General features: G+C 39.4%; 5 protein-coding genes and 3 non-coding genes across 16 annotated transcripts in view; 1 reads left to right on the forward strand and 7 right to left on the reverse strand.

The window, feature by feature from the left end:
* caly (calcyon neuron-specific vesicular protein) overlaps nt 1-2,638 on the reverse strand; it is a 10,450-nt gene extending 7,812 nt beyond the window's left edge. Inside the window, exon 1 of one of the 3 annotated variants that reach the window (XM_046408281.1) lies at nt 2,302-2,638. The gene's annotated coding sequence lies outside the window, so the exon portion shown is untranslated. The remainder of the gene's footprint in view (nt 1-2,301) is intronic. The other 2 variants (XM_046408270.1, XM_046408260.1) reach the window with 2 other exon arrangements.
* Nucleotides 2,639-12,386: 9,748 nt separating this feature from the next.
* Nucleotides 12,387-13,627, forward strand: LOC124053639 (trace amine-associated receptor 13c-like). The gene has a single exon (XM_046378999.1). It carries the CDS (start codon nt 12,523-12,525, stop codon nt 13,513-13,515), a length of 993 nt encoding a protein of 330 aa, XP_046234955.1. The 5' UTR covers nt 12,387-12,522; the 3' UTR covers nt 13,516-13,627.
* A 1,217-nt stretch (nt 13,628-14,844) lies between these two features.
* Nucleotides 14,845-19,028, reverse strand: nsmce1 (NSE1 homolog, SMC5-SMC6 complex component). The gene is made up of 8 exons (XM_046408314.1): nt 18,684-19,028; nt 18,088-18,215; nt 17,517-17,638; nt 17,025-17,102; nt 16,710-16,856; nt 15,946-16,062; nt 15,324-15,450; nt 14,845-14,998 (listed from the first exon to the last, which is right to left on the reverse strand). The coding sequence occupies exons 2-8, from the start codon at nt 18,203-18,205 to the stop codon at nt 14,964-14,966; spliced, it is 744 nt and encodes a 247-aa protein (XP_046264270.1). The 5' UTR covers nt 18,206-18,215; nt 18,684-19,028; the 3' UTR covers nt 14,845-14,963.
* A 625-nt stretch (nt 19,029-19,653) lies between these two features.
* On the reverse strand, nt 19,654-29,415 carry vps37a (VPS37A subunit of ESCRT-I). Of its 2 annotated transcripts, none has more exons than XM_046408302.1 (12): nt 27,414-29,415; nt 26,128-26,202; nt 25,302-25,419; nt 24,333-24,436; nt 23,761-23,983; nt 23,304-23,374; nt 23,022-23,149; nt 22,850-22,908; nt 22,657-22,725; nt 21,921-22,064; nt 21,693-21,781; nt 19,654-21,419 (listed from the first exon to the last, which is right to left on the reverse strand). In XM_046408302.1, exons 1-11 carry the CDS (start codon nt 27,521-27,523, stop codon nt 21,701-21,703), a joined length of 1,182 nt encoding a protein of 393 aa, XP_046264258.1. In that variant the 5' UTR covers nt 27,524-29,415; the 3' UTR covers nt 19,654-21,419; nt 21,693-21,700. The 2 variants fall into 2 exon arrangements, with proteins under 2 accessions (XP_046264258.1, XP_046264249.1); XM_046408293.1 differs by having other exon boundaries at nt 23,761-23,986; nt 27,414-29,384.
* LOC124053891 lies at nt 29,252-29,445 on the reverse strand. The gene has a single exon (XR_006842257.1). It is a non-coding gene; the product is annotated as a small nucleolar RNA U3 (small nucleolar RNA).
* Nucleotides 29,446-30,135: 690 nt separating this feature from the next.
* LOC124053880 lies at nt 30,136-30,351 on the reverse strand. Its single transcript, XR_006842252.1, has one exon. It is a non-coding gene; the product is annotated as a small nucleolar RNA U3 (small nucleolar RNA).
* Nucleotides 30,352-31,340: 989 nt separating this feature from the next.
* LOC124053885 lies at nt 31,341-31,556 on the reverse strand. The gene has a single exon (XR_006842253.1). It is a non-coding gene; the product is annotated as a small nucleolar RNA U3 (small nucleolar RNA).
* On the reverse strand, nt 31,341-60,669 carry micu3a (mitochondrial calcium uptake family, member 3a). Of its 6 annotated transcripts, XM_046408336.1 has the most exons (15): nt 60,307-60,669; nt 55,761-55,908; nt 54,492-54,523; nt 53,501-53,579; nt 50,423-50,470; nt 49,395-49,477; nt 48,385-48,456; nt 46,671-46,712; nt 44,268-44,363; nt 38,192-38,286; nt 37,898-38,069; nt 36,473-36,581; nt 36,203-36,360; nt 35,687-35,751; nt 31,341-34,592 (listed from the first exon to the last, which is right to left on the reverse strand). In XM_046408336.1, the coding sequence occupies exons 1-15, from the start codon at nt 60,652-60,654 to the stop codon at nt 34,586-34,588; spliced, it is 1,554 nt and encodes a 517-aa protein (XP_046264292.1). In that variant the 5' UTR covers nt 60,655-60,669; the 3' UTR covers nt 31,341-34,585. The 6 variants fall into 6 exon arrangements, with proteins under 6 accessions (XP_046264292.1, XP_046264286.1, XP_046264311.1 ...); XM_046408330.1 differs by lacking the exon at nt 35,687-35,751 and having other exon boundaries at nt 31,341-34,589; XM_046408346.1 differs by lacking the exon at nt 31,341-34,592 and having other exon boundaries at nt 35,683-35,751.
* Nucleotides 60,670-60,948: the final 279 nt, after the last annotated feature.

Genomic DNA, 60,948 nt, shown 5'->3' on the forward strand with positions numbered 1-60,948 from the left:
ATGTCACCATGAGGTTGACATATGTCTTAACAAAAGTTCGCTGGCTTGCCCAGACTTCTGTAACCTCATGAATTGTAATATCTTTGCTGATCATCATCATTACAAATTCCTGTGTAAAACTAATGACTTTCCCATCAGCTACACTTGTATGTTATGTTTAGTTCTAATTAACAAATGTTAGCATGCTAACACATTAAACTAAAATGTTGAACAGAGTAAGCATTCTAATTGCTAAACACCAGCATGTCAGCATTGTCACTATAGGCATCATGTTAGTATTTAGCTCAGAACACTGCTGTGCCTAAGTAAAGCCTAACAGAGCTGCTAGCTTGGCTGTAGACTTTTATTCTTATTTGCCTGATAAATCAGATTATAAATACGATCTATAAAAATCTTATAAAAAAGTGTAAAAATGAAGATTTGCTCTTTCACGTTATGTGTCGGATTATTACTTGGCTGGGTGCAGTCTTCAGTCTTCTGTAACTGCAAATATCTTCATAGGGAAGCCTGCTCTCCTCCTGTTTGTCCAACTCGACAGTCTAGAGTAAACATGCTTCATAACTACTGTGTATAATTAATCTTGTATATCTCAGCCCCATTACTTCCTCTAAATTCTGGTCTTTAATGTTTGTCATCAAGTGTAACTCTTCACCAACACAACGCTGCACACCTCTTTGTTCTGATAATGATTTTTTTTTTTTTTTATCAAATGATCATCTAAATGTGGAAGAAAGAGGTGAGGATCCACTTATCTCATTCACGCAGTGCAACACAACACCTTCCCTCAGCCAAGGAACCCATGGGCCCCACTGACGCCATTGACTCACAATGATTCTCGCCTACACAGTGCAGGAGACGAAAAGCTACAGTATTTATGCACAGGAAGCACAGGAAATGTGCTCCTGATAAAGGAAATACAGAATTATGAAATTTAAATTATTTATTAATTATTAAATTATTAAAATTTAAGGCTCATCCACATCCACTGTGAAAACATGATCTACTAAAAAAAAGCAAATACATACTGTGAGAACATTATGTGATAATGTTGATTAATTTTAGGTTTTGATTTTCTTTTCTGTTGCTTAAGAAACACACCACAGCATGCTCCCACTGAACGTTCACAAATCTTAAAAACTAAAGTGAAATCTGGACATTTGACAGCACATACAACCTATGACCAAGTCAATTAAATACTAGTGCAAAAATAATCACCTTTAAATTGTGTGGAAGAAGCTGTATCTTGCACGACAGCAGAACTATCATGTAGGATACATAGTGCTCATATTTTAAACAGTTAAAGTACAGCTTTTCTCGAGTGTATTACTCAAGACCACATTCGCATTGTCGTTGGTGTCCTCGTTGAGTGAGTGGGTGGCTAAGTGGTCATCTGTGCTGACCACCATTTTTTTTTCCCTGGGAAGTGAAGTGTGGGTACGATGAATCATCCTGAATCTGTGATTAACAAATGAGCCGGGTGTTGCTGTCAAAACACTCAGTGTTCCCACACTCTGACAGAATCTCATCCAGCAGCTGCATGACGGCTGTGAAGGACATCTTTTAAATGCACATTTTAACTTTTTATATCAGCCAAGTGCCATGTTTCTACTGTTTCATTTATCATCTTCATAATTTGACATAGGCCTATGTTTATGAACTGTTAGGACAGGGAAGAGGCAGCTTTGGTATGGGTATTTGAATAGGTGAGAGTGGGCTGTTTGTGCCTGTGCCTCTCAAGTTCTTCAGGGCTCACTGGTCATGCATATCCCAACTTGCTGCATTGAAGACAGCTGCGACAAGGCACACAGGCTGAGTAACCGTGCAGGAGTCTGAGAGCAGAGAGCCTCCAACAGCCACACATAAGTCACATCTAATCACGGATCTGAATCGAGTAATATTCCAGCCCGTGATGACCGTTTTTGCATTTGATGATCTGATTATCTTAAATCTCACACGGTACATTTTCTACTTGTTGTTGACAAGTATAGCCTAAAGCCGTGAGGACAATCGGCTTATCTAACTGTAGCCTTATATAATGTGGAGGTAGCGCAAATTACACCATCATTCAGCAGGTCACAGAAACATGGCTAACACACAGCTAGAGATGAGATGCTCGTCCATTCATTCCTTAAAGCTCCTTAATGAATAGGCTAGCCAGCACCAATTCACTTCACCATGTGAAGACATAACGCTCCCGTACAGACAGAAGGAGATATCCCGCAGCGGGACGGGCTCTCGTTAGCCGCAAACACATCAGTCTAAAATACAAACTGTCTTATGGAAAAGACTATATAAACTTACCGTGGCTTTCCGTGCTCTCCTGTCGCCCGTGGATGGGAACGGACCTCACTGATGCTGACGGGGACTCGCTGTGAACGCCGGTTGCCGTGGTGATGTGTGATTCACGGCAGGACTGCGCATGTAATTGAGCCTGGAGCGGCTCCGTCCTCCTCCGGAGGAAACTGGCAGCTCAGCGTGAATGCGCATTTTAACGCGGCTCACAGGGATCGTGGCTGATCAGGAAATCGCGTCTCGTCTCTCGTCTGCGAAAAATAATCATATCTTGGTTTATCCGTGTGTTTGTCATCAGTGCGGTGAGACTCAAGAGCCTCGAGGTCTGGTTTTGTCTTGTGAGTGGAAACAAACCAGGCTGAGTTATAAACCACTGCAAAGAAGCGAAGCGAGCTCTGCATTTGAAACGTGGAAACACAGGACTGATATGGGAACAATGAAATAGAAGCCAATCACTCGGTTATAACGAGCAAAACAGCATAAACAGCATAGCGGCAGGCCATATCTTATTATGCAAATTGATCATTATGGCCAACCCAAACTAAAAATAACCCCGGCCTGCACGGCACAGTAACTACTTCTTCTGTATTTAGAATTATTTGAGGATTATTTGGTTGCTTTTTTCCTAATGATGATGTTACCTTCGGTGAATTTCGAACCGTATTAACTCCATGAAGCTTCCAGGTTTGTCAGTATTTTCCTCAAATTTGCTGTTGATTGTGTTTCTGAAACATTTTTCCACACAACAGAGCAGCATGTGCTTGTGTGTCTGCCGACTCCAGTGGTTGGAAGAAACTTGTGTAATTTACTTCAGCGGAGTTTTGAGGTAGGCCTTCTTCTACCCGACTGGATTATTTTCACCAAGTTTGCACTTTTTTTTACTACTCTGCATTTATTTGACAGCTAGGCCTAGTTGCTGGCTACGGTAGCACTCCTCCCATTCTAGAATATCTAACATAAATATTCAGCCCTGATAAATGGGTTATAACACATTAAAATGATACAAAGATACAGGCTATATTAATAAAAAAAACTTCAATCTTCCAACATACAAGATGTCGTGTGCAATAAACTATTTGTTGCATGTTCACATACTGCTTAATGCTGCACTAAAAGCATAGGACTCACCTATAAAATGACTACTTAACAACAGGTCATATAAAGTAGGTACAACGAACAAGTTCAAGTTCTGCTCATACATCATTTTTCAGTAATCATGTAAGGGGCCAAGCGGCATTAAGAATTGACTACTTTCACTTGTTTCCTCTGAGGTACTATTTAATTGAAAGACCTCATAGGTCTTCCACCACTGGCTGAAGAGACACTCCAAGTGAGTTAATTTTTTTTTAAAACCCAAGCTGCTGTGAGTTTTCATTGGTGATAACTCTAGATGAAATATAAATATTCTTGATATCTTACTGTTTTATACACACTTACCTGTAACTTAGCCTTGCAATAATTAGCATTTTTGTAATGGCTGAGAGCTTCCCTCCAACGTCAGATAAAGTTCTCTGGCTGAATAACCTAAGTTTGTAATGATGGACAGAAGGTCAAAGGGCAGCAGACATGCTGTAGCTCAGTTACCTTTAACCTCCTAACAGAAATCCCGTGACCTGGATGACCCGAGGAGTCTTCAAAGACATATTTAAGCATTTGTGTAATTCTGGGTTATTTACTCCTGAATCAAAGGCGTCTTGCTGTGAGGAAGAGTTCGGTGAAGCAGCTTATTGAGGAGTTTTCATCCATGGTGATGTGATTCAGTGAAGGTGAGGAGGAGATGATATGCAAAGACAGAGATACTTTTGAGTATTTATTCATGTGTGTGTGTGTGTGTGTGTGAGAGAGAGAGAGAGAGAGAGAGAGAGAGCAGAGAATGATGTGTTGGAGAATGAGTGGGAAGAAGGAGCCAGACTTGTCTGCAGATTTAGATCAACCTTTTCATGCAATGAGGACCCATGCTGTTTTCCTCTTTGGCTCTGAATGACTGTATGAATTCATTAAGCCTTTAGTGGAGCACTCTTCCAAAAATCAGCACCGAAACAGCCCACGCCCCCCTGCCAAACCATCAATTGGGCCTACATTTATTATTTTGACCTTTCCTTTGCGGGAGAGTGACATCAAAGTGGATTCTCCACTCATTCCTCTGTAAGGAGACAGAGGTGTCGTCCTCTCAGTGTGAGAGGCAGACTGTTGTCACTGAAGAAGAGATACGGAGTCTGGGTCAACCTAATTAAAATGAGAATCAATTAGGCTGCGATGTATGGAAGAAAAACTGGGTGAAACCAGGCATGTTGATGTGTGGCTATGTTCAAATCTGTGTGACATTCTAATAGTTTGATGAATTCGCATGTTCAAATTGGTCATAAAAATAATAATAATGCTAACGATAATAAATCCACTGAACACCATTTGTCATATGTTCCATACAAAGCATATTTTATCTTTTTTTAAACAGTTTACTATATAAGATAATGTAGTTAACGGTTATTTATGCTCCCTTCAATCCATTCAGTTTTCCAGGGATGCACTATAAGAAGAAAATATTCTACAGTTACTCAAGCAACACCAAACCTTTGCTGTAATTAGTTTTGTTTTACAGTGTGAGTTTTGAAATTTGAAGGAGAAACCAAAATATCAAATGACAAGTTCAGCTACATCTTCAAAATTATAGCTAAAAATGCATGAATTTTTGGTATCTGGTAAAATTATTTTAACGTTTAAGAAGAGAAGAAGCTGGTGAATTTTTAGCTCTCCTGTCACATATATAAATGTGGCGACTCCACAAGCTCCTACTGCAATTCCCTCTCACTCAGAAACACTCCGACTGTGCATTTGTGGTCAAAGGAAAAAGATCAGACATTGGTGTTCGCACTAAACAGAAGCACAGTGCTTCCCTGAGCCTCTGATGGCTTTCTTTACACCGCCATTAACTTTCACTACTAATCTGTATTTTTTAATTTTATGTTCTGTTTCATGTTATTGGAATAAGTTATTTTTTGAGTCATTACTTTATTTAAATAGGTCTCATGCTGCTCCTCATCACGTTAAACCCTTCTTTACACAGTAGCTCCTGTACTGGCTGCTCCGCTGTTCGTATTTCAGTTACCTCCTCTCTGGGTTCAACAGAGCCTTGACTGTCTGTGTCTTCCCTCCTCGGCAGAAAAGTCACCTTCGAAACAACATCACCCTTTTCCTGCTTAAGAGTGTAACCTCGGCACGCCGGCATCTGTCCCTCTCAGTTTAATCCCGCTGCCTGCGCGGCAGTCGCTCCTCATCCTGAGGCACATTTTAAAGGCCGTGGTGGCTGATTCTTCTCTTGCTTTTGAAATAAGACGACTCAGGCTAATTTACTTGCACTTAAAATTCTAAATACAAGTAACGCCATCATATTTAAAATGTGTGGTGTGTGACAACAAAAAGAGTACAAGACATTATATGGAAATGTAAAGTGTGATGTAATGTGGACTATATTGTCATTTTACCACAGTGTTTCTAAACCCTCATTGCATTATTATTTATAATTGTCTTTTATTTTCTTAACAAATAGTAATTATGCTTGACCAGAGAACTCTAATTTGTTTGCATTCATTTGATGTTTTTCTTGTATGAAATTGAAATTTTCATATCTTTTATTTCCACTCAAAAACTAATAGTTTTGATTGATTTGCTGTCTATATTATGACTGCTGCACATTTTTCGATTCACCTCATAATGTGAGGACCAGTTAGGGATTTTCTTCTTTTAACTGTGACCACTCACTACAATATAAACTGCTGTTAATTGTTGTTTATGTTCTGTCAAAACTGGAACTTGAGTGGGGAGTTTAAAACCAGAAATTTGACAAAACAAAACAAAACAAAAAAGTTAAAGAGTTTCCAAACTTAAAACAGATATTCATATAGCAGTAACGTCTTTCCATGACATGTTCATAAACTTGGTCTCTTTTGAATCAAATTTGAAGAGGCCAGAAGCAGCAAGTTGACAAAGCTACTGAAGAGCCGACAGCTTTACCAACAGAGCCATCTAGTGTCCATTTAAACACATAACCACTCCGGCAGAGCCTGAGCCCAACAACAGAGGCCGAGCTTCTGCCGCTGCAGCTTTGGTTTAATGTTTCAGGTTCAACCAATGAACACATTCACTGTGTTTTCTGCCTTAACAGGACATTCTGCCATGAGCAAATCACAGTCTGTTGATGATATCTGAACGTTACGACAAAAACTGAAAAACTCTGTGAGACACAATTGATTTTTAAAGTTAACAAACAAAATAAAAGAATAGAATAGAAGGCTGTGGTTTTAATGTTGTGTTCTGTGTTATGTGTCTTATTGTTTTCATTTTTTTTTTTTTTGCTGTCTTTTAATCCCTTTTAACCTGATGATTTTATGACTTATGACCTTTTATTTTATTGCCACTTTGACACACACTGTAAGCTAGATTCTGAAAAGTGCTATAAAAATTACTACTACTAATAATAACTATTATTATTATTATTATTATTGTTATTATCATTATTATTATTATTATGTTTTGTTGGTGGTCATATCAGGTATTAATGATGAAAATAGTATTTAACATACACACAGTATACAACATACATAATACAAAAGTATTGGGATATTGGGATGGGTCTGATTTTCAGGTCAGGTGTCCCAGTACTTTGGTGTATATAGTGTAATAAATGAATTTCATAAATTATATCTTAGCACAGGCTAAGGTTTGAATCCCGGTCTGGGCCCTTCTATGTGGAGTTTGCATGTTCTCCTTGTGCCTGCGTGGGTTTTCTCCGGGTATTCCGGCTTCCTCCCACAATACCAAAAACATGCACATTAGGTTAATTGGCTACTCTAAATTGCCCCTAGGTGTGAGTGTGAGAGTGTGTGGTTGTCTGTCTTTGTGTGTTGGCCCTGCGATTGACTGGCGACCAGTCCAGGGTGTACCCCGCCTCTCGCCCGTAGTCAGCTGGGATAGGCTCCAGCTCCCCCACGACCCTGACGGATAAGCGTTATAGAAAATGGATGGATGGATATCTTAGCACAACATCTCTTCATCTGGAAGAGATAACGGGTAAGATATGAATAATGACAGGCTAACAATTAGATATAAATTCATAGCCTACATAAAGGCTAGAACTGACACAAACAAAGTACTAAACAGCCAAATGAATTTGTACTAAGGACTTACAAACACTGTTAAATATTAAATGTTACCAAATAAATAATGATGCTGTGCAAATAATCACACGGACAGATTTATTGAAAAGTCAGTTCAGTAACTGGTTATTGAGTTGTCCTGCAGATGCCAGGACCCTTAAAGGGGAATTCAACACTGATAAACAAGAGAGCATTATTAAAGTCTAAGCTCACTAATTTTCAACACAGATACCATTAAAAAGTTTTACAGACTTGAGTACAGCACAATCTTACAGTAGCTTTAGTGGGGATCCTTCTGATTCAACCACTCTCTAAGTTTCCAGTGTGAATGCAGTCAAAGTTCAGTGTGTCAACTATGGTACAAAATTTGTATTGGAGTATTTTCAGCTTTGGGGCAGTTACACTTACTTAGCTCTGGATATTTTGAAGAATTTTCCCTCCGAGATAAATAAAGGAATTCTGAATCTGATTATTTGAAAAGAATTACTTACTCAAGCTGAGTACAAAGACACCACATTGTGCACAGGAAAACCTAAATTAACTGTGATTAGACAGTCTGAAGGACACTCACAGTTCAGAGTGTTAAGTTAACCACCATGATTCACATTTGGATAGTTATCATATAATAAGACAGAGATTCATTTTGATGCAAAATGTACAGAACAAAGTGCAGACAGAAAATACAAACTGCCCTCTGATTTATGGCCTAAAAGTAGTCATACAATCTCACATTTTGTAGCTTCTCGCTAATGTAACAACAGAAATAGTCATAGAAGATCAGAAGATTAAAAAGCTCATATGCTGCGGTCCACCATCTGCATCTGTGGCCATAAACCCAGTGAGAGATTGCTGAAAAAATTTCTATATAATAATTATTATTTTATGATTTATTCATTTTATAATAATTACATCATTTGATCAAAACTAATTAGTTAAAATAAAACATTATTAGATATGATTTTGGACCGACGCACACAAAGTCATCAAACTCATTAGTCCCTCAGAGGATACATTAGTCTGAACATAAACAAACAAACATGATGGTATTGTGTACCACAGGGACATGTTAACCCACAACTGAATTTCAGTCAAAGGTGTTAATAAGCACATCTTCACATCAACACATGATGCAACCATTTCCCCTTTACACGTGTTATCCATGACAGGAGCAGGAACTAAAAACATTAATGTACTTGTCTGTGAAAAACAAATAGTTACAGAAGAACAAAGATGCACCAGAAACAGTAGAAAGGACAACCCTCTGCTGCCCAACAACCTGTAAACTGCAAGGCTGTGGGACATCAGCTAGTCAAACAACCTGGAAGACTTGCAATTTCCTACTTCTAAATTCACACAAAACTGAAGTTATTGTTCTGGGCCCTGAACACCTTAGAAACAAATTATCCAGTGATATAGCAATGCTAGATGGCTTAGCCGTGGCCTCAAGCTCCACTGTAAGGAATTTAGTTAGAATTTAGTTTAGAGTTATCTTTGACCAGGACATGTCCTTTAACCCTCACATATCAAATATTTCAAAGACTGCATTCTTTCACCTCTGCAATATTGCAAAAATTAGGCACATTCTGAGTCAGAAAGATGCAGAAAAATTAGTCCATGCATTCATTACCTCCAGACTGGATTACTGTAACTCCCTTCTATCAGACTGCACCAATAAATCTATAAAGACTCTCCAGCTAATCCAGAATGCTGCAGCAAGATTACTCACAAGAACCAGCATGAGAACACATTGTAAGCTATTTTTCCTGTACTGGCTTCTCTACATTGGCTACCTGTAAAATTCAGGATAGATTTTAAAGTTCTTCTCTTCATATATAAAGCCCTGAACGGTCAGACACCATCCTATCTTAAAGAGTTGATAGTTCCCAATTATCCCACCAGAGCTTTACGTTCCCAAAATGCAGGGCTACTTGTGGTTCCTAGAGTCCTCAAAAGTGGATCGGGAACCAGAGCCTTTAGTTATCAAGCTCCTCTACTATGGAACCATCTTCCGGTTTCGGTTCGGGAGGCGGACACCCTCCCTGCATTTAAGAGTAGACTAAAAACTTTCCTTTTGATAAAGCTTATAGTTAGGGCTGGCCTAGGCCAGCCCCTAGTTATGCTGCTATAGACTTAGACTGCCGGGGGTCCTCCCATGACGCACTGAGCTCTTTCTTCCGCTCCCTCTCCTTCTGCACACATTTATGTCCCCATTAATGCATATCATTAACTCCTTGTGCTTTCTCAACTTGCAGGTTCCCATGGATCGTGGATGGACCTCCTGTTGTGGTCCTGCTCTTAACCTACTGCGATTACTACTGTTTAGTTATAATCTGTTTTAATTCTATTACTACTCTTCTGCAGCTGCTACCATTATTATTGTTACTAATATTGCTATCATAATCACTGTAGTATACTGTATACTTCATTGTCTTTATCATTATCATTAACAGTTTCAATACTTCTGGTATTATAACTGCTGCTATGCATCTCTGCTTGTGTGCTCCTTCTCTCACACCCCATCCACCTCTCTCTCTCTCTCTCTCCCTCTCTCTCTCTCTCTCTCTCTCTCTCTCTCTCTCTCTCAAGACAGATGGCCGCCCATCTTGAGCCGGGGTCTGCTCCGAGGTTTCTGCCTTCTAAAAGGCAGTATTTCCTCGCCACTGTCGCCAAGTGCTTGCTCAAGGGGGAATGTTGGGTTCTCTATATTACAATTTAATTAAAGAGTTTGGTCTAGACCTGCTCTAATTGGAAAGTGTCATGAGATAACTTTTGTTGTGAATTCGCACTATATAAATAAACTGAATTGAATTGAACTGAACATAAAGAGGGCTCGGAGAGAAACTGAGGATCTGAAAGAAAGGTAGACAATGAAGTTAATATTTGACAAAGGAGCATAATCAGCTCACAAAGGGTTATTCATTCCCCAAATTGAATTAGTTTGTGTGTCTCAACAGCACAAACTGAAATGTATTTTGGTAATAGTTATTTTAGAGAGGCTGCATTTTAGGAAGAGCCCACTGAAAACTGGTTAAGAGTTAAATACACAGTAAACAGTGTGTAACTACTAAGCATTTTAACTCACTTAGTCCTATTCACAGCAGATATTTTGACTTGTCATTGCAGGAAAAGCATGTGTGTTACTAACAACATTAAATATGGCTCTCCTCTGTGTCCCAGTAAGTCAAGACGATAAATTAGTTGGTTCAACTAATGAATGAGAGGCGGAAGTATGTAGTTATCATCATGGATTTCACCTGTTTTTTGCCCACATGGGCAAATAACATTCTTTTCTAAGAAACTGAATATATTTAACAATGGCAGGCTAATTAGGACTAAATATTTTTTATTTGAGAGTCCAGCCCCCACACAGTCTACTTCAAATATAGCTGATGACCCCTGACCTATACACACAGCTGCAGAATCAGCACACTGAGATGATGGGAAAATCCTCTGAACTGAACTCCACAAAACCAAAGTAACAGTCTCAAACACTTCAGGACGGTGACCACAATAACGATGCGAACCAAGAAGCAGCAACATACGCAGAGTGAAGAGGAAGAATCAGCTTTATTGGCAGTATATATATTTTTACATACACACACTGAATTTTTCCTCTCCATTTAACCCATCCTTGGTTGAACACATTTGCAGCACCCAGCAAATTACATGCAGTGAAACACACAGGAAGAAGTCACAAGGCGTCCAGGGAGCACACTGGGGGTTAAGTGCCTTGCTCAAGGGCACATCAGCTGATTAAGGGGGGGGGGGGGGGGGGGGGGGGGTCCTCATTAATCCCTCCACCACACCCAAATTTTTCCTGCCCGTCCAGTGGGGGAATCAAACCGGCAACTGTCCAATCACAAGCAGCTTCTCCAACCTCTAGTCCACGGCTGCCCCTGAATCGGGAAAACCTAAATTCCAGCACACCTGACCGTTTGTGCGTGCTCACACACTTTTTGGATGACTTTGAAGACGCAAGGTCCAGTCCATGAAGAGCTAAAATTCTTTCAAGGGTTTGAGGAGAAACTATTTAAGTGTTTAAGTGTGAAATAGATGAAGCAGTGGCCTAGCTGGTCCAAAAAGTCCTGTGAGGGTTAATGACGGGGGAACAGTTCAGCCCTGTCTACATAACAAAGTGTCACTGACCCAAACACGCTTAGACGAGAGGCTTCTGTCGCTCTGTCGCTGTCTGTGTGTGAGCGTGTGTGAATGAGACGCAAATTAAAATGCTTTAGATAAAAGTGCTGTAACCCAGTGCTTCAAATAAGTTATTTTTGTTGTCATTTATCTTTGGAACTTGATTGGCTGATTCGACTTTAACTGGCATAATGGCTTCTGCTATTTCCCAGAGCCCAGGCTGACATCTTTAATTTATTAGTTTTGTCTGATGAATAGTCTAAGAGCCAAAGCTACATTTGAAATACAATGATATAAAAGAGGGAAAATGAGCAAATCATGTTAGTCCATTTGTGACTTCGGTGATTAAACTAAGAAACATCAAAACTGAAAACATTAAACTGCTCAGTTCAAAGACCAAATCTGAGTATGTTACCATCACCACACTAAGGACTTTAAACAATAGACTGTGGTTTTGTGCTGGTACATGTCAAACATCTTTTTCCCACACAACCATGACAGCAATTGTTTCAAAGTACTGCTTGAGCATCACGTACCCTTTGTCGGAAAACCACGATTGTCCCAAAGTCTCCATGTCTACAACTTGTTGCCTGAACTTGTGTGTGTTGATTACTGACGTGGCCAGACAACAGACAATGACCCCCTCAAGGCTTTCAGCACGTTGACGTGACTTAAACAAAACTTGAAAGCTTTAATAGAAAAAGTTTTCCATCAGTTTCATTAGACTAATATGTTGCATAATGTAGCAGTGGGATTAAAGAGGAGGAGGGAGAGGAAGAGGGAGGGAGGGGAAGAGGGAGGTGAGGAAGACGAAGAATAGGCTGACAGCAGCAGCCCAGACAGTGATGAAGAGCATGACCGGGGAGTGTGATCAGAGATAAGTGATCTGCACTGTGTCGCGTACGATCAGAAAGCTGCTGGAGCTCAGCAGTGTTGGATCATGGATGACCTTGAAGGAGCCGAGCTCTGCTACCCTCAGCTCCTGAACTCATCCTGCAGGGGTGTAATGCGTCCTCGCCCTGAGGCTGTCCTCCTCTACACGCTGTTGTCCTGCATCGCTGTGCTCACTGTAGCTCTTAACCTGTTGGTGATCATCTCCATTTCCCACTTCAGACAGCTTCACACCCCCACCAACCTGCTCCTCCTCTCCCTGGCCATCTCTGACCTGCTGGTCGGGCTGCTGGTGATGCCGGTGGAAACGGTGCGGTTCATAGAAGCCTGCTGGCTGCTGGGTGATCTCATGTGTGCTCTGTCTTACATTATCGGCTTCACCCTCACCTCAGCCTCTGTGGGGAACATGGTCCTCATATCGGTCGACCGCTTTGTAGCCATTTGTTATCCCCTCCAGTACCCCAGCATAATCACTCGCAGCAGAGTGGAGCTGTCTGTGTGTCTCTGCTGGGCCTGTTCGTTACTCTACAATGGGCTGATTTTAAAGGACCATCTCAGGCAGCCGGACAGACACAACTCCTGCTACGGCGAGTGTTTGGTGGTGATTGACTATGTATCGGGAACTGTCGACCTGGTGTTCACGTTCATCGGCCCATGCTCAGTCATTGTTATCCTATACATGAGAGTGTTTGTTGTGGCAGTGTCACAGGCTCGCGCCTTGCGGTCTCATGTTACGGTCGCTGCAGCCCGCGCAGCTCCAGTCACTGCAAAGAAATCAGAGAAAAAAGCAGCCAGAACTCTGGGTATCGTCATTCTGGTGTTTCTGATGAGTTTCTGCCCTTATTACTACCCCTCTCTTGCAGGACAGGACATCTCAAACAGTGTTTCATCTTGGGCTATTGTGTCCTGGCTGTTGTATTTTAATTCTTGTCTGAACCCGCTCATATACGCGTTCTTCTACCCGTGGTTTAGAAAAGCTATCAAATTCACTGTCACCCTGAAGATAATAGAGCAGGACTCTTCTCAGGCAAATATACTTTAAAGTCGCCGTTTTCATTATGCATGTCACCCTGTAAGTGAGAGCGGAAGCAAAATGAATCTGCTGTTTTTCATGTGACATTAAGTTTAAGTGTCTGAGTTCACATTTTTCATTTCTTTACAGGTCTTTTTTTTGTTGTCCTCCTTTCTCTCTCTAAGCACTGTGTTAGTCTCAGTATGAGTGTAAACTTGAGCATGAAGCAAACACAACTTTTAGAAATAATAATTGGCAACTGGCACTGCTTGATGATTGTGATTTTAGCCTGTTAAATGATCTGCTTTTCTTTGACAGTGCAGTAAACAGAATATCTGAATTAACAAAAGGGGATTTGAATGCTTGAACTTTGAACTTGAGGAAATGTAATTATTTTCATTAGCTTTTTCTGTCTTTTTTTTTCTATAAACCAAATCTAAAGTCGATGAAACCAGAAAGTAATCACTGAATAGTTTAATTATCAAAATAGCTGGTGTAAAAATCTTTTCACTGAACAAGTTGAACTTTTGCATAGAGTAATTTCTTTAAAAAGAAAGAAAGAAAAAAACGATTGACTATATGGATACTGTGTCTGTATGGCTTTAATCATGAACCTCTATGGACAGACTGAACCTGATGGACTGACGACAGGTCATAGTTACTGCATGAACACTTGGTGACAAATATTGTTGTCATAAAATTGTGAAACAAACAGTAATTATATCACAAGATAAATAAAACATGATTTTAGCTTTGATTGTGAGCAGAGCTGCCTCATTTTAATCTTAATTACCTCATATTATTGCTTTCTAAGGCACAGAACATTTGGTTGGGTAGAAACACATTGCGTCTTTGTTGTTAGCAATTACCTTTAAAAGGATTTCCCAGTGTGATGGGTGAGTTATATGTGTGAGCATTTAGCAGCAGTGCAAAGGTCATGTCCAAACCACACACACTTTGTGCAAAAAGTGTTTCACATCAGACTTTATGACATCTTTATGACATGTGGTATCTCTCCTGGCTGATAAAATTACTCACGCTCTCGTCAAAGTAAGACCTGATTTCTGTCAGGCCCGCAATCTAGCTGGGGAAAGAATTAAGGTGAACGAAATAAGATGTCATACAGGGAAAGTACGAAAAGTCAGCAAATATATCTTAGCATTATATTTACATTCTTAATCGGTGAGGTCGAGTCAGCATATAGAAGGGAACAATCTGGAAGGAAAATTACTCTGCAACTGAATGTTTGTTTGCTTCCTTTGTTCTTTCTTTTCAGACTTATTGTATACAGAATAAGTATAAGAAGAAACTGCACTAGTTTTGCTTTTTGATGATTACTGTGTAAATAAACATGAAATGTCAGTGGAACACGGTCTCATTTATTTTTGTAAAAATACTGATGAAGAAATATATTAACGGTCTGGTTTATTACAGTGTAAACAATTTTAACAAACGGAAAACACACGATGCTGGAGTCCTCATCTTCTGGAGTGAGACTGGGGTCGTCTGACTTCTGTAATGTACACAACAAATGATGTGTGAAACAAGCAGAATAATATTTATTAATAAATCTAAAGCAAATCTAATATGCCACGTGCTTTTAAAAGGTCAATATATTTATTACAGTAAGGCTGTCAAAGGTTTCAGTACTTTTTTGGGTCTCAAACACAAGTCTGCCTCACATGAAGGTCCAATACCGTCTGTTGAGCTACATAAAGGCCCCGGGGGAAATACAGTTTGTACAGTATAAATACTGTGTGTAGGCAGACTTGCATCTATAATAATTATATTGTAGGTCTAATGTGTGTAAACAACATGTAATAAAAAACAATAAATACCAGGGATTTCATGTGGCCAAAAGTCATCACAAGCTGGACATCTAGGCTCTGTTCTTCCTTTAAAGTATCTGGCCACACATGGGTTGTGGATTTTTATGCCACATACAGGATTCTCACAAATTTGGCACTAGAAATAAAAGTAAATAAATACATGTTTATTTACTTATTTAATAAATACAGTTTGTCACATGTTAGCTGGAATGAAGTAAAAATGCAAAGCAAAAGCAGCTGCAACAACCTCACATGAAAGAAAAAAAAAAACAAACAACACACTAACACACATCACCATTATATGAAACTTCCTGTATCTGTTTGGACTGCAACAGCTCCTCAAATCATATTATTAAAAGGTGAATTGAAAAGGTCTGTGACCTAGAAAGTTGCCCCCAAGATTTTAATCTCCAAAAGAAAATTATAAAAATGTTTTGATTACCGGTAGCTGTAATTCATTCTTGTTAGTAAAGAATAGTATTTCTAGTTTAAAGTAGTGATTAAATGAAATTAGCATCTGTATGCTTCTAGATGACATAACCGATGGCTGGTCATTTTATTTAGGTATTTAGCACGGGGACATAAGGGTGGCAAGGTTAACGCACAGGAGAGAGACAGAGGAAACGCCTACCTGGAAGGCAATGTTGTGGCAGATGTGACACACTTTGACCTGGTCGTGATACATTGTGCGGATGTACGGCTCCATCTCTATAATACACCTGGTGGACAAAGTGTATTCACCCCTTTTCTGAATCAATGAACAGAAAGCAACAATGTGGGAGCAAGAAGTAGTTGGGTACGAGAGCAAAGAGACTTGGCAGTGAATGTGATTTAAACTGCACTGAAAAACAAATGTAATGACAGATGTAGTGTGATCACTTGTGTTGGCATGTTTTACAGATTACTTCTCTGTGATTTGAACTAATAAGTCTGAATTTGGGACTATGAACAACTCTGCACAAACTACATCACATGACAGCCAAGTATCAGATCCATTTCTGGTGAACATCTTGTTGTTCACTAATATTTTACATCCTTCACCTCACTGCATTGCAAACCTTTTCAGTGCTCTAATTTCAATCTCTAATTCATTTGCTAAATTTGAACTGCTGATGTTGCATGCGATACATTTTGTCACACTTTGTACATCTAAGAGTTGTAAAGTTGATACCACTTTCAAATCTTTCAAATCCATACAGTGAATATGAAGCTACAACCAGCAGCTGGTTAATTTAGTTTTACGAAGATGTAAGTTAACCCCAACTGATACAAAAGGCTTTCAAAGTGTCACTCGAAAATGCAATTATCACACTACGCAAAAAGTGCATCCGTTTTGGAGGGAAAAAAAAAAATCCAAACTGATTTTGAAATTCTGAGTGAGAGACTGTGTTTTACCTCATTCAGCCATTTGTCATGCACAAGTCGGTTCAGGAGGTGCTCTGTCTCGCTCTTCTTCAGTTTTTTTGTGGTCAGGGTGTCAGCACTGTTCAGAATGTCAGTGGAGGAGGCCTTCCCATTCTCAGAGCCAACAATCAGATCTATCTGAATTAGAACAGCTCGAATGAGTCCTGACACACTTTGTAATGAGGGACAAGCAGATTCTGAAGAAGCTCAACACTCGCATTACTGCTGACCCCTGTCCCTGTGACATAAATATGTGTTTTAGTGCCTCCAAAATGTTACTTTGCTTGTTCTGTGAAAATAACTCACTGTCTTTCCAAACAGCTCCAGCTCGTTGTCAGCATAGTCCGACGACATCCTGGTGATATCCGTCTCAGCCATGTTTACCTGGCCAGGATTAAAGTAAAACTGTGGTTATCAACACCTCCTGGTGGCTCAGCTACTTTATCTGAGATTACAGGTTTATATCCATTTATCAAAATGCAGCTACATCAAAATCTCATACATCTTTCATTCCCTACAGAGCATCTTCTCATACTGATAAAGATGTATAAAAATGGTTTCTTATAATTTGATTTAATGGTTTTTAAGCCTGGATTTAGACAGACTTAAACAGATCCCAGAGCCAAAATACGGTACCAAAAATGCTGAGCTTAAAAACAACAGACTTTGAAGTTTATTGTTTAAATTGGTTTAATCAAATACTATATGTCCTGTGGCAATTACTATGTTGCCTAACCGATTTTAAAATGGTCACTACACGCCTTACATGGTGGGCACACAGGAATTAAGGCCACTAACCAAGGCGTAGTACTGGTGGCCACTGTCTTCAGACATCCCTTTTCGAATCTGCATGAACATGGGCTGCAGCTTTGAGTTGATGGTATCGATGAAATCATCCAGTTTGTCAGGGGTGTGCTGAGCTGTAAAAAAAGTAACCAAGAAAGACCAAGTTCAAAAAGACACTAAAGGATGTTACTCTATATAAGGTTAAAGGACTTTGCATGAGGTTAAATGACATCGTAAGTTGGGCAATAAGATGAAATTATTGGAAACTGCCCAAATCCACTGCCTGTGATTTTTTATTTCTTGTAATTTTCAACATAGGTTCTTAAGTATATCAATTTATGTCTAACTCAACACTTTCTGATACAGCTGTAAGGCAACTTATGGACCTGAAAGCTTACATATTCCCAGGATTAAAGTTGTGCTCATGTTAATATACAGCTAAAACAGTTCAAGTAAAAGCCAGCGCAGATTAAACTTCAGAGGTCAAAATGATTTTAAAAAATCTTTACTGAGAGGACTTTTGTTTAGAAGCATAATTCTGTTCTTGTCATTCGATGACCTGCTGTCATACAGAGTGACTCACTGTTGTGGATATCACAGCAGTACTGATGGAGGGCCTTTGCTCCTTGTTCATCAATGATGCCACTGGCCATCATGGTCTGTAGGAACCTCCGATGGCCGTCTCCCATATGTCGTGACATGGTTCTGGTAAAATTAAAATTAAAACATATGGAGAAAAGTTAAAGATACGGACTTTTCAACGCAACAGGCGTAAAACCCAAGGAGTCTCTTTGGTAGCAGCAACTTTGTGTGACAAAGCATTAAGAAAAACTGCAACTATGGTTTAATGTTAGCTCGTGTACTCTACTACTTCATTTTCGGACACCTAACAAGCAGCGGAAGCCTAAGAAGTATTTTCTATAGACATGCCAGTGACGACCATGGAGCAGCACATTGGTATCTAAGTGAAGTTAAAGTTGTTGACGTTTCAAAACTGCTACTGCTAGTAACCTTGATGTAATCAATCGTATAACTACTGAGAGTCGGAGAGAGTAAACAGCGATAACTGTCTTTTCACACTTACAATTTAGCGGGTTAAGTTAGCTAACGTTAAAGCTACGCAGCATACATGTGATCAACGGTGTTAACGTTAGCTGACCGTGAGCGGTAAGAGCTAACCTGCAGCAACTGTCAGCAGCAGTCCTCGGCTATTTGCGGTTCGGCGCCTCAGATTTTGAACATTTAACACTGAGGACCTTCTTCAACTGGCCAAAACGAGTGCTGAGGTTATTCACAGCTGCATCGCGCGCCTCCGGCGTTGTTTTTCTTCCATCTTCTTCTCCGCCTTGTCGATTTCCGGTAGCTGTAGCGTCCGTCCGTGTGGTGAATTACTGCCACCTGCTGCTCCAGCGAGTCACGACAGACGAAAATAAAGCAACTTCTCTCCAAAAACAGATCAACAGGTTGGTACTGTAAATGAAAATACTCTCAATTATGTTTACATCAGCGTTAACTCATCCAAACAGATCTGCAATCTACTTGGAATAAACAGGAGAGACAAACAGAATTATTTATTTCCAATTATTTACAAGTTATTTATTTTCTTTCTTTTGAAAGATGCTATTTTCTCTTGTAAATTAATGCAGAAATTTACAGGAATGTACATGAAAAGCGGTGACATTAATTGTGGGGCCCTTCATTAAGCACTGCCCCCAAATTTATGCATACTTTCATGTTGATGCAATTGAAACAAATATCTGTATTGGTCTAACTCACTGGCCCATAGAAATGCTGTGACCTGCAAAGTTAAGCATCTAGTTGGTGGTTTGGATTGGCTGTTCAGTGGCTTCTGTTGTGTTGGCTTGGCTTTTCCAACAGAACAATAAAACCCACTGACTATGAGCCCTGTGTGCATGTGTGCTTCTGCAGCTGCTGTCTGTACTCAATCAATATTTTGCTGGATACAAAAAAGAAAGGACGTGAAACAGTGTAAAATTCAGCGCACGTATCTTGCTTATTATGAGATTAGAAAGGAAGTGGGTGAACCGGGAAAGCGTGTAAACAGTGTTCATGTTAGGCTTAATGGATTATTGTTATAATCACGACAACACATCCAGTGTTAGTGTTACAGCAAGTAAAGCAAACAAGGTTTATTCTAAATGCTTTATTACTCTAACAAATTAAATAAGAACATATAATACAAGGTGTCTGAGTCTTTGATTACAATATAGCCTATTATTAACATTATTTAAATACAGTATCCAATGTCATCAGGTTTTACTGCAGCATTTAACATAACACTCCCCAACATTTTCCCAAATCTTCTGAGGCTCTTCATCAAAATTTTCAAGGTCAAATGGTATCAGAAAATACATGGGCAATTATAATGGCGCTCACCAGGTCAGTGTGTTTACAGATACACAAATAACTCAATTCATGTCAAAAGCACTGAAGATCCAGTATGTAGGATTTATTGGCATCTTACGGTGTGGTTGCAGATGAACTGAACGCCCCTCATCTCACGCTCCCCTATGGATGCCACTGAGAACGCAAGACTCAAGCCAGTGATTTGTCTGGCTGCTCTGGGCTTCTGTAAAACATGCCAGCACAACATGGCACACTCCAAGGAGCATAACCCAATCCCACTGCAGATAGAAAATACTCATTTTAAGGTGACGAAAACACACTGATTCTTAGTTTCAGATGACTGTACACTAATGAAAACATGATTTTGAATATAATATTCAATTCCTAATTCCCTAAATCAACCTTAATCCCACACCAAAACCTTAGCGTGATCAAACCGTTCATGTTGTTTTACAGTACTCTGATTTCCCAAAAACTTCTGCTTATATCATTTGTTTGGCCAATGTCAAATACTATGTGGTCACCTTCCAGGAAACATGTTATAAACCCTCCACAAATCTAACACAACAATCCAAAAAACTGAGCCATAAACTGGTTTGTTATTTGGATTGAGCCGATTCTGATTTTGTCATACGGTAGATAATTCTGTTATGCTGTCAATAGTGTTACAAGAATCAGAGTATTGTCAATTTTAACTGAATTATTAATGCTTGTGGAAACACACTGATATTAATGTTGTGTTCATTACTTAAGGGGGACACCCAGCAACCTGATAAAGAACCAACCACTATCTGCAAAGACTAAAATTTCAACAGCCCAAGCTCAAGGTCTCTCGACGCCATTGCCCCGTCCTTGCTTTGTTGTTAAACAGATTGTTACAGTGACATTGTCCATGCTGAGTTTGCTGTAAATGTGTCAAATAACGTTTCCAATGTAAACAGGAGAGATGCGTCGGAAACGTAGTTCTTCTGTCTGTGCACCACGAATGGGACTTCTCTGCAATAATTTAGCAAGGGCTTGACAACGATCTTAGAGACGGGAAGTATAGACACCAACGTTAGCTTTATAACAATTATTTCATTGTGATACTCACTGCATGAAAAAGTGTAAGATTGGGAATACTGTCCTAAACAATTACTTTCTTCCAAATGTGTTCACATCACCAACCACTCTGAACAAGTGTTTCTGTTTCTGAACATACAGACATATGTTCGGGAAAAAAAACAAAACTCTTTGTCATCACTGTCAAAACTGGACAAACAGCATGTGCAATATAAATCATCGACCGTGTGATCACGCCTTAGTAACGTGGCAGGAAAAGCTAGACATGTGTCACTCATTCAAGTTTTGGCCTCCTGTGGTGACTCCATAGCCTCTCCATCCAACATCAACTGTGTTCTGAGCCCAGATCTGAGATCAGTGGGCCACTGCCACCACAATCTTCCTATTTCTCTCCAAAGTGCCCATTGTTGACGCAGTGTGCTTTATGTCCCCTCAAATGTCTTTATCCTTTTTAGTTGGCAGCAGCTGGCTGAGAAAACAACAAACCTGAGAACAAAATGTAAGAAGTGAGAAGAAAAGTGACAGGAGATAATTACAAATCAGTTTTGATAAAGTAATGATATATATGATATATGATTTGATAAGTTTCTGATAAAAGTGGAGGAAAGTATGGTTGCAAACAAAAACCACAAAGGCAGGCTGTTGTGAAACAGTCAGCTGAGAACCACCAGTTTACCTCCAGAAAGAGACAAATGACTGGCAGTCGTGTATGTTTTATGTAGTCAGTACACTTGTAATCTGTTTGCGTGGGTGTTGTACCTTGTGTTCTAGTGGCTGGTAGGAAACTGTCCATGTATGTTGATGGACTGCTGCAACTTCTCCTCTTTGGCCCTTCTGCTATGACAAAGCTGTGGAAAGATACAAAAAAAAGAGTAAATACACCTTTCTTTTTCAAATGTCACATACTGCACTTCTGATTAAATTCAGGCTTAAAAAACAACATGTGAAGGTTATCTTGACACAAACACTGTACTTCTGACTTCTCACCGTTCTCTTCTCCATGAAGTTTGTTAGGAATTCGTCAATGTCTGTGCGTCCCTCCAGGAAGTTTTCGGCCGTCTTCTCTGACTCCTCCTCAGCCTGGTGGGCTGCAACTTTTAACCGAGCCTGTAGAGTACTAAGACTGCAACTCTAGTTAGAGTAAAGACACAAAAGTCAGAAAGAAACAGAGACAGAAATTTTTAGTGTAGTGTTTACAGACATTTTAAAGCAGTTTCAGGCTGATTCCCTTAAACTCATCAAAACATTTATTTTGAAAAGGTAAAAACACTAGCCCCTTATAGACCGCCTGATCACAATAGTATTGCGTGATCTGTGCTTAAAAAGGCTAATATGTGATGAAAAACTTATTTCCTCTTCAATAGCAGTATGGTTAACCAGGAGGGGAACAACCCAAATGTGCAGTTTCGAGTCGAGTTAGGTAGGTTTCCACTTTTGCCAGCTGAACAGGCATTTGTCAGGTGTTACCCAACTGTACTCTTTTCTGTCCTTTAGCATTGGTTGTGAAAATGGTTGTGAAAAATCAAACACAAATCAAATGATGTGTCACAGATCAAACAGACAGATGGACTGTGGTGTCACTACACTCTCATTATAGTCCACTCGGGAGCAGCTGAGTCAAAAAAACAGGACATAAAACAGGTACTTTTATTTCACAATAGTGCATCTGCACTCAAGCTCTATTGTCAGTCAACCAAGAAGTCAAGTGTGATGAGCCTCTTACCTCACTGAGTTCATGCTGTCTCTGCATCCTCATCTCAAAGGCAGATTTCATCTGAGTAAGCTGTTCGCACTGTCAAACAAAAACACACAACATAAGAATTTAAAAATACATAACATCAACATAACAGTAGCATGAACATGTTTGTCACGTCTCTGTATGAGACAGAGGGACAGCACAAAAGATGAGATCTGACCTTATAGATAATTTCCTGTCTTTTTCCTTCGAGCTGTGGCTCCATCTGAAGGTTTTTCTCTGTAAATGACAAACAGAGGGGCACAAATGTTTGTAAAGCTCTACTAAATTTTAACTTCTGTTAAATGAATGACCATCAAAATCTTCACACCAGTGGTAGAAGTAGAACTTACTGGCCATGTCCACTATATTGGTGACCAGCTCTTCTTTATCTTGGGTGACCTGTTTGAGTTGTGGCAAACTCACGAAGAACTCCAGTAACAAATCCTCATTTTCAGACAGGTTTGACAGCTGAATCAGACTAGGAAGGGGAACGGCAAAAGGCACCAGATACAGGCAGATAAACAGAGGCAGGCAAAGGAAGAAGAGAACAAAGACATTATGGGTACTGAAGAATATTTTCTTTTTTCAAAAAAAAAGACATGTTTGTTTGACAATGTTTTAGAATACATTACTTCATATCACAGAGTTCAGGAAAAGACTCAGGAATCTCAGGCATCTTATACATGTGTCCATTCAGTCCAGCCTGAAACAGACAGCAGCTTTATCAGCAAGTCACATTCTGCAATGAATTAAAAGTCTGTGATGGCAGTAGATTTAAAAATATATCTGAAAGTCAGCCTCTTTCCTTGCATTGGCGTATATGTGAGACTTCCTTTTATCACACACCATTTTTACATTGGTTGGTGAGCCTTATGATCTGCAAAACTGTGTGACTTGACATTTGCTGTTCAAAGCACTGGAGCTGATGAAAGCTCCACTGTGTTAATTTCATGACAAGTTGTTCATAAGGTTACCCTTGATGTATATAATATTCACTTTTTAAAAGTGCACAGATCATATTGTAGTCCTCTGTATGTTTTAGAATCAGTGTTATCAACCTATTTAGTACATAATCCATTATGAGTTTACCTGTGAGTCTCCAGTAGGAACAGGAAGTGGCAGGTCAGAAATCAGTCCATATGGGGCTGGAGCTCGAGGGGGGCCATGGGTGTTATCAGCTCCTGGGTGACGCATGGGAGTTGGAGATGGCGCTGGACCTGGCCCGGGAGGCGGCGTGTGACTAGGACCCACATGGCGGGGACCATAGTGGAAAGCCTGAGTGGGGTAAGGAGCGATGCCTGACTTGTACATACTGCTGCGTTAAACATAGAAGGGAAATTAAGATTATTTCACTAAAGGATAACAAACATATCAAATGTATCTTTAAAGCAAACTTTTACAAGCTACTTCATTAGTTGTATTTAACAGCTTCACTGTAGAGAACCTGTGAATATGGAAGCCACTAGACAGAATTTCTCAATTGCACCTATTTGGCCAAAGGCACACAGGCCTCAGATGTGTTTTACACAATTTGTTTGGAAGAGAAAAGCAAGACATGACAAATTAACATTGTACTGCCCTAAATTTCCATTATAAAGATTAACTACTCTACTTTTGTATTGCGCTGCCCCATTAAAATCAATGAATGCAAGCAGACTCACTATGGAAAGCCAGCAGGGCCACTGGACATCAAGGCAGGGGGACTCTTCCAGAACTCGTCCAGCAGGCTCTGAATGACCTTACCCAGATCTGAGTGCATCCCAAACTACAACAAACACAAACAAAATAAATACTGGGAGGAAAGTGAGAATAATGCTGTCTTGAAAAACTGAAACAGGAACTAACTAAAAAGTTCTATTAAATTAGAAACAACTAGGAAAAAGGAAACACAAGTTGATGATGCTACAGTTGACTAACACTACGTCAACATGCACTCAAGAAACAAGGTTATTATGAGCAATCAGATGCAGGCATTGACTTGATTACAGGAAAACCCATGTTTACATGCAGCTGGACAGTAATCAGATTTCTCCTCCTAGCTCTGCTTTGAACTGAGGCTGTCATATTTTATGAATATGTCTACATGCACTCTAGTATTTCTGTTACGATCAGGTTTTAGAGGAAGCTGTTGATGTATTTGTACATGTAAACAGCACATCCTTGTTCCAAAAACCTAGCATTAAGCACTCAGGCATACATTTTTTCCCTTACTCGCATGCACCTGAATTTTTCAAAGACGAACTGTTCAGCTGCGGAAACCCCCTTACATTGACTAAATGATTTCAGTTTCAGTTTTAGTCAGATGTGAAATTTGAGTAGTTTGAATTCAGCTATGACCCCCCCCCCCAAATCCCACCATACACCTCCCACCATGACAATGTACTTGTGCTATGTTTTATTGACTGCATTTCCCTTAACAAGAAAGGATACCTTGCAGTAAGGTGGCATTTTACTTGCCGCAAGCAAACAAGCGACCCTTACTGTTTAGCGCTGTTACTGCTGACAAACTAACTGATGGTGGCTTTTAAGAACGTTCTCTATCACAGATCTGAAAAACACAAGCCCCTAGTGATTGGAACTCACTAACCCAACCAAATCAATCAAAATGAAAAGACTAGACAATTACTTACATTAGTGACAAGAGGGCTGGTAATCATGGTGCCATTATTACCATCAACTAAATGATGGCCCACAGGTGGGTAGACACTAACCACTGGCTTCTCCTGAGGGAACTGAGGAGGCAGCAGACTAGAGGAAAGAACAATACGGGATGATCAGTTATTTTTTCAGAAATCCAAGGAGATATACAACAGAATTAACTAAATAACAAGGTATAAAACACGTGATATGCTGTACATTCGTAACTGATGAAATGAGAAGTGTTGGCACACTGGAGAAATTGTGTTAAAGGTTTGCTAAAAGCTCTAAAGAACAAAGAAACTTTTACTATTTCATGTTGTGGGGACTAAACTCAATGAGACGTCTTGTTTTAGCTGCTAAGCACTTTTTTTATCTTTCTTCTCCAACGGTCTTATAGAAATATCACCACATTAATCTAGCTTCAGGTGCAAATAGCTATTATCCTTTGCTGTGGCTGTTATGGGGCTATTATGATGCCATTGCAATTTGTGAGTTGATAATAAAACACATTTATATCCTTGCGCTGTTATGCGTATTAATTGTGATTAATATGTGTGCAGCTGTGTTTGGAAGAGGAAAAATTCAACAAAGGAAATAAAGCATTTTATCACCTGCAATAGCAGTTTGTCCTAGTGTGAAATTAGCAGTCTGTTTTTCTAACTTCATGAGATAAGGATATTAGTTATACATAAAAAGAACAAATCCAATGACCAGGGTTTCTTGTGGTTATTTTTCCAACCACTGTTTGAGGTGCAGTGTGACTGTGAAGACTCTGACACTGTGTACTCTGTATTGTACGTGCAAAGATTTACTCACATGTTAACACTAATGGTGGAGTTGTTGACTGTGAATGGTATTCTATACTCAACATCCTTCTGGATCTCTGCAAGGCTGTTGGGAAACAGTAACACAGGAATGTCATGATCTGTAATCTTGCACCTGTAGTGATGATCAGCGAATTTATTACATTCTTAATTTGTGAGAAAACATAAGCACAAGAAATGTAACAAATAAGGACACGATTTTAAATTCATAAGGAAATTTTCGCCAATTCCCGATAACAAGTGACTTAAACGTGACCAACATCGATCCCAGCATTTATCCGTCTCACAGCATTGCCACCGCACGGCTATGTACCACCAGTCACACTGCTATATTAGTTTAAGCAACATTTGTAATTCTATGCTGTGTACTGTTGACATCAAGAATTTGCCTAATTCTTAATGGCAATTAATTTCGATACTGGTGTAAAACTCAAATCACATTTTCAGACAATATGTACTTGTACAGTCTGCTTAACAATAAATCATTTACCTCTACAAAAGTCTGATATGGCCTAAAGTGAACTGCGTGTCAACAAGCCCTGGCCTTACACTCACTCCTGTACAGTAGTCATACTCAAACAGTGTGACTTGTTCTTTTACCATTCACTGATTCATAACATCATTTCCACGCCATGAGCAGCATTCTCCACAGCATATTAGCCTTTGTGCCATGTCCATAAGAGCAAACAAAGACTAATACTTTAATCTCCACATATAATTAGCTAGCTCCTCCTGAAACTACAGGCGTGACAAACACTGGAACGGTCATAGGATACAGCAAGCCAGCTACAACTTGTGTAATCAGTCCTAAAAATAAACACTGTAACTGTCACCGGTTGACTTGGTTAGCTTACAAGCTAACACAGCGTCCCGGTAAACCACATCTAGCTAGTGAGCTCTGGCGAAAGGTTAGCAAACATTAGCTCTTCGACAACCACAGAGGAGCATGTCAAAACAGTGGTGGTTAATTCACTTAAAATCGTTTTGCACGCTTATAGAATCACAGGGACAAATGTGTGAGGAAAAAGAGGCAACAAGCTATTTTATTAGGCTAACATACTCCTTTTGATTTCACTGTAAGCCAGGTGACCAGCTATGCTAGTAAACGTCAGTTGTTTATGAGAAGCGCGTTGGCATGTTCTAGAAATTAACGTCAGTAACGTGACATGGAAAGATGGACCATAGTCCCACTTTAAAAAATATAATAGTGTTAATGTCAATAAGCTAATAGGCAGCAGGAGGGCCTGGTTTTCGTTTACCGGGTGCGGTACACGTTACCTTGGATGAGCGGCTTTGAGTGACTCGATCTGCCGTTGCCTTTGTTGCTGTAGGCTGTTCAGAGGGGGGAGAGGTCCAGAGCCTTTGGACAAGGGGAAAAACCAGTTCATCCTCTCCTGGCGAAACCTTTAGACTGAACAGAATCTAAAGGCCGACTACAGACAAAATCGAAATGGTAGAGAAAGTGAGAAGGAAGAGCACACGGTGTGGAGATTTGTGGTGCTAACGCCCGATAGCTGTTCGACTAACGACTAGGGCTTGATGTCCTCACGAGGCTTACTTTGTAGTTACGTTACAAAGTCAGATGGCATATCCTAATTTTTCGGATAATGTTTCAAAAGAGTCTGGTGGTAATATTACCATTGTCATTAATGTTACAAAAGAGAGACAGAATTCTAGCTAAAGGAAAGCAACCCTTCGACTAAGCAACAGAAGCTTGATCAACTTATTTACGTGTTACGTCACGCAACGAGTCTACGTCTTCTTCTTTTAACGAATTTGCGGCAGAGGCGACAATGAGGTACTGCTCCCCTTCCGGCCATTTCTAAAATTGCATTCTGGCCTGGCCCCGCTTCTCCACTCTGGAGCGCCATTTGTGCGGCAGTTGAGCCTGAGCATGCAGTATATTAGTGTGTCTATAACCATACGTTCCATCATTTCACACGATACAGCCGAATGTGTGACTGGGTACAAGGTTATACTCTAAATTAAAAAATAATCCTTCCTCAGTTGTTTGCTCAGCTACAGTTTCTGAGCTATGCACTGCTTTAAATGTTTTGACTAGCACATCTGATATTTGTTGTCAACTGACTGCCGTGCCTCAGTTTGACTTTGGTACTGTAGACCTCCTGCACATCTCTGCCTTTTGATGCACCAAACCCCTCTACAGGTCTTTGCCATGAGTCCATTAAAGTCCATTGCATATTTGCAATGCTTTATTTTGAGTATATACTGCAATCTTTTCAACTCCTGTACATTGTCTTCCCGACTCCCAGCATTCCACTGCAGGACATAATGCATAATTGGAACAGTCCATTTCATCCTCCTCCACATATTGCTAATCTGATTGGTTCTTGCTCTGGCTTGTGGGTATCTGTTGACTTACAGCCACTCCTGCATGTATATACTCACGCAGTGCTTCAAGGGGGGAACATCCTTGATGCCCAGAAATTTGAATGCCACTGTATGGTTTACCTCTCAGTTGCAGTATTTAATATGTCCAGCATTTTTCCCCTGCATATTGCTGTTACAAGCTCAGTCTCTGACAGTTACAGCATCTTAAAGTGGTCTTTCATACTCCTCAACTGAAAAACACAAACAGCCTTGCATAACTTTCTCTTGCGCCTCATGTTCTTGGGACATCTGAAACACAACTAAGCTTTTTCGCTTTTCTCTACCACAACTCCTGCCCAGCATGTCTCTGAGCCTCCGCAGGAAGTCCGCTCTGGTCCCTCTGGTAGACTGTCCCTGTGCTTCAAGCCTAATCTTGCCTGTTTGTCCAGTGTCACTCACAGGCATTTATATGAATAAACCACCTTGACATCCTCCGGTGGATGGATACAGGGGTCAGAGGAGGCATAACCCTGCAATCAGCTCCTTTGTCTTTGTGTTTAGCTGGAGATAGTTCAGTCTGCACCATCCAACTAAGTCATCCTCTGGCTCTCTCTATTTTTCCTCCTGTTGTCCACTATTAGACCCCACTGTGGCAGAATCTGAAAAGCTACAGAAAGGACAGATTTGAGATCTGACAAATTTGTCAGTATTTGAATTATATTTCTGCTCCACTGCAGAGTCTAAATTGGCACAGAACACATTAGGTTTTCACACAACTTCCCACTACCACTCTGATCATATTCCCTTCCTCAATGCTTCGAAGCAAAGACCAGTCTCCAATAACGGAGAACCTCTGAAATGACATATTCTCTAACTGCTTAGAAAGGAATATCACACCACATCATTGTGGTTAACAAAACTAAACACTTTATAAACATATTTCCAAAATGAGAACCTGATATGAGAACTGTTCTCACTTAGGGTTCCTCTCTGACAACAACAAGCTCCTGCAGCTGCTGTGCCACAGTATAGTACAGCCAACCACTGCAGCACTCAGAACGTGGGAAAGAAAAGCAGCACTGAGTGATGATAAAAATAAAAAAAGCTTGACTCAAAGTAAGAAAAGTTGATGGTTCAAACACCAGTAAGAAAAAAGACTAATTTCTCTCACTGACTGGGAGAACAAAAGCTGTCAAGGAGACTGTAAAATTGGGTCTTTGTTTCATTTCTTTCAACTGATCTGCATTTTACATCATTATGTGACATCAAGTCCATCAGAGATGACTAAACAAAAAGGATGGCTAATGAGAAAATCTTTATAAGGACGCCGATATTTACACTTCAATGTGACTTTCAGTCATCATTTCTCTTACTGTAATAATTTTATTTCAACTTAATTGCTTTTCAAGGCCACATTGGGCTATTTTAGGCCATTGATGATTAATAAATGACCTAAATGATGAACTGATTATCAAAATTCCTCATCTCTTCTCTGTCAATCCACTAATAAATTAATCATCTACTTGCTTATTCAATAAACTTCAGCAATCACTTTAACAATGTTTGCAATTCCAAATCAATGATGCTTGAAAATGAACACCTAATAGAGTAACCAAACTAACATCCAGCTTCACACTACAAATATTTTACTTGTCACAACATTGCATCTACCACTCTGATCATATTCCCTTCTTCCATACTCCACTGGGAAGTAAAGAACGATCCTCAATGACAGAGAACATATGACACAAATCATTGTTCTCTGCCCGCTTCACGCTCAGAAGGGAACATCATGACTCATCATCGTGGTTAGCGAGACCAAACACTTTAGAAACACATTTCTCAAGTCAGAAACTATAGAAATGATCCCTGAAAGTATAGTCTTAGTTTGAAAGAGGGCGGAAAAATGCATGTGATTCACAGAAGAATCGTTCTCACTCAGGGTTCCTCTCTGCTGTCAGAAACCTCCTGCAGCTGCTGCGTCTCAACCACTTATGTGTGTTTATGTAAATAACACAGCAGAGCACAGCCAATCATTGCACACCATTAGCAGCACAGTTGTGGGACAGAGCACACAGGAGTGAAAGGCAGTAATGAGGTAAAGGAAAGCACTTTGATAACAAATCTTAAGTCACAAAGTAAGAAAGGAAACGTTACAAAAAGTTGCAATTACTACATTTAGTCAAAGTTCAAAATACTTGCAAGACAAAAAGCTAATTCTCTGACTGAACAGATCTAGTAAGATAGGCTCTACTAAAGTAGCAGCAGTAAAATTTGATCTCCTTTGAATTTGTTCTAATTTGATGTATAGTTAAATCATCATTAGAGACTGGCAGGTTGTTTATAGAAGATCAAATGTGCAGAATCTGGTGTACAGACACTAATTTGTCCTCAAGTCTGTTTCACCATACCTATTTTCAACAGAGAAAGCTTGACAGTACGCTGAAGGATGCAACATTTCACACACAACAATTTTGTAACTGCCAGGCATTCTACATTATTATTTAATTTGTCTAGAAACACAAAAGTTACATGAGTAAACATTTACCATAACAGATTTCATTATAGTACTTTTCAAAATACACTGAACACATCCCCTTTCTCAAATTTGCAAAATGGATGTTGACGATCTGTTGAATAAATTGTTGAGTTTATAAAAACTAAGAAATCAGGTCAGGATAAAATTACCACAAGTTGAGCACAAAGAACAGATGGCATTTTCATATGAGGTATGACAAATTACTGACTAACAAGACCACTCCTTCTTCAACAGCAACGACATCCCTTCAGATGTGAGTAGTAGATCCTGTATAACAATCAACAAAGCCACTTCCTATATACAGATTTTGTTTCATTTTCACACAACGAAGAGCAACCACTCTGATCATATTCCTTTCCTCCAAGCTCCACTAGGAAGCAAAGAACGATCATCAATGACAGAGAACGTATGAAATGAATCATTATTCTCTGCCCGCTTCACGCTCAGAAAAGAATATCGCACCTCATCATCGTGGTTAGCGAGACCAAACACTTTAGAAACACATTTCTCAAGTTAGAAACTATAGAAATGATCCCTGAAAGTATAGTCTTAACTTAGTCACAGCTGAACACAGCACCTCATTCACAGGAAAATCATTCTCAGTCGGGGTTCCTCTCCGCTTTCACACGTAACAAAAACACCAAATTAATGAGTAGTAAACAAAGTATAACCGTAAAACCACGATAATACAAACTTAGTCTGAAATGTTACTGAAAGTATTGATTTAATGTTAAGACTTTCGAGGCACCCACAATGCTTTGCGACCTGACTCAATACGTCTATTTAATATGCGTGCATTACATGTTTTAATTTATTTATTAATCCTTAACAATAGACTGGACTGTATGGACAACAACGAGACAACAGGGATGACGCTTTAAGTATTACAAGTTATTCATTTTGGTTACTACACGAGATACATGCTTAAACGGTGCGTCGACTTTTATGTTCCTGACAGAAAACTGGCAAAGAAATACAGTTCCGTTTACATCTGCAAAGCCAGGTGCGCCTCGTTTAAAGTGTTTTCAGAGATCAGCTTATACGCAAAAGAAGTAAAGTACGATAGCTTACAACAACAACAGCAGGCACAACGTCAGTTCACAATAAATATCGTGCAACGTCTGCAGTCATTTTTGCCATAACTTTGCCATGACTTTGACATGAGTCCTGTGTTCAATTACGACCGTTCTTCCCAGCAGCTTGTTTCATACGACACGTGAGGGCGGCAATTCATTAGATAACATTTCATCGAGAAGAGTTTGAACTTAACGAGAACCACTCAAAATAGAAAATACCAGATTGTTATGCAAGTCACACTGGTACACATAAATCGTAAGATTAGATAACGACACCAACATTACAGAACTTTCGACTGAAGCTAAACTAGTAATACTATTTCCTAACCTTGGCTAATGTTACCATAGGCGTCCAACTAAAACTAACAGGGCCAGACGAGAATGTTTTTTATTTTTTTTAATTCTGTACTTCTACAAATTCGACCGAATACAGGTTATATTAATGACTAAATGGTGAGAAGGGAGCAAAAATAGAAGAATGTGGTGATGTATTTCCCTTATTCTTCGGTAGCTAGCTAATAACGTTAGCGTAACGCTAACAAGCTTCTGTAATGTCAACAAACTTTTTCTTGACGCCTCACAGAAAACCACTCTTACCAATGTCGCAGCCGTGGGATTGTGACACATTTGTTTTATCCCGTGGGAAGGACCAGGCTTTATCCCTAAGATTCAGGTGTGCGCGTCTTTCTTCAGCAATTAAAGTTGGCCACGTATAGAATGGCGTCGCGCATGCGCAATGAATGTCACGCTTTCTAACATCTTAAATTAGTTTATTCATGCAGGAAAATTATTCACCAGGTCCACAGATCTGATAAATACATGATCTTTTTGAAGCACAGTGACAGTAGTATACGCTATGAGAACCAACCTGGGAAAAACCCACCATTCCCCAGACATCTAGACTTCTCCCCTCACTTCAATGTATTCAAAATATATTCCATATGTGACACATTAAAAATTATATTCGAAAATTCATACTGTATTGCACCATTCAAGACTGGGTAATGAATCACTTGTTGTAACATATAATACATATAATGCCATAATCATGCACACATTTTAAGTTTTATTACTGTTAAAAGCAACACTGAAAAAGTATGCTATTGCTATGTGACGTTTTACTCAGGAGAAACGGAATGGGTAAAAGGCACCTATGTTGTGGATATCTGTATCAAACGGTTGTTCCTGGTGAGGTCACCAGCTCACCATAGGGCTGACAGTCAAGAATATGCATAATAATGGAAAATGTGAGCTGATAGACCACTTGTGATCAGATCACCCTGGCCAGATGTTAATCACAGCTTCAAAGGGAGAAACAACCATTAACGCTGACATTCACGCCCACGGACAATTTATAGTTTCCAGTTAGCCCAAGCTGCCTGTTTTTGGAGAGTGGAGGGAACCCACGCAGAAACATGCAAACTCCACACAGAAAGGCCCCACTGCATCACTGTGTTGTCCATTCAAGTCATACATGCAACACAAACAGGTCAAGATATGAAGGATTTAGTAATGTGAAATATTGAAGTTACAAAATAAGAAAAACATATCTGTGTCTTTTATGTTCTGTGCTGTCCCATACAGGTCACAGACATCCAAGTGTTGTCGTAATATTAGGATAATATAGTGTTTAAGTGTTTACATACTCTCTCTCTGTGCAATAAAAAGCAACAATTACACTGGCTAGAGAGACCAAATAAAAGACGTAGAGACGATTAAAATTAGGTGAGGAAATACATATCCATAATTTCTTCATTAAATCACACAATTTTGTATACTTCTGTATGTTAATATTTTATATTAACATTATTATATAGATATCATCCTCGTTGCCAAATATATTGCAATGTAATTAATGTTGTGCTCTTTCCGTTTTTACAGTTTGTAGTGCCGTGCTTTATAAAATATATATAGTTTCTGTAAGTAATTGATAATGTTCGAGAAATGAAAATAGAATTCTGTTGACAAACCTCAAAAATGCAAAAAATATGCTTAGTTATGAAATGAATGCATGAATTTTTGGCTGGTCAAAATAAGTAAGCTAGTTAAGATTAGTTACACTTTCAATAACTGTTGTGGAGGTCCCATGCTTGAAGAGTAAAGTCAGATTCTAATCTAATTCTGTAATACGGTAAATCACGCTTGGGATGACTGACATCACGTGTAGGTGACTGGGAAAACAGGAACCAAGAAAATAATGATATTGCTCACTCTCAGCATATAGAGTTTCAGTCAGCTATGTGTGGTCATGCTTGTCGTTTTTATCTGATGTAGAGATCCGCTGGAAATCTGTCCTTGTAAATGCAATGCTGTTATCTCAGATCACCGACTATAAAAGTCAGAGCTCAATTCGATTTATTTCATCATCTGATGTCTTCCTTCATGAGTTTTTCTGCCTTCTCTCTCCCTTTATGGCTTCTCCTTGTACTTCCTCCAGAGCTTGTGCACTTGTCTTCTGGCTCCAGAGCGAAGACAGCTGGAGAAGGAGGTGTGGTGTTGGCCCTTCACCTGGTAAACACAGACCAAAGGGAGACACAGTCATGCTGGAAGCCAGAAGCCAGAAGTGGTGCATGTAACTAAGTACATTTACTCAAGTACAAATTTGAGGCACTTTAGTTGGGTATTTCCATTTGATAAAACGTTATATCTACAGTCCACTACACTTAGGAACCATTTTCTTTATATTTGTCTGACAGCTTTAGTTACCAGTTGCTTGGCAGATTAGTTTCTCAAACCGTTCCTGCATAGTGAAAACCATGTATCTCCATGAAGTGTAATGAGGGGTTCCTATATGTGTTGAGAAAATTGTCTTTCTTCTTAAGCTAAATAAACCCACTTGGATAAGCTAATGGAATATGACACTTTGCTGTAGATGTAAATACTCAACAGTATATAAATTAGTTAACATGAGCTCAACCTTAAACATCTACATCAGTAACATACACATTAATGCAGCAGTAATATTAATCAAAAACAAAAATAATAACCAGGAATATTTTACTGCAGTATGACTACTTTTACTTTTCATACTTTTTGCTGATCATCTGGAAGTGGATCTGGAAATGTTGAAGTGAGAGAAAAAGTTTTTGGAAGTTCCAAAAATACTTTAAAGATAACCGTGAGTTGTCTGCACACTCTGAATTCTCCAAAATGAAGACATTCAGGAACTTGTGTTGCAACTGTGTGCACCTCCACTGTGTAGTAATCTTGAATATTTGATTATTATTTGAGTTTACAAGAAATATGAGTAATGGTTAGTGTCACTGTAAAATAACACGAACAAGTCTATTCATGATATCCAGATTTTATTCTTTTATGAAAGTGAGAATAAACCAGCTACAGTTTTTTTATCTTACTATAATTTTGCTGTAATGAAGTGCTTCCCACCTGACTGAACACAAATATTTTGTTGATAATGAATAGGACCAGCTACTGAGTGTGTGATTAAGGTAGAAAAGGTGAGTGTGAGATGTTGGAGAACATCATAGGAATTGATCCATAATTTAATTCAGCAATGGTGCTAATGACATAGGTCATATACCAGGTCACATGGGTGAATGAACATCATGAACTTAATCCAACTTTCTGTTTTTGGTGGTACTTATCTGCTGGCCAGCTCCTTCTTTAGACAGGATCTGAAAGAGGTGACGCGCTCCACAGATTTATATCCCTGAGAGGTCAGTGGACAGACATTATGACAGAGAAAAAGAGTAAAGATGAGAAAAACTCCAGGAGATGCAGGAGGCAGGGAAAGAAGCAGAGAAGACAAACGAGAAACATGTGGTGGTGGTGGGTGTTGTAACACAGGAGAGGTTGGGGTGACAGCAGTATGGATGAGTGTGGCAGAAAGAGAGGAGATTGAGGACGCAGGAAAAGCAAGGAAGGGGGGAGAGAAAGAAAGTACACTGTTAATAAGCCGAAACTGTGAGGCCAAGACAGCATCCAAAAAGCAACTTCCAGGTTCACTGATGTGCGATGTTAGTGATTTGTGGCATATCAGGCAATTTTTAAGCTTGTAACAAAGAGCCGAGGCTCTGGACTGTAATACTATATCACTGAACACCACTGGAGGGCAGTATCCCTCCTTGGAAACAACATTGAAGTTTCACACTGTTGCTTACCCTAGCTCCTCTGTGCAGCCGGTCCTTCATTATTCCAATGAACTCCTTGTATGACAGCTGGTCGTCGTGATCGACATCAAAGATCTTGAAGATAGTGTGTACAAGGTGACGTGTCAGGTTCAGCCCAGTGGCCACATACACCGCTCTTGCAAACTCATCTGATAGAAAGTTAAAAACAATTCTGATCACATGGTTTACTTGTTGCACACCAAGTTAGAAGGATAAACACATCATCCCCAGTGGCCCCAGCTGCTCTTTTACTCCTTTTACCTTGTCCAATGGAGCGAGAAGCAAAATTGTACATCTGCATGGCGATGGCAAAGTCCTCAAGGTTGTTGAGAAACTGGAAGAAGGATCTGAACTCATCAAAGGTGATTCCCTGAAATACCAGAACAAAAGCACATGTGAAACCATAAAACTTTAACGAGCTCAGAGAAAGGAAAAAGTATTGAAAATGTCGTTCTCTGGAAAAAAAGAAGCTTGAAAATGAGAGTGATGAATGTTTCAGCACAGACTGCCATCCAATGGGACCTTGACAGATGTGCAAATAACATTCCAAAAGGTGAATCCACACTGTTGTCAGAAATATTAAATTAAAAATTAAAAAAGCCAACTGACCACAACTCATACTATCAATTAATAACAAAGAAATATCCCATTAATGACATAACAGGTCATTAATGACAGGATTGTGCGTTCATGATATGTAACTTTTCAACAGCAGCCTTTTTGCAGTGTTTCATAAATCTAAAGGAGCTGCACACAGTAATAATGCTGAAGCCATTCAACAAGTAGCTGTGAAAGCCACATGCTCTTTGCTGCGAATCAAGATCAAATCTGTTACAACTAGATTCATAATAAACATTAAACATAGAAATAAACTGAAACAAATTTACATGAAAAGATGCAGATCACAATACACAGACAAATACAAAAAGAACCAGGCAGCCATGTATCCCTAGACATCCCTTATATAGAGAAACAAAGACTAAATAGCAGGATAGACTGAAAGATTGTAACTGCAGGTTGTGTTTTGTACAAGGCAAAGACCAACCTCCTGCTTCTTCCACAGCATGGAAAGGAAAGAAGGGAGGGACAGTAATAGAGTTGGGTTGCTTAAGACCTATATGCCAGTGTGTACATAGCTAGCTTGCTAGATGGATGGATAGATAGACAGACATTCACATTCACATGTAGCTGGAGGAGCAGTCAAGTATGCGTGTGTTTGTGTGTGTGTGTGACCAAGTGAAGCAGTGGACCGCTGAAGTGTGGAGGACCACAACAGCCTCAGGTAGAGATCGTAGTGGGAAACTACGGATGCTCTTGATTGCTAGAGGGCGGGAACACTCATAAAGCAGTAAGAAGAAAGTAAATAAGATATATTAGGAAGGATCAGAAAAGTATCCAGTGTAACATAAAGATAAATAAATGATCCAAAATCCTGCTCACAACTGCGCATTCTGTCATTCCACAGTTTACTAACACAATTTGGCTATTCTGCAGCTCTTCCCCACCTATTTGTAATTCCAATACCTGAAAAAAATGACATTATATTGTATATCCACTCACAAATAGTCAAAGTGAACTCAAATTAACTGCGACGTCATAAAGAATTTGTGAATTTTCCATTTTTTGCACAGCTGTTGATTTGTTTTTCCTTTCCTCTACAGATCTGCGTGCATGTATGCACAGTACCTTTTCGTCAGGTATACAACGACGGACATTCTCCAGATAAGCGCTGATGTTCTCCACATTGGTGAAGCGCAGCAGGATTTTGGCAAAGTCTTCTTCACTGATAGTGGTCATCCCTTTAGAGTAGGTCAAAAACTCAATTTCCAGCACCTCAGTTTGAAGGTTATCCATAAACCTGAAAACATCGAGGAAGAGGAGAGAAGAAGAAGAAGAAATAGATTTTACTCCAAGAATTAAAAAAAGCATTGTCGATGTGGTTAAATTTGTCTATAGTATAGTAAAGTCTAATTTTAATACCTGTAGAAGTCATCAAATGTAAGCTCTGCCTTCCCTTTCTTCCCAAAGAAGTGGACCAATAGGGTAGTGTCAATAGTGATACTCTCATCTGCTCGCTAGGAATCATCAGAGAGGAATAAAAGGGGGGATCAATGAGTGACTAATCAAGAAACATGAATCATTGTGGGTTGAGGAGAAGCACTGGATGGGATGAGTCCATCATCAATCCAACATGGCTAGCAGGAAGCAGGTGTCTGCTGCACGTGTGCAGAACGTGCGCCTGATGAGCAACAACAAACTGTCAGTCAAACGAATCAGCTCAGATGTACAATCAGCGGCCATCGTGACATCAGACATACCAGTCTAGGCAGCAACAATGTTAAAGTTATGCCACTTAAATGGGAAAACTCATTTGGATAAATAATAAGCCTGTCCAGTTCAAGGTCACCATGATGACACAATCAAACACGGCAGAAATACAGTCAAAGCTTAAAAAAAGAAAAGTAAAATGAAGTAATGTGGTAAAACGGACAGAGAGGTTTATGTCCATTTTAATTCTAACAATTAAAGTATAGTGATAAAATGAGAGAAACACTGCAATTTTTTCCAGGCTGCCTAGACTGTTGAGAAGTGTTGCTGCAGCAGCATGAAACACAAACCAATACAGGTCTGGTGAAGACACAAGAAGGGTTCAAAGGGTTCAGGTAGCATCACACATGAAGACACACAGACACAATGAAACACAGTCATGCAAATATTAATTGAGCCAGAGTTGAGGTAGAGGTCTGCAAGAATGTAGGAGGAAGGAAGACATGCGTTGACCAGAAGAGTCAACAACAAGAGAGAGGAGCAGAGACAGAGAGAATAGGGAAAGAAGACAAACGGAAGAACAACTAAGGACAAGACAAACACACAACACTAAGCTGCCAAACACACACAGACACATTAAAGCCTCCGCAACCCATGCATTTCTCTGCAAATATCACATTGATACTCCCGCACACAACTTCAAATCACAAACAGCAGCACAGAAACATGACCCACATAAGCACAAATGCAGAGAATTGCAGAGCCGATACCACCTTTTTCCGTCAAAGAACCAGAATCATGGTGTCATATCTGTACAATTTAAGCTGTTTATTTTATTTTTCTTTGTGTTCCCTATCTATATCTTTAATCTGTTTAAATATTCTTCAATCTTAGCTCCACTGTCCTTCATACACGGTGCCTTTAACTGATTGATCCAGGTCCTTTGAAACCCATTTGAAGCCCTCAACAGACTTTGGGATGTTTGTTGTGTTTGCACATGCTATAATCTGTTAGTTAACATTTTCTTAATCACTTACAAAAACACATATACACGTATGTTTTATGAACCTTTTATGATGTGTGTGTGATTCAGTTTTTGCCTACATTTATGCTCCCAGAAAAAGGTGACTGTGCTTTCGGGCAGTTCCAGTAAAGAGAGGATTCTGTCTCTCTCCCTGCCATGCCCCACCCAGCCAAACCCCCTGTCTAATCCACGGCCATGCTGAAGTATGTGCAGACATCAGATTGGGTGAATCTCATGTCCCTCTAAGGAAGAAGAGCATGTATGCCATTTCCATCATCATCATCATCATCACCACGATGCCATTCGTGGTTCTACCTCAAGAGTAAAATCCTAAAATCCGATGTGGGACAAGAAGAAAATGTCAAACAAGATGACACAGGTTTAAAAAGTTGGCGACTCTGTGGATTCACATGTTTAACAATGTTGGAATTGTGTTGTGACATACTGTAAGATGTGTATTCATTCTCTCATAAAGGAACAAATGACTGAGGTGCAGGGATAAGCTGTAAAATGATACACAATCTACTCAGGATCCTGCATCAAAGGTCAAATATTTCTATGCACAGTTAGCACTTCATGTTAACAGTGGTATTTATCTCCAGTCCGTTTCATGTGAACACTTGGAGAGGCATGAAGAGGTATAACTGTCTGGTATTTTACAAGAAAGAAGCACACAAAAGCTACTTTGAGGTAGAAAAATGTTTTGTTCTTTCCCAAGTGTCTGAATATTTTCTCAGGATGGAATCCCACCATAGCAATTAGTCAAATCAGTCAAAATTATTGGTCTCACTTTTGGGTACTCAAGGCTACCAGAGCACACTAATAACATTCTCTACAGTGAGATGTTCTAGATTACCAATTCCAAACAAAATGCCTTGTAGTAGATCCCACTGAACTGGATGCCAACTGCTAACTCACAGGACAAAAATGTCTTCTGGGAAATAAACATTAAAAGAAAATGCTGTTTGCAGCACAACATTAGTGTGACTCCTAACATTCGGTCTGTTTCTGATTCACGCAGTCCAGTCTTTGATTAAGGACTTCATATAAACACAGACGAACCGAAACAGTTAGAGATGTATTATTCCAGTGTCTTGTTTTCTCTGTCTCACTTATTTGAAAGTCTTTTCATTAAACCTCTGATTGCGGACGATCAGGACAGAAATACTTTTGCTCTTTTATCTTACAACTGACACATTACTGATGTCTTTATGACACATGAGCTGTTCATACATAGACAGCATCCAGGTGGTGTGTCTGTGCCTCTCTGCAGCATATCGCTCCTATTCTTTTCATAAAGCTCTTTTGCTCCTCTAGTGATAGACACACTAAGACAAGCAATTTTACTGATCATTTGTTGCAGGGGCTTATCAGTTGTCCTGACTATTTTTAAATGACTTGTGTAAAATTAAGTGTAAATCCAGTTGGTCAGGTTGTTAAAGTAGGGATAGGTCTTTGTGGTAATCGAACATACAGAGTCAAGGGCAGTAAATGGAGGATACTTTGGCAGTGGTGACTAAACCAAGCAATCTAGTAAGAGGGGTTGCTGATGCTGTGCACCATGGGAAAGTTGTGAAAACAAATGTGGAACCTGCAGACCAACAGTTCTATTCTCCCATTATTCTTACTAAAACAAATTTCAAAAATTGTCATTGATTTTGATTTTTTTTTGTTGACTGTACAATGAACATGTTCATTTATATATTCTTGTTGTGTATGCCTACCAATACAATATACTGTATAATAATAATTAATAATAATTATTGTTTACACTAATGAGCATCTAATAACTGTTTGACACTGAGCAGTGAGTTCTGTCAAACACGAGAGATGTTTCTTCCTCACTGGAGTTAATGATTGTTTTGATAATAGTAGATGACTATTACTTATCTTTATATCAGATGTCTGAATTTTACTCCAAAGTCTTCGACAGTTCATGTATGTGCTGTATGTATTATCCAGATAACTGTCAAATATTGAAACAAATATTAACATCAGTCCTTTCAGAACCCATATCAGTCTAACTTTGGACAGATGTAACGCCAGGCTCATCATAACAAGCTCATCATTCCTGGAAGTGTGGCAGCAGCGATGTGAGCTCATCATCCCCACGAAGATGTCATGCTTACCACGCCTACAAGGCACGAGCCAACACCTGGTGCATGCATGTGTCTATTTGTCCATCTGTGTGTGTGTGTGTGTGTGTGTCTTTGATTCAACAGACTTTGATCATGAAGCTGAAGATAAAAACAGTAATTACTGATGTAAACACTAAACGGTCTTCCTCATCACCCCTTTCAGTGACTAATACCTTGGAGCAAGAGCTCATTGTAGGTCTTTAGTCAAGTCAGTCACACTGTCAGGCAGTCACACCTCCCAGAGTAAAAACAACTAACCCCCTTTCCCTTCCCACGACCTGCTTGTCTTTCTCCCTCCTAACTTTATCTCTCACCTTCTCTCTCTTTCTTTTTCTTTCCCTCTCCTGTCAATTCTTTGCCTTTTATCCCATCCCTACTCCGAGTACTCCAATTTCCTTTCTCATCATATTGCCCGTCAGTAGCCCCTTCACCCATCAAACATAGAGGTGATTCGCTCTTTCTTTCCCTCCCTCCTTCTCAACCTGTCAGTCAGTCCCTCCTTCTCCAGACAAAAGCAAGGAGGTATAATGGTGACTAATCTGTTGAGTAAACACATCTTTCTCTAAGTACAACCTGCTTCTTTCTTTTCCCCTAAATGTGTTTCCCGAACTTCTTATCTCCACACCCACTTTGTTCCTCAACATTTGTTCTCTCTCCTGACCTGTGTCATCTTTTTGCTTCACCTGTTTGTTGTCCCTTTGATTTTATCTCTTCCCTTTTCTATTCTTCAGCCTCAGGTTTTCCATTGATCTGATCTGATTACAGATTTGTCACAATTCAAACCCCTTCATTTCACTATTATTTATCCTTTTTTTTCTTTCCAGTGTGTTCCCATATCTCACGTTTTTGTTCACTTTACTTAGTTTTCTAAATGTTTGAATCCGTCACACTTTCAATGTCTCTGCTTTTCTTCCTCTTATTTTTCTCACCACTTCCTCCCCCTCTGTCTGATTTGTCTGTTCTGTCCGTCTGACATACCGTCAGATGAAAGGCTGCTCGGTGTAAACACAAGGTCAGTCCCATTATGCTTCACTGTAATTACCTCCACCGTGGCTTCCGCTGCCACCACAGCACAAAGCCTGTCATTAGTCAGCTAGCTTGTTAGCAGAGTTAGCTGTTATCAATCATTATAAGCAGTTTAACCTCATGTTAAGCATGTGGGACAGACAACTTGAAAAACTGATAAAATTACTTGATTAATTTAAGATGTCTAATCTTGAAAGCAGAAACATTTGATGATTGTTTGTAGTTATCAAAAAGCTGCTAACCACAGGTAGTTTGAGTTTGAACTGCTTAAGTAAGTGGTACGTTTTACATTGTTTTTCTAAATCCATACCCTTTTTTAAGTATAGAATTACAGAATACAGTATGCAAAAATACTCATAATTCTGAGTGGTGGTGTTATAATGATCAGGATTTTTGTATGTGCTCTGCATTAAGCCTTGTTATCATTATACCTCTGTCATTAAACATGTTGTGGTGTACACCAACAATGATTTTCACTAAAGTTACAACACTAACCACAACACAGCACAGATAACAAGGCACAGAAACACATAGAAAAGCATAATGAGGAGACCAAATGACAGAAGACAGGTGAGAAACAGAACAGGTTATTAGAATGCTGACATTACAATAACTATTATCTAACTAGCATTATTACAGTCATGCCTGTACAACATATAAAATTCCTCAGAAACAGTAATCCTGAGAACAAATATGAAAAAAAAAATCCTTGTCATATTTGTTCATCAAGAATAAGAGAGTGATGCAATGAAATGGGAAAGATACTTCAAACATTTGGAGGAGCCTCGAGTTATCCCAAGAAAGAAATGTTTTCCTGTAACTTTCTCTCAGTTTTAGAAGAGATCAATTTGATTGACATATTGTACTCAGAACAAAGAAATCTTTTAGAGCTCATCCAAAGAGAAATGATTTCACGTGGGAAAGGGAAATGGAGGATTGGGCTGACAGTAGTGGCTGTACCCTACTTAGGTTTATACAACATTGAAAAAGCTAATCTATACAGAAGATATATACTGATATATACTATCTGATATATATTGATATATACTGAGTAATCTAAATTAAATATCATATTATCACATTAAATTAAATATTATATTATGCTCAGGAAAGAATGGCATAAACAAAGATGACAAGTCAATCTGCTGTCTGTAGCTTATCAGTATCAAGCAAAACCAGAATAAAAGAGTTAAGATGATCATACCTTTCTTACAATAAGCCCAAACTGACAAATATTTTTGGTTCTTTCTTCTCTTTCTCTTTCCGCTATGAAAAATATTTCATAAACAATTTATATATAGATATTATATAAATATATAATGTCCAAGATATTTTTCTTGGTCCATAGGAATGTTGAGCAGCTAAGTGTGATTTCTGCAGAACTTAATAATTAAGGCCTTTATGCTTGCATGTCAAGTAAAGCTTTTATTTTGAAGGTAAACATTTCTAGTCTTATTCTGGCCACGCTTGATGCAGCTGCACTATTCTCAATGTATGGGGCAAGTTGAAGGATCAACACTAACTACAGGGAACTGAGGAGGAAGAATGAAGGATGAAGAGTACAGAGATGTAGGGACAGAGGACAGTTGGGTCTGTGTACCTCCGCCAGGTCAGAAAAGAGGACTTGACTGGCGCTTCGCCTCAGAACGTCCCAGTAACTCCGTGCCACAAACTCCTGACTGTCTTTTTTTAGCACCTGTAGGAGCGGTCAAGCAGGGCCAGGGTCAGTTCACCTCCAACAAAACCATCTCCAGGGATAAACTTCAGCTTCAAACATTTGCTCTGTCAATTCTCAGTATATCTTAACAGATTCAAGTTGATTTTCTTGTTTCAGGGTACATTATAAGTACAGTAATGCAGATTAATGAACAGTGTCACATACTGCATTCAGAAATAACAAATACTTGATCGAGATAATTCCAATCTGGCATCTAGTGCTCACTGAACTAACCTGTATGGGAAACCTCATCCATTCTGTTTTGCTAAACTGGACTGAGGAAAAAAGTACACTATAGGCACTATAAGTTCTTAAATAACCCTACATTTATGAATCTCTGTCCATTAGAAAAATGGCTAATACAATTGGAGAGAAAGACATAAAATTAACAAGTTAAGAATTTATGGTATGTAATTAATACATTTTACTGACGTAATATCCATTTATTATGTTTGATCCAACTATAAATTCACTCCATCCACTGTAAAAAGCACCAAGAATAAAAATCCATTAATGTCAAACAAAACAGGAATAAAGGAAGGAAGGGTCCTATTTAAGGAAAAGTTTTCACTACAAATAGTTACAATACATCACACACCAAACAAAAGACACTGACTAGAGAAAAATCCAATATCTAATGTTTTCAAGTGGTTTTTCTAAACATAACAATAACGATTAATTATAAGGAGTTTGCTGTAAAACCTTTATATTTAAATCAATATAGCTACAATGTGTTACTTTCCCTTGGTGCACTTAACAACAAAACCAAGCAAAACCTGAATAAAAACATCATATCTAATTGATCTCAACATCAAAGTAAACACGATGCTTTCCTTCATCACTGTAATGATGGTGAACCAGCTGAGCATATTCCTGTCACAATGAAACAAGAATTGGCTTTCTTGTATTCTGCCTTTATATGATACAGCCATGCTGCTGAGCTTCTGACCACCCACTTTGTCTTTCTCTCCCCGAGGAACCCAGCAGCAGACATTTTAACATGACCCTGCACCGCTCTTAACTTCACAGTGACAATGCACCTATCCATCACAAGGCTGACAGGACAAGGAGTGTCTGTGTGTGTGTGTGTGTGTGTGTGTGAAAGAGAGAGGAGACCGAAAGCAAAAAAGCTCATTGTGTGAATAGAAACTATAGTGACTGGTAGTCTCCAGTTACTCCTGCAGCATATTCAGTATTCATTCAGATTCATATTCATGGACATATTTCTATAGTTGTTGTCAGTGTATCTCAAGAGGAAATTTGGGGCCAATAGGGATCTCTCAGCATGTAACCTGTTCACTTTCTTTATCATATTAATGTAAATGTTTCCTTCTGTGGTGTTTCCTGCACCCCATCTTTGCAATAACAAAACTCAGAAACATTCTCAGCAAGAATACACTCACTGCCAAACAAACAGTCTCAAATGGACAGTGTCTGATTGTGTTTAGAGCTTTAGAGTGCCTCCAGTCATTCTAAATCACATCTTCTCTTTTATAAGAGTTCATCTCTCCTGACCCCTTAAATCTATTACTCCTTTTCTGCCATCCCTCTCTCCATTCATCCCACCCTATGCTATCATTCCTCAATCAATCACTCAGCTGACCTGACAGATGGACACCCTGTCTTTCTCTAACACTCTCATTCTGTCTGTCCATCCATCCTTCAGAGGAGTCAACTGTGTACATTTTGAGGACAACAGAGGATCAGGTGGACTGGGTCAGGGTTAAGGCTTGTATAAAGACCAGGTCAGGGCACAAAAGTGTGTGACAGGAGCATTAAACAGGGTGCTCTAAGTTGTCCAGTATAATTGACTTTAACACCTTAAAAAATGAAAAAGTACCAGAGTTACCAGAGTGAGGGAAAACAGTCCAAACAAAATACAAAAAAGTGGCGAATTTTAACTTGAGCATCCAGATACTCAACAGGCTGGGAACTGGATCATGAGATTCATTATTTGGTAAACCTAGGTGGAATGAAACTCATCTATTATTACTTGTTACATGTCTAATAAGCCCTGTTCTCATATCTCCCTCCATCCATTGCTCTGTGTAATTTAATATGTCCACCGTGACTGCTTAACCTTTTATCATCACCATGTTTAAGTCCTCACTGCAGTTTTGTTATTTTAAAAAATGTCAAATGAAAGCATGTAGCACGTAGCAACCCTGCTGACAGGAACACCCAGTTATCTGTTCCTCTGTTCATCCTTCCACCCATTAATTTAACCCATTTAATCTAAACAAGAGCAGAAAGGAGACTAAAGGGGTTATGGTTTTGGATACATACGCTGTTCACGGGGGCAACCTGATATCCATAGAGCTGCATACTCTAACACACGGGGAGAGACATGAGGAAGAGAAAGAGGAGGACAGAGCATGCAGTCAGAGAGGAGGAGGAAAGAAGGTAAAAGACATGTTAGTACATGCAAGGAAAGAAGCTGTGGACAGACTCTGCAGAAGGATGTGTCATTTTCAACACATCTATGATTACATTTTAAAACAACACACACTTTGCATTACAAGGCTGTGCACAGCACTTCCCAGAGATGAGTAGTGAAACTACGTGTATGTGTGTGAGGGAACAGTTTTCTCCTTCAGATTTATCTTAATTTTATTTCAGATTCACTGTAAAGGTTATTGTTCGCAGTTCCTGTGAGCTGAAAGCTTTGGGACAGATCTACTAGACAAAGTCTGGAGTAACAAAACCATTAACTTTATCATGAGCGAAGTGTGTGGCACCATGTCCATGGTACTAAAAAATAAAATTTAGATGTTTATGGTTGTCAACATACATTTTAATCAAAGTCTTTCTGTGGCTGAAGTGCAACATCTGCCAATATCTCTTCATGAACGGGTCGAGGGTCACGTTGTTACCTGACCTGTTAAGTGCAGACAAAAGCTTGCAAACATCTAAGCTAGTTGCCATTCTATAATGCCTACAAGCCAAACCAATACAGTATTTCCGAAGAAAATATACTATTTACAGTATATTTGAGAGCTAAAAATTAAAATCAAACTGTTAATGAGGCTCCCTTAAATTTGTTTACATTTTTTTTTTTTGAAGAATTATAATATCTAAGATGTCTAATAAGAGAGACAGTTTACAAATGAACAATGGCAGCACTGTTTGTAAATCAGTTTTACAAATCTGTGCCATTTCTGTACTGACATGTCTTATTACTCATTACTTACTAGTTAACATACATTTCAGTATCAGTTCCTGTGAAGAGCTGATGTTCACCCAGCCTGACTTATCATTTGGCTCTAATTCAACATGTAAGCTTTATAGATTAAGTCTAAACCTGAACTTTACAATAAGACATTAAGGCTGTAGATATAAACTAAAAATCCATAATTGAACCATTCAACATAATAAAGCAAGAAGACCTGTGTTGCTCCAAAACTTACATCACAGAAGTGTTGAAAACGACAAAATCTTTTTTGAGAGTGAATCCATTTAACAAGTATACAGTAGGGAATAATGGTCACAGTAAAAAGAGACATACCACATTGTCAATAACAGTTTCTATAAGGCAGCATGCACTCAAACATGGTTATATGAAGGGTTTAGCTGATTTTAGTGTCTACTTGAATACAGATGACAATTAACTTGGATGATGATGTGTCATTTTAAATACATCCACAGTTTGACACAGAAATCATTTTGCCCCTTCAGTAACCATAAAGTGGAAACAGGAGAGGCGCTGTGCCACATTACACTCATGGATGCAATAAAATGAAATAAAAATGTGAACACTATTGTTATATTAACCACCATGAAACCAAGACATTTTAGTTCTTTGTACTTCAAGTCTACTCAGCTGATGAAAGCAGCATTACTGAAGTCCATGTCCAGAAAAAACTTACTGTCTAATCCATGTCTGTTTCACTGTTGGCTGTACTAAGGGTAATTAGCAAAACACATGAATTTTACATTCATACAAATGTCCCTCTCCTCACACGCAAGCACACCCTGCACCCTCTGTTACCAACTTTCTTACCAACTGTGCTGACTTCTCAGCATCTCCTTTCCTCCCTTTCTTCTCATTTTTCTTGCGGAAGATCTCCTGAAGCTGCAATGAGAGACAGAGTGAGGATCTCATTGGCAATCCAAAACCAGACTCAAAGCTCCGACTGAAGCTTGATTGTTTGCCATTCACTTTTTCATGCCGGTTTGTGATGTGATTCTGGTCTTTGGACAACATGATTGTGAGCATGTTGGCTTTCTAGTTTGGCTTTTGAACTGGACTTAAGGTCACATATATTTAAGGGTAAATCAAGGCTAAATCACATCTAGCAGAAAACTGCAGCTGCACCTTAGCAGTACTAGTACTGTCGCATTAATAGCTTTTTTTAGATTTCAACCGCAGTTTTTACATTTTATACATCGTACAACTTTTCAGTCCTGATTATTCATTCGAACTGATGATTAATTTCTTCATTTTGGTTTATCTAAATCAAATATTTCCTTAATTTCACTACAAAAAGTCTAACAACAGAAAAAAAAAACCACCATGTGGGAACTGTGAAAGAAGAAGCAGTCATCATTACCATCCACTTCTGCTGATGTGCCATCTCAACCCCACCAGCATCCACAGGGATTTTGATCACTTCCTGCCTCCAGCAGTGTTTTTAGTTGAAAATGTGTTGGCCCCCACAGGGACACCATGACATATGTAGCCCTTAGATGTTTTTAGTCTAAAGAAATGCTATTATATTTGAGCTACTCAGCCACTTAATAAGCTGTCTTTAATAAAAGTGAACTAAAAATCATCTTTGAACTGGTTTTAATGTAAAAAGAAAGCAGATTCAGTTTCAGGCAGAGGGAATCATCTTATCTCTGTCCATCCTTGTTTCTCCCTTATTTTTCCATTATCACCCTTTCCACACTCATTGTCAATATCTGTAATATCTTAAACTTGCACTTTTGCGATGGGAGCTAAAGGTGATGTTAAAAATAACATATAAACTCAGTCACTGGTTGTATTTTCTCTCCATATCAGAGACTCACCACCAAGAACTCCCTCTTGTCCACCATCTGGTTGCCGTCTGCATCAAACATATTGAAAGCAATCTTAAAGCCAGCATGGGGCTCTGGAGAACAGAGAGGAAAGCACATAGGGTGAGTGTGTGTGTGTGTGTGCGTGTGTTAAAGGCAATTTTAAATCCTGAAATAGCATGGGATAAAGTGGCATATAGGCGAGACAGGAGGGAGACAGGGCACAGGTGGATAAATCTATAAGGACCATAAGCTACAGTTAATGTTTGAATCTTTCTTTTGACTCTACTTGTCTCTTAGGGATCAGGTGTAGCTGCTAATCTACCAAATCAGGTAAAGCTAGAGTCACTTTCTGACTTTTTTTTAGAATTACCAGAACATATATATTTGGAACACATTAACCACAATAAATTAAGACATTTTTGAACAAAACGGGAATTGTTTCTACGTTATTCTTTGCTGGTCCTTCAACTCGGGAAAGAAAGTCCAACCGTGCACCTTAATTTATGCAGCTACAAGGAACACGTGAACAGAATTTTGTCAGAAATTAACTAATTAATTTTCCATATCCTCCAATATGAATTTCAAATTAACATTGATTAAATTGATGAAATAGTAATAACACAAACTCTTCACTGATTAATGTGATAATTAATGATTAATTGCTGCCTTCCCACCTGATGGACACACACTGAGCTATACTATGACTTTTGCTGGGAGGAAAGTTAAAAAAAGAATATGAACACTGAAACATTGTGTTCATTGGGAAGAAGAGCAGGCATGTTTTTTTTTTGAAGAACAAGCCTCACATTCCTATCTACATTTAACTTTTGAAAGGTTACGAGTACAAGTGTTTTTTCTTTTCCCTGTCTTTCTTCCGACTTAATCCAAAGGAAAGGAGAAACTAGACTTGTGTCATAATTGCCTCTTGTTATGTTCTGGGTGGGCCTGAATATAGTTCATATCACGAACCTAAGCTGATTATAGAATAAGATGAGATAAAGTGAAGCACAATGTGCAGAAAGACTGTACTGACTTACTCGTAAGGATGCAGAGCAGGAACAGGTACTCTGTGTACGAGATGATGCCTGGTAATGACAACAAGACAGAGTTAAAGAAAAGGTCACATTCAACACATACACACACACACACACACACACACACACACAGAGAGAGAATGTTTACAGATGTTCAAAGACCATGGGCCTCCTGATACACACACACACACTGACACATATAATCCTTCCTTTCATGAAGATAGCATCTTAAAATGTGTCTTCTGGAGCTGAGCTGCCAAGAGTCATTTGGCCACACACCGTTTCTTTTTCTACACCACAAGTGTCCAGAGTAAAGACACTGGCTCGTAGGGGTGTGTGTGCATGTGTACGTGTCTGTGTTTGGATAAGCAAGTGAAAAATGTTTTGGGAGATGATCCTTTCTTGCCTCGGGCCCATTTAGGAATCTTTATAGCTCCATCTCATCTCTTTCCCTCTTTTTCGCTTTCTGTCTTGATCACTCAGATAGTTCAGGGTGACTCACTTGAGTGTTACGGGAGACTGCTTTCCCACGTGTGTGTGTGTATGTGTGTGTAGGTGAACATGACACCGGCTGAAGACCAGTGTGAGCCTCGTGTTTTCCTGATGCGCGACCACTTTGTGCAGAGGAGCTGGTTTGGAACTGAATTCTCTTTTCCCCCCATGTGGCCTGGGCTGTGCAAAGACCAGGAGATTCACTGGGAAACTACTCAGGTTTCTAAAATATATTCTGTATCTTTACATTCACACACACTCAGAGATATCCTACTGATATCAGTCTATACTAAATTCCAAGTAGTTTCATACAAGATTTATGTATGCTACATTTTTATCGTTATAATCATATTTATTTCTGGACTTTATTTATGAAGATACTTAGAACAAGTAAACGGGTTTGAAAAATGCTTGAAGACCCACTTCACAATAGTTTGGACATAAAGTGTAAATCAAATCATTCTCTGTTGTTGGTCAGTCTGATCCCACTGAGAATCAACAAAACACAGCCTCCTGCAGCTTTTGGACAATTTTGGACCAGCAGGTCCACATCAGTCCCAAAAACTCTTACCAACTCCCCACATTCACTCAAGTTCACAGTGAACTACCTGCTGAATGTGAATGTTGGTGTGCCAAACAAGAACTAAATTGCAAATAAATTTGAGACATGCATTTTGTCAACACATTAGTCACTGCTTCATAAGCTTTCATGCTATATTTGTGCAAGCAAATATCAACAATTCCTGCCTTAAATAAAGTTCTTTAAGAAGACAAGGTTCATAATTTTACAAAAGGTGCAGTTATAACAAATCTCAAATAAGACAAGTCAAAGGTCTGCTAAAGAAGAACTTCACCACAGTGACACAGTAATATGACATGAGTTTTGGAGACACCAAGATATAAGACTGCTGCAGTTATAAAAGATGCTTTTAGCACACGCAAAAGACAAAAAACAAGCTCATTACACTGTGTACGATATGTTCACAACAATTGATATGTCTGACTGCTGACAACATGAATTTATTATGAGCTGTAGTCTGTCATGTAAATGTTCAGCATGCCATGGTACACTAATAATCACCTAACAATAAACTCAACACAGTGCTGAACACATCTGATGTTTCTGAACCAAAGTAATAACAAAGTAATAATATTGGCATAATGTATAGTCGACCACACGGACACACACACACACACACACACACACACAGTCAACAATGTTCAGGCAACACTATACATTCCTTTGTCTGACAAGTAGTTCTGTCATTGTCAGCAATCCAAAGCCATTTGTCCTCGCTCACCACAGTATGAAGAGAGAGCATGTCCTGACATCAGCACTCACACACACACACACACATTATTATTCACATGACTTATTATCCATATGACATAGAAATGAAATCAATATATTTGTGAATGAACAAATGAGTAGTTTAGAGGTAATGAAAACACATATTGTTGAATGTTGATGGTGTGTGTGTGGTCTTGGCAGCATGCCACCAGTAATTTGAAATGACATGCACTGTATATGTCTTTCTCTTGAAGACTTAGGGTAGGTTTACAAACTTTATCTTTCCTCTTTTTCTTTGTGCTCTCTTTTTATTTCTCCTTTTCTCCCTTATCTGATAATATTTATTCCTTTGCACCTGATCTGCTTTTTCTCTTCATCTCCCTGCCCCTCTTTTACATATCACTTTTCACTCCCTAAGTAATCATGTCTATTTCTTGTTCTCCTCTTTTCTCATTCTTTCCATCTCTTTTCTCATATCGCCTCATTTTTTGTGCTGGATACCAGTCCCTGAGTTATAAACATAACACACACTCACACACACACGAGTTACAAGATGTATAACATTTTCATGGTAGAGAAACCAAAGGTGTGTTATATTTAGCGTCTCCCAGAGTGTGTGTGTATGTGTGTGTGTGCGCGTCCACATGTGTGTGTAATTATCACTATGGGGACTCACTCCCAGACTGTGTGATCCCTATGTCATGCTCTCCTGCTTTAATTAGGGGGAGCTTCTCTCACTTTCTTTCTCACTGTCTTTAATACTGTATAATTTGTTCTGTTCCCATATGTAGAGAGGAGCGGAGGGGAGAGGAGGTTTATTTTTAGTTTTCCAGCAGGTTGTTTGGCTGTAAAGAGGGACAGCATGGTTCCAACCCCGGATTATAGACACCTACAGTGACATACACGCACATACACACACACACAAATACACGTACACACACATCCCACACAGGCATACAGACAAGCTTACACGCACCATTCAGTAACACACTGGCAGGTAAGCTGGTATAAATACACGCAAGCAAGTGTACTGAAAAGCTGTAAAAATGCTGTAAAATGTAATGTCTAATAAATGTTAAATACATTGTTCCTTACTTACCCCTCAGATTACAGAAATGGCTATAAAACTCCAAATCCCAATCCACTGACATTCACTGACCTTGTTATTATCTGACTGCAACATATTTACTGTGTGCATATGTATTGGTCAGAGCAAAGGCACTCAAGGTGCCTTTGCTCCTGTTCTTTGTTTACGCATGTGTGTGTGTGTGTGGCTGAGTGTGTGTACTCTCTCCGACCTCGTTCTCTCAGGTTGCGGAAAAGTTTGGAGGATCCTCTCCATACTGGGGGAGTTTCTGTCAAAATCTTCTCCAGCTCCTGACACACGCGCACAAAAACAAACACACAATTTACATGTGAGACAACTGAAAGATGCCACAGAAACAAAAACTACCTTCACCTTTAACCCATGACTTAGATAGACAGAAACAGAGAGAGAGAGAGAGAGAGAGAGAGAGAGTGAGAGAGAGAGAGAGAGAGATGGCAGCATGCTATTAAAATGAGCAAGAGGATTCACTGCACATTATCCATCTTGACATGCCACTTATTATAGTCTAAACTTAAATGTCTAACTCTAAAAAGTTATTTTCCTGCACTCATGCGAAAGAAGTAGAAAATGTTTGATATCATCTCATCTAAATAATATTTTTGAATCTCTCTGGCTGTTCTTCATCTCCATCTTTTATTTAATTTTTGATGTGAACTGTAAGCTTCCATTGGTTGGAATGAAGCAATGTTTGGTTTTCAATTTCATTGCATCACATTGTTTACTAGAGCAACCACGTGGAAAATATGATATACTTTCTTATCTACTGCAGAGAGCAGTAATGCAAATGTGTGCTGCATGCAAGCAACACTTATCCACTGATAAACAACTCATGGAAGTATATAAACTGCTAGTCAATGTAAACATATGTAGAAAGGCATTAAATACTTTGTTATGCCTCAAAGATAAACACAATACTTCTGGTGAAAAACACTGCATGTAAACATAACTGTTTGTTTGTTTTAGAGGTCAACGGACTAATAAGCATCGATAGGATGTCTTACAAACTATCTGTTTATAAAGAGCTTGCACACAAAGGGAACTCCTCAACAATCATGGAAAAATTTCTTCTTTTTAGGACTTAAACTGGCAGAGTATGCAAAGCCTGCAAAAGATGTAACTTGCAACAGATGCCTGCAACATGGAGGAGCAGACGAAAGAAGCGTTAAGAGTGTGTTTCCCACCTGTTTGGTCAGGGACCTCCAGGGCCTCTTGTCTGCCAGGGAACGAGACAAAAGAGGAGAGAAGAAGAAGGGAAAGAGGAGAAGAGAGTTTGGGTGGGCTCGGTCTGATAGCATCTGTATGATCTAGAAATGGGCCTTAATGTGCCGGGTATAGTCACAACACACACTCTCTCTCTCTCTCTCTCTCTCACACACACACACACACACACTGTATATACACTGTCATCATCACAAGCCCATTTGTACCGTCTAAAGTGCCCCATGCTTGTCTTTGTAGTAACCAGAATGTCCCCGTAAAAGCACATACTACTTTTGTTCTGTTTTATACAACAAAGTTCATCTAATTCAACTTCAAAGGGGGCATTAGAGGATGTCGGCTGCTGAGTGGGTATGTGCGGTTGTATCGCATGTCAGTGAGGCAGAGTAGATGTAAACACATACATACAGGTGCACAGTTTGCACGCAATACAATCACATTGCCGCTGGAGAATTTTTGGATCAGTGATTTTTGCTAACCTCAACTTAAAAGGACATTTTTAAACCAGTCATTACAAAGGAAGAAAACTGGTTTAGATATTTACTGGTTAAGAGAAAAATGTGAGGAAAAGGAATGTGGACAAGTTCAGGAGCACGTGTGCGTCTGTGTGTGTGTCTGTGCATGTGTCTGACTAACATTAACCTCAGACTAAACAATAGCTGTAAAGCCATCTGCCAGGGCTAATCTGTTACGACTGGCAGCAGGCTGACAGAAACAGCAAAGACATGTTTAAACCCAGGATTTTAGTGTGTTTTAAAAGTTGGCTGCAGGATGAAAAAAAGAAAGGATGTATTTTACACTGGTACTGATATCCATAGTGGGAAGTCAGTTTTTAAAAACACGAAAATCAAAGATGTGGATATCAAAGATACATTAAGAAACAAACAAAATATACACCTACAAATATAAAAACTGGACAGATTAATTAAATGCATGATGCTAAATGTTCATGTACATCACATGTAAATATAATCAAAGAAAGTTTAGCTACAGTCCAGATACAAGCCATATGTTCATGCGAGGTCAAAGTGGAACTGAGGTAATAACCGTATACCTATGTCAAATTGAAACGGCTTTAAGAACTGATGCAAGCAGAGAATGCAATTTCTTGAAAAGTAACAATTTTCAGACGTTTTCTATATAAAGTTCAATACAAAGGCTGTTAATTTCAGTATCATCAGTGCAAGGCGAAGTTGAGCTTTAAACTCAAGAGTAAAAGCTGTGAAACGTACTTCTCGGTTCGCTCATTGTGACCGACTCGATGAAGTTCTGTGGAGTCATGAACAGCTGCCCTTCATACTCCACAGAGCTGAACATGCGGAAGCGATGCTCGTGGGACGACATGTACACGTCTCCATCTTCAAAGTCAAATGGACGAGCCTGCAGACATAAAACCAAAAATGAAAACAAAGTACACCACTTTTGATTATGTTACAGTGTTGATTAGCTTCAACATTTTTTTGGCGGGGTGGGTTATTTTAAATATTTCTTCCAATCAGAACAATTGTAAGAAATGTGCTGGAGAGTTGTTTTGGTTACTTCCATATTATTACATCATTATTACATGACAATAAACACATCATATGTGGTGATGTGAAAGGAATGGTACAAGTAAAAATGTACTTGCACTAATTGACCAGCAGATTTAAATAATTCCAACAATGGCAGGTATTAAATTTTCCCCAGGTGAGATATCAAGCCTCTGTAATGAGGAGATACATCTATTTTTGGCATCATCTCTCTCTATTTAACTCTCTGAGATTCTAGACAGTCGGCACCTATGGCACAGTACAATAAGGATACCAGGGTCACACACAGAAATATAAACACTAATTTCTACTTGATTATCATCTTCTTCTCTCTGTGAGGAGCCAAGTCTTCAGTTTGATTAGCTGCAGTGTAGGAGAGCTGCTATGCCAAGAGACTGTGCTGCATGAAGCTGTGTAATTAGCAGAGAGGTTCCAAATTTAAACCTGTTTGGCCGTTGGGATCAGCGCACCGAGGTTCCTGCTCAGCTCAGCTAACATGCTAATGAGCACACAGATTCGTTCATAAAGCTTTGATGCTGCCTTCACCAAGGGGGCTTTTGAATAGGAGATGAGTGCTCAGCTTCATAGGAATCCACTGTAATCAAGTGTAAGAACGCAGACGCCCATGGCTTTCACTCTCACTAATGAATAAAAGTTTATAAAGTTCTGCAAAAGCAGCTAGGTTCACATGCACAACACGATGTAAAAAGTGATTTAAGCTCCTTGTAAAAAAAAAAAAAAAAAAAAAAAAAAAAGATTCAGTGCGGTACACTGTGTTCTTGTGTCATGTTACCATAACTAAACCAGTTCCTGTTGCCTAGCCTTGTTCTCTAGACTGCATAGCAGATGCTCCAGGTGTTTTCCCTTCAGGGAGAACATTCACAGCTGCTTTTGCAGCTAGTAGTCCATCTCCTCAGTTTTCTCACAGCTTTCCTCACCCTATCCACCCTGGTTTCCCATCACATTCACATATTCCAGTTCACTTAAATTAAAGTATACTCTAGTCAGTTAAGGTCCCAGCAGATATCGACCAGCTCTTGTATCTGACATGTCAGAAACTGCTTATCTTGGAGCATTTTTGCCTGTTGTGATACCATGAGTCTCGTGCTGAACTGGCCTCTCAGTCTGTGCCAGTATCCAAGCTGCTTGGGTTTTCTTGGTTGTCAGCATAAACGAGAACACGGCTGAGGCCAGACTCAGAAGGTCTTGCGCCTTTCTGTGCTTAGCTTCGCACAAAAGCAGCCCAGCAGTACAGGGGTGGAGCAGTTGTCTAAACCAGTGCAATTCTACGTGCTGCCTCTAGGGTGCAGATTTAAACCTGACATCAAGTAAATCTGTATACCAATCATTCAGAAGATGGGAAGGATTCTTTTCTGGGGTGTTGTCCTGTTTGGTCCTGACCTTCTCATGCTTTCCTGACCATCTTTGTCTTTAAGCCTGCTCCCCAGAGCATGTAGTTCATGCTAGCAAGTCCTCCAAATTCAGTTCCCCAGAACCTCCACTGACCCACTCTTTTGTTTTCTGACGGTATGGTTTTCTTGTTTCCTGTTAGAATTATTGTCTTGTTTTCAAGCATGTATGAACTTGTGTTTCCCTTCAGCTTTGTTCTGTTTTCTTGCAGGTGAATTCTCAAAGTTTCTTTAAACCTAATTATTCAGAATCCTTATACGCTACATTGACTGAGTAACAGATGGCAGTTTATTCCTTTCCCCACTGGATCCTTTTCATTTTCATTTTTTTACCAAAAGATTTTCAGTGGGGCTACAAAAAACAGCTGTCATTGTCAGCTGTGCCAGAAAGATATCAAATCAACATTTTCTGAAATTAAGATCTATCCTACCTCATTTCAAGGAGTGTCCTCATTTAGGTAATTAAACATCAGACCAGACTCTGTATTGGCAGGTACATAATCTGAAAGGACTTGGATATGGGGCACATCCCTGATCATAATGCAATTGGATCTGTATGTAGATGTAGATATATGTGGATGTACTTATACATAAACAGGTTCCCTAGTTAGTTGGCTAACATCTGGTGTCAAGTTAACAGTCTTTTGACATACTGATGTCAACATTCATGCTACAATATTCATGTGCTATTTGATCATTCTTTTTTAGTACTTCATTGTCTCTGGCTTGTGTCATTAATAGATCAGTGGGACGATGCTCTTCTTCATTTGAGGGACCATAAAAATGGTGATTAGGTAATCAATCAATCAGAAATATAAAAACTTTTTTTCTGCACAAACCATGCCGTCCAAACATTGAGCAAAGATTAGTTATTCATATACGCACATATACAGAAATGTATGCATGCACATGCATGCATTGACTACAGGCACGCACACATGCAGGCACAGATTACATGTAATCTGGGAATTTAGCGATGGACTTAACAAATTATCTTCTCTGATTTATGTGTTATTTATTTTTTCACCTGACTGTTTGCTTTATGAAATGTCAATAATTAGTGAAAAAAAGTCCACCGTGGTTTACTAGGTGATATCTTCAGATATATTGTACTGTCCAATCAACAGTTAACAGTCTGACAATAAACTGGACTGGACAGTCAACACCAATGCCCTCTACAAGAAAGGGCAGAGTCACCTTTTCCTCCTGAGAAGACTCAGGTCTTTTAATGTCTGCAGGACAATGCTGCAGATGTTTCACCACTCAGTGGTCACTAGTGTCATCTTCTACGCTGTGGTGTGCTGAGGCAGCAGGGTGAAGACAGCTGATGCCAACAGGCTCGATAAGCTCATCAGGAGAGCTGGCTCTGTCCTGGAAGTGGAACTGCAGTCTCTGGCAGAGGTGTCTGAGCAGAGGATGCTGAGGAAACTGCTCAACATCCTAAAGAACATCCCCTGCACGCCACGCTGGAATCCTGCCGCAGCACCTTCAGTCTGGGACTGAGACCACCAAGGTGCTCCACAGAACGCCACAGGAAGTCCTTCTTCCGTGGGGCTATCAACGCAGGACAAAACAATTTATCCTGCACTACAATTAACACTTTGAGACTGTATCCGCACCTTATCTGCCGTTATCTATCTATATCTCATGTATATACTCTGTTATTTTTTTATATATTATTCTGTTATTATTTTTATGGGACAATTACTTTCTACTTTTGTATGCTTCTTTGTATTGCAACCCTGGCACAACAATTCCTTGTGGGATCAATAAAGTTCTTATCTTATCTTACAACTGAGATTGTGCAAGTAGATAACATCGGACACTTTCAATTGAAAACTGATGTACACACATTTAATCAGTTCACTGCTGCCAGTCATTTCAGCTCCACTAGAAACTAATCATAAGACATTGTCTGAGTTCAAAAGTAAGTAAGAACAACACATTTACTCAAGTACCGGCCTTCAGTATGCGTTTGAGGCACTTGTACTTTACTTACTTACTTATTTGTTTTTCTCTCTACATTTCAGAGAAAAAAATATACTCTTTACTCCAAGACATTTATTTGACAGTTACTTTACAGATTGATTTCAGATTGTAATGTATGTTATATAAATGTGTTATTGTCATTGTTATCTGTGGATTCAGGATGATATGTCTTGGACAGAAAAAATCAATCTGAACAGAATGCAGCGACAATATTAAAATACTGCATACATGTTAGTGCGTCACTAATAATAATAATAACACATTTACATACATAACAATCTAAACCTCTGAACAGACTCTTTCTGTAGAACAGGTCATTTTAATTTGATACTTTAAATATTTTGCTATTAAAATAAAGTAAAAACCTTGCATGCAGGTTTTTAACTTGTAATGGGGTCTTGATGCCTGACTGATGCTAACATCCTCGACGTGTTGTCATTTCAGCACCAGCGAGAGCGGAGAGCGCCATTCCTGTATCTGCGCGCGCATATCGTCCTGCAGCCAAACACTGAGCGAAGTGTTTCCACTGGGCGTGCTGGGAATGAATGACACAGTTTGTCCGTCTGAAGGAAAACACAAACTGCCAGCAGACACCATGGCTACAAAGCAGAAGTAGGCCCGTCTGACTTGGGCTATGTGGGTCTAACCTTAGCGGAAGGAGATATGAAAATACTAAGCGCTCTCTGCCCTTTCGTTCAGTGGTCTGCCGTTTTCATTCCACAGTCCTCCACATCGAGGCCCCTGTGTCAACTCTGAGAGCGACACATTTTCTGCCAACGAGTCGATATACGTGTGACTAAAGCCGCGTTGTTCCCGTTAGAAATAAAGGGTTGGTTTAAGTTAACTCCTACCTTATCCTTGGCTTCAACTGTTGGGACAGACGGTAGCAAACCGTTGATGCTGCGACTGCCTCTCTTCCTGCCACCGATGCTCGTCATGTCATTGTACAAGTAAAGTGCTACGGCACCCCCAGTTGCAAGACACATCCCGACAGCCACACACCTCCTTATCCTCCCTCCATTTGCCACCTGGCCACCGACGAGCGTGTTTCTCGCCGCTGACAAGAGGTTTAGTTTACCAGCCAGCGCTGCCACTCTGCGGAAAGCGGCCATAGCTGCTGCTGCTGCTGCCACTGTGCTGCTGTGATTAGTCTTTAACTTTGCGTGAAGCACAAAACTATCGCGTTTCCTGGCTTTCATCGCGAGATGTGCGGACTGTTAATTCTGGGGCTGAGAGCGAAGTCCCACACTGAGTGGAAATAAACCGCGGTCAGTTATAAACAGAAGTGTAGTTAAAGATAAACGATGGACTCGGTTCATTCAGTTACATGAACATAATTTAACCAATTAACTTTTCAGTCGGCTGCACAACAAATTCAGTAATATAAATTTGATGTAAAATTACTTCAAAGCTGATATATTAAATCTAAAAGTGTAATTGATCGACCGGAAATCATATTTTTAGCGTCCGACCAGAGCTAAGGTCCCTCAGAT

This window comes from Scatophagus argus, chromosome 2 (genome assembly GCF_020382885.2).
Source record: "Scatophagus argus isolate fScaArg1 chromosome 2, fScaArg1.pri, whole genome shotgun sequence".
Lineage (NCBI taxonomy): Eukaryota > Metazoa > Chordata > Actinopteri > Scatophagidae > Scatophagus > Scatophagus argus.

What these genes read in the sequence shown, in the direction of transcription:
- LOC124053639 (XM_046378999.1), top strand. Translation starts at nt 12,523, where the DNA reads ATGGATGACCTTGAAGGAGCCGAGCTCTGCTACCCTCAGCTCCTGAAC.
- nsmce1 (XM_046408314.1), bottom strand. Translation starts at nt 18,205, where the DNA reads ATGTCACGACATATGGGAGACGGCCATCGGAGGTTCCTACAGACCATG. An exon ending in TGGAGCTGTTTGGAAAGACA is followed by an intron (nt 16,857 to 17,024) that starts GTGAGTTATTTT and finishes GTTCTAATTCAG; the next exon opens with ATAGATCTGATTGTTGGCTC. An exon ending in GCCACAACATTGCCTTCCAG is followed by an intron (nt 15,451 to 15,945) that starts GTAGGCGTTTCC and finishes TTTTATTTCTAG; the next exon opens with TGCCAAATTTGTGAGAATCC.
- vps37a (XM_046408293.1), bottom strand. Translation starts at nt 27,523, where the DNA reads ATGAACTGGTTTTTCCCCTTGTCCAAAGGCTCTGGACCTCTCCCCCCT. An exon ending in TTCCTACTGGAGACTCACAG is followed by an intron (nt 23,375 to 23,760) that starts GTAAACTCATAA and finishes TGTCTGTTTCAG; the next exon opens with GCTGGACTGAATGGACACAT. An exon ending in GACAGCATGAACTCAGTGAG is followed by an intron (nt 22,065 to 22,656) that starts GTAAGAGGCTCA and finishes TACTCTAACTAG; the next exon opens with AGTTGCAGTCTTAGTACTCT.
- micu3a (XM_046408330.1), bottom strand. Translation starts at nt 60,654, where the DNA reads ATGAAAGCCAGGAAACGCGATAGTTTTGTGCTTCACGCAAAGTTAAAG. An exon ending in CTGAGAAGTCAGCACAGTTG is followed by an intron (nt 46,713 to 48,384) that starts GTAAGAAAGTTG and finishes CCCGTGTGTTAG; the next exon opens with AGTATGCAGCTCTATGGATA. An exon ending in GGCTGCACAGAGGAGCTAGG is followed by an intron (nt 34,590 to 36,202) that starts GTAAGCAACAGT and finishes TGTGTTTACCAG; the next exon opens with GTGAAGGGCCAACACCACAC.